This window comes from Stegodyphus dumicola, chromosome 6 (genome assembly GCF_044657685.1).
Source record: "Stegodyphus dumicola isolate Sdum_Otavi_A_Nest chromosome 6, ASM4465768v1".
Lineage (NCBI taxonomy): Eukaryota > Metazoa > Arthropoda > Arachnida > Araneae > Eresidae > Stegodyphus > Stegodyphus dumicola.
Window position 1 is genome coordinate 90,161,340 of NC_140773.1, and position 62,475 is coordinate 90,223,814.

The 62,475-nt window shown below is 32.1% G+C and overlaps 1 protein-coding gene across 1 annotated transcript; it reads left to right on the top strand.

The window, feature by feature from the left end:
• Positions 1–12,905: 12,905 nt before the first annotated feature.
• On the top strand, positions 12,906–37,894 carry LOC118186554 (uncharacterized). The gene is made up of 5 exons (XM_035356661.2): positions 12,906–13,123; positions 20,377–20,582; positions 31,259–31,638; positions 34,864–35,024; positions 36,718–37,894. Exons 1-5 carry the CDS (start codon positions 13,110–13,112, stop codon positions 36,992–36,994), a joined length of 1,038 nt encoding a protein of 345 aa, XP_035212552.2. The 5' UTR covers positions 12,906–13,109; the 3' UTR covers positions 36,995–37,894.
• Positions 37,895–62,475: the final 24,581 nt, after the last annotated feature.

Here is a 62,475-nt window from a genome sequence, read left to right on the forward strand (position 1 = left end):
TTTAATATATTAAGTTTCCATTCGGTCGAATATGGTAAGAATACCTTGTATTGTCATACGTCCTGGAAAGATTCTCGGAACTATTCCGAAAATAAAAAGAAATTGTCTGTAATTAATCAATATTTTGACTATGACTTCACTCTAGAAACATACAGATCTTCAGAATCTAAGTTTCGAATATTTCCTACGAACATAGTCTTTGAAATGCTATTTTTTTTTTCGATTTCCTTGCATGATTTATTTAATGTGATAATCACTATATCTCCTATGCTAGCTCTTTTTACACTAGCAAGGAAGTCTAGGGTTTTTCTACGACCTGTGCAAATATGACTGTAGAACTGATATTTCAGTTTTTAATCAGTTTCACAAGTATGGAATAGTTTTTAAATTTTTGTAACATCGCTATACTGCGGTTACCCCCTAGCACTATGCCAGAGAAGTGAAGCATTGAATTGCTTAAATCGTTAAAACGTTAGCTTGTTATTTGCCTTAATTCCTTTGCCAGTGGATGGTCCACATTGATTTTTAGATTGTATTTGGAAATCAGCTTATTAATATCTATTGTAACATTAATCGCTTACTACTGTAATGAGAAACAACTAATTTAATGTAAAATGTAACGAGTACTTAATTATAATGTATTCCTCATGTAATATTCCATCCATATAAGTCTCATATTTATGTCCTGGCATTTTAAAATTTTAAAAGTAAACTTTCTGAAACATTAAGAAATCTAACATTTTATTCGGTCTCTCGGTCTATGGAGTAATATTCAGAGAATGCTAGACTCATTTTAAAGAATAAAATGCAAAACATGTCCCCTCCTCTTTTTTTTTTTTTTTTTTTTTTTTTTTTTTTTTTTGTTTGTTTGTTTGTTTTGCTCGAGAGTTAGATTATATAATGCTAAGTATAAACCGCTCGTGAACATTCATTGCGCTATAAACAATACATTAAGATTTTTGCATAACTCTTCTTCAGTTAAATAAAGGTGCTGGGGTTGTGCCAGCAGTACTAAATGCTGTCACTCTCGCACTAAATAGTTTAACGATTTATAACTGCGTGAAAAATCTAAGACGTAAAAAGGCGTTCTTTGTCTCAAGAACAAATTCAAACTCTAAGAAAAGACCCGCAATATATAAGGGGAAAAAGCAGAAGACTTGACTTATCAGACATATGAATTTTAGCCTGTTTTATTCAAACTAACTTTATTTTTATACTGGCAAGAAACTTTAAATAACTACATTTTTTCTCAAAATTTAATTTTTCGCACTCAGGTTTTCGCACGAACTCTCTACCATTATTTTCTCAATTAAAATTTTCAGTCTGCGTTTCAGTTGTAACTGATGATATAACACAAAACTTTAGATATGAGTAAAATGAGTTTAAATTTATAATTGTTTGTATATAAAACGAAATTTAGGAAAATATGCATTAATACATATATTTTCATCTATTTTCAGACTGATTAAGCTTTTTCTTAGGTTTTAGCACCTTCCGTAGACGATTGCCGCATATTGTATCTAAAGGAAAATAAGGATGTTGGAGCAGGCGGTTTTGTGCACAGAATTAGCCATTCGGTAATATTCTATTAAAAATAACGTTACACTGAATTTTCATTTATTTCCATGTTTTCCTTTTATATAATTTATCTGGAAATAATCAAAACGATGTAAGAAGAAGCCTTTAAAAAATTGGGCCTAATGAAGATAGGTACACTAGCAAAATGAATGATTTAAGCGCAATAAATACACTTTATAATAATTTAAATTTAAATTTTCCATTTTTAAAAATAATGTATGTAACTTATGTTAATAAAATGCATTTAATTTGGGATATATTCAACCAATAAATTTTTATAAACATTTGCAGCTTTGTTCCAAATAGCTGATAAAGAATCCTTTGCTTTTATTCAATTCTTATAGTGCTATACCTTTTGTATTTTTTAATGTTTTCCTAATTTTTCTAATTATTTCGCACAAAACTCTTTTTCAAAATAATCGATTGTTACCGGAAGAATTTACTTAACTGTGTGTAATATCTTTTTTGTATATTGAAGTTTCTGCTCTTTCGCCGTTAAGTACGATTTATCCACCAAAACTATATGAATTTACTCAGTGTTTAAAGATCATACGCGAGGAAATGCACAACATTTCATTCTCAGAAATATTTTTGAATGATAGGCCAGATTATGAATGCTACTGAAGCTCTGGAACTACTGTCGGAAACTGTCATGGTGTATAACAAGACGGTAACTGAGATAGGTGCAATGAGTGTTTTTAAATCGTATAACATAAAGCGAGCACTGTATGGGATCATGAAAATATGACTGGCTGAATAAAAGAAAGCAAGACAAAAGCGTATGATCCAACAGACCTTAGCAAATTATCACAGTTGTGACAACGAACACGTTATGAAGTACTCTGAAATCTTCTCTTTGTTCTTTACGAGAGGCAGGATGCCTTTTGTTCCGGCCGTCATGCTTGTAACCATCACAGTTTTCCTAAATGAATGATTATGTGGGAGAGTTTCCTGGTTATTACTTGGTTATTATGGCTTTTAGTGGTAACACCCAAAGCAGTGTGGGGGGAGTACTATTTATCAACAATTATAGTTTTTCTATGACATACGGCAGTGAACTTGGAAAGGTTCAAATGGAGTATTTCACGCTCAGTCAAACCTAGTGGAGCAAATGATTGCTGAATGACCTTTTGCGGTTTACTTTTATTGCCGAGGTATTTCAGAAATCTTTCCATACTCAGAACAATCACTTCATTAAAATTTTAAAAATTTGCTTTTAAGAATTACAGAAAAAATAAATCATAATTATTAGGGTAATCATCTGCACAACAGGTTTCCAATTTTCGTTTTTAAGTATTCACTAAAGACTTTTACTTGTTCTAGTGCGAAATATTTTTGTTATAAAAACTAAAGTTAACTAAGGTTAAAAGACTTTTATTTATTCTAGTGCGAAATATTTTTGTTATAAAAACTACTTTCAGTTTCAAAATTTATAAATTGGCAAAATACCGTATTAGATGCAGGAACTATGTAAGTATCGTATATAAATGTTAGTTTGAACGAGCAAGAGTAGACAATATTTAATTCAAGAACTTGCTTACCAAAAAAATTTTTTAAATCCGTAAATAACTTATGAGACTCCTCTATCTCCGCTTTTTACAATAAATCAATTGAAAATTAGAAAGAAATTAAATTCAATTAACAATAAATTTGCTCAAAAATATTCAATTTCCTTGCATTTCCGGCAGCAGCTCATTTATGAAACTTCGAGAAAGATTCTTATTTTCTGATCGGAAGACTTGTAATAAATATGGTAAAAAGCAAAAAATAAGAAATACTATAGCTGATACCATCTTTAAGCATAGTCTATCAGTATCACTTGATAACTGTACGAATTATACACACAAACAAAAATTAATATCAGCAAGGTTATGTTTAAATTTTTTATGTATTACTAGCGAATTTGCCTTTGCCTGCAAGCTTAAATTCATAACGATTTTATCGAAAACATGGCACCCCGACAAAAGCTTTTAAGATATCCTCTTCTTTAAAAAACAAACTAATTGTCCAATTAATGGGAAGAATTGCTTTAGTTTTTAGAGAAAGAGTATCAGTGCCATCTCCTTCCAAATGCCTAGTCCTTCTATAAAACTGAATTATTACCTATCATTATAAATTTCTAAATAGAGTGATTCTTTCGGGTAAGACAGTTAAAATGTTAAATTTCCCATGAAACTGATTGATACTTGTTCAAGTTAAATAAAATATATTTATCAATTCATATTATTTTTATATATTTCCTAATTCATAATTTAAGTTTATTCCAAGAATATTTTTTGTGTTTTCTATAATTTATTGAAAATAATTTGCTTAGAATTTGCAAGGAGGAAAGCATGTTAAAATTGAAAAACCATGTCAATTAAAAGACAACTCTTCTTAAATTTTATTTAGCGGTTATTTCGATGTTTATTTTTCTCTTATTTTTGTTTAATATTGATTTTTATTTATTTTATAATATTCTGCATTTGTTTTTATATATCTATTTTTCCATTATTTCGTGGTAACATATCATTTATTTTTGTGCATTTGACTTAGTTTCTTATTCATTAGCATTTCTTTATTAGAATTACATCCAGAATACATAGTACTCGCCCAAGGGAAGGATCCTTGGTGAAGTAGGGGATTTTTAAGCGAAAGAGTTTCGTTCTTATGTTACACGTGGGTAAAATCACGAAAACTCCCACCTAGGCATTCGCTGGGAACGAACCAGGGTCGAGCTCCTATTGTTCAACAACTTTAGCTGGTGGATCAATTGATCGACACTATCTTATTTTTATGATTTTAAATCCACAATTTTTATTTTTTATTTCGTAATTTCTATTATAAGGTATCATTTTAGTTTATAACCAGTTATTTTATGTTAATATTCTTTCCTATCGATATCATTTCTATTTCCTTGCCGGAATGTAAATTTCTAGCTCACGCGATGTTCAAATTAGGTAGAAAGACAAGATTACTTGAAGGAAGGATTTAGAGGGTAGAATCAGAGCGGGTTTTGCCTGATTGATGACCACCTTGCTAAATTTGATCCTCTTGTGATAGTTAGTTTGTGGTGTTGAGTTATTCTTGCCATTAAGCTTGTTTACGCCGACCTTAGATCAGATCCAGCTTGCGCGTTAGTTAAATTGTAGAGCCGTTAGACTAGATTTTTTTTCATTCATTTTAGTTCATCCATTATCTTTAATTTAAACCCTAATTGTTGGCTTCTGTAAGCAGGAGTTGGTGTCAACTGTTAAACTTTATTTCAGTTAGTGAAAGGGTCCTTTACACCTTTTTTTCTGTCTCTATGGTACTTACGAGACATAGCGATAATTCCCAGATTCCGTATTAGAGTCTTGGATCTAGTTTACGTTACGAACGAACATCAAACTCTACTCTGTAAAAATAGACATTGAAATTGAAGAACATAAATGAGCAAAATTGAGACCTGCGTGGCTTCGGCTTCGTCAAAAACATGTGTTGTTAAGCTAATTATATTTGTCAATATTTTGCTAACATAGCGGCAATTTTTGAAAGTTTTAGAAAATTTATTTTCGAGATCATACAGCAAACATTTTTACCTAATAATGCGTTGTCTTTCCACCGACGGCATATATCCTGCCCCCTATTGAAGCTTTAGGTCAGCAACCCAAAATTTTTATCATCGATTAGCTGTTGCGCGTACTGCTCGGTGATTTCAGTCTTTGCTATAAGCGATTTTGTAATTCTTGGTGTGCTTATAACGTTGAATCTATGAGCATTTGACCCCAGCATTATAGAGCCAAAATTGTGTTATCCATCTTTGCTTAAGAACTGCAACATTAAGTCCCACGTGTCATTGAGCTGTATTTAGCTGATGCCTTTATTTGTAAAAATTGTTATAAAACGTTTAAGTCTTTCTCTATTGAAAATTAAGACCAACGTTTGGTAGATGTTAAGCGTTAAGCGACTTATAGTTATGTCTGAAGTACAACAGAGACTTGAGAAGCGTGTAAACATCTTTTTATTTAAAACTTAATAAAATGAAGAGAAGACGCATCTGGTGCTTACAAGTCTTCTAGCATTTATGGCGAGAAAATCAAAGTAGAAATTCAAATGTAAAACCAAATTTAAATTATAATAGCCAAAGAATCCACAGGGTAATTTAATGCGAAGTTGGCTGGAGCAAAACACGTTCTGTCTTAACAATCTCAAATTCTCTCTTAAATAGACGCAAACTGCTATGTATTTTGTAGGGAAAACGGAAAGAAAGATGTAACAGCAAAGATTCAAAACATAAAATAATTGGATACTCAGATTAAAGAAACCTCACATAGTTCTTTCTTAAAGTTGCAATAAGGATTAAAATTTTTCTCTTTGTGTAGTTTCTCTTTGTGTAGTAGTCAGGCTATCATTATTAATTTATTCAGAGATCATTACGAACGAATAACGTATAACATCTGGTGTCATGAACGGGAACTCTTTGAATTCCCATGACTTTAATGTTGGAAACACTTTTGGATGTGATAATGGAAAACTTGTAAGGAATTTACTTTGGCAACAACAAAAGGTTTGAAAGGAGAAATGAAAGAATTCATTGCAGCTAGTATAAGGATAGTTTTCAGTAAAAATAAATTATGTTATATCTACGGTTCTCTCTGAAATTAAAAATAGACGATAAACTAAAAAGAACAGCGTATTGAATTGAGTCTTTGTCCAAACTTAAAGGAAGGTGTAGCCTTTGGAAAAACGAAAACTGCAGTGCTGTAAACATGAAAGTTTAACAAACAGAAAGTTATGGAAGAGCTTTAAGTTGAAAATGATGAACCAAAAATATAAATAAACTTTTAATTAAAAAATTGTAAGTATCAATGAAAAATTTACGAAAGAAATAAGAAAGTTTAAAAAAATTGGAGCTTGTTCCTATCGTGAAAAATATGAAGCATAACCCCAAATTCATCTTGCCGTCCCATAGTTCAAACTCTCGTTAAATGATTGAGGAGCCACACACATATTCGAGGAGCCATACACACAAAACGCTGGTGGCCGAGAAAGACGTAAACGCAGACCTGTTGAATTTCGTTTCTAGGAGCAGCTTTTAAAGACCTAGAATCCTAGAACATTTCAGCTGAATGCACCTCAACAAAGGGTAAAAAAAAATATTATAAGAACTTATGTTGTTATATGTAGGAAGAGTAATTGAACTTGAATTTCCAGTCGCACCTGAAATCAGATATATAGTTATAAGGTATTTCTCAAAACCTTCTTGGCGTGCCTTTGTGATGCAGTGGTTCTGCACGCTGGGCCGGTATTCCAGAGCTCCGTGGTTTGATTCCCGGCGAAGGCGATTGCTAATTTTTCATCTTACCTGCTTCCAAAAATACCTAATGTCTCTGCATAGCTATTAAAGTAAGTACTTGTACAAACATACTAATTTCACGATGAAGACTACAGGTTTGCAGACATAGTACAGAAACACAAGAGAACCTGAAAATGTTCATTAATTGAGACGTTTTCTTGTTTTGTATGCTTACTGCTATAAATATGTTAATAATTTTAAGATCTCAAGAATGTTACATCACTTTATAGAAACAAAACAAAGATCCTCACGGCCTGAAAAATATGAAAAATAATTAAAACATTAATGGAATAGAATGTTGGCATCCGTTTTCATGTTGGCTTAGTTAGAACATGAATATGATTTTATTCTATATGCAGTTCCAACAAAGAAGGAATTCATGCAATTCTTTCTCAAGAAATTAGTGTTAAGGGTGTATTACTGTTTATTTCAATAAAAATTTTAAACATCTGAACGAAATTCCTTGTTACAAGAAAATAATTATTAGGTAAGATCAAGGCTGTTAAACATGATCGTCACTGTTAAAATGGCTGCTAGTTATTATTTATTATTCATGACTGGCCGTCCAAAATGCAGCACGAAGAAGGACAAGAGATATCAAAGCCAAATTTGTTTTTACAGAATACACATAGTATCAAAGTTAACTGATCTGATATACAGCCTTCTTTAAGGTAAGGAAGAGGAGAAAATCAGTAAGGAATGTTACTTCCACGTTTGCCCAATAACCGCGGCATTGAGTGAAAAATACCTTGACTATGCTTGACTATTTCTTAAAGGTATACAAATAATGCAAGTTTCATGCTGTTTGGATGCTTCCTTTATAGTGCTGCATTTTGGATTGCCAGCAGTTTATATCGAATATGATGAACACTGACTTATCTAAGTACTTTCAGAAATCCAGATAATTAAGATGACAGAAGCATACAGAGGATAGAGGAATATAAGTTCATCCGACTTCGAGAAGGACTGCTTACGGAATTGCTTTTACCCTCTCGAGAAAGCCGTACACGGATTTGAATGCACTCTAAAGCCGAAGAAAAATGTACTTGATATTTCGCAATCAGAGAAGATGACACAAATCCCATAACGCAGGAGACCCAAAATGAGAAAACGAAGTTGAAGAAAGTCTAAATGGAAAACCTTAAGAATTCTAACAAAATCCAAAGAAACGAAGAACAGTAAAACCCAGTTGGAAAAACATGGTAACATCTAGACTGATGAAAGAATTCTACAGAGCTCTGTTAGATTGATTTCCTGTGCTGGGTGTCCTATATTGTCGAACGGAAGTAGACAACAAATAAATTTTCAGATGTAAACTTGTTTTATCAAGTTCATGGGTACCCACACGGTAGCCTTTTGCGATTCGCACTGAATTTTAGCAATGGTGTGAAAATAAAAAGCATTCAATCGCATTCACCATCAGCGAAAGAAAGAAGTTGGCATGAGTTAAATCTGAGAAAAAAAGAAGGTATAGAAAGGATAACATGTTGTAAATTTTCATGATTTTAGGAGTGTTCTGTATGACTCAACAACAAAGTATGCATTGTCGCTGATTATTTTTTGGAGTTTCGCATGAAAAAGATCCTGAACTCAGTTTGCATTTTTAGGGGTCTTACTCGTACAATATCTTTCAGATCATCTTCAGACGACGTTCTTTCGCTTCTGATGCTCGTGTGGAACACAAAACCTGGTATTACACTCATCGCTGATGTATGCTACAGCCGAGTTGCTGTGTTTAATGAAGAATTTCACACTGGCTTAGCTGAGTGGCACCTCTTTTCTCGCTTCTAGTGGAAGCGTAATTGTTATGCCAAAACTTTGTGGGAAAAGTTATTGAAGTTAATGTATGTATATGTTAAACTCCTACTTAGATTAAGAGTGCTGTTCTAAGTAGAAAATTTTAAAATTGCGAAGTTTCAACTTGTCACCACAATATCCACTAAAATACCAAAAGAACTTCATTGAGAAAGTGATTTTTTTCCTTAAGTTAGTTAAGTAAACAGTGTATAATGTTAACAATTTTGTGAAGAGTTTTTTATGGATGAAAACAAATAAGTAAAACGCCTTCAATAAATAAAACAGGTTACTTAATCATTAATATAGTAGAACAAATTTTACGTCATCATTACGATAATTACGTCATTAAAATCGATGCCTACTACTACACTATTTTCTATTGTTAAAAAGACTGAACGAGAAAGGCAATTTTGGCTCATAGTAGCCTTAAGATAGTTCTTAATTTTAGTTTCGAAAACCTCCTGTCAAATGAGCTACAGAACACACAAACTTAAGAAAAATCTTAATGCGAAAGTGAGGTTAGGAACAAATTTGGAAAGTTCATATTCAGCCACAAACTCTAAGAATCTTTAAAAACTCCAACCAAAAGAATCTTCTTTTAAAACTTTGGCAGCTTGTAGAAATCTTGTTAGGCGTAAAATTTCTGTAAGAATGCCATCTTCAGAAAGCTCATCGTATTTTAACCAAAACCTTTTACAAACTTGGGAAACTCAGTTTCTGAGGTTTTGGTCCGATTGCTGGGCTCTAAGCTAACTGATCTGATATACGTTCCACGGCTTTGCAATATATATCGATTTCTTGTTGAAATCCTTCAATACACTCGAACTTTTCAATTCTTGATGCAAGTTCAGGGGCTTATGTGCAACCTTCATTCCGGATATTATTCCTTTCTTCCTGACAGTTCTTTTTACCACAGGTTATGCCCATCTTTTCTTTCCTTCATTATGTCACGTATGTTCTCTGAATTTTCTCACCACAACAACGAAGTGATTAGTATGATGTGATCACAAAAGTACAACTATAGTAACTTCCATTGTTAACACAACAATATTTCTTGCCACACTGCTTTATCAAGGTTGAATGTTACTACAACTTGTAACACACTGTTGTACAATTATTTCTTGACAAGCTATACAGCTGTTCTGGAATCTTTCTAATAAAGCCGTGTGCGCTTAGAAAAACATTTCCTTAACTGTTATTGCATATTTCTAAAAGAACATTTAATGGAAAAGTGTTTCCTGGATTTCCCTAACTATTATTCACAATTCCCTAGATTAATATGTCTCGTCAATGCCTCTGTAATTATATTTAAAATAAATTTCTAATATCAAACTTTTTAAAACTGTACTGAAGAAATTTATTTCAGTTGATATGTATTAAGAGCGAAAAATAAATAAATGAATATTAAAAACAAACGACAGTTGTAAGTATAACTCAAGAGAAAAGCAGAAATAAATTAAACCTTTTTAACACACGAGAAATAATATAGATTACCGATATTATTCACAGAGTAAAATCTAATACGCAATTCAGCTAAATCCTTGAACTCATTCTGTCTAAAGTTATTCAGAATTTCTCGATCGTGGGCTGCCCGAGGTGTATCTACGTAATGCTGCTTAGTTTTTTGGAAGCTCTGAGAGAAATCGCTCCTAGAGCTCTAAAAATTGGCTTTTCTGAAACCTCCGTCTTAGCAAATATCGTCAAATATTGTCAAATCACTAAAAGATTATCGGCATGGAGAATTTCTGCTTATTAGTGCAAAAGGGCCCAGAAATTTGCCCAGGAGGACTATTAATTTCGTTTTGGCATTTTGCGTCGATTCACGATAAGCGTTACTTCGCTTTTCAGATTCTTGCCACCAAATATTATCGCCCTCTATTATATTTAAAGAAGTTAAATAATGAAGAATATGCATGAATGTATGTATATTTCTCCCATTATGATAAAACAACGGTACCTGGAGCCCTCAAAATTTGAATAACGACGTCTTCCATAGAATATGGGCATGTGGAAGCCCTAATTTGAATTTGAAGTTTGTTTTATTATCGATTCCATATTTTGTAACATTTTAGCGAATTTTTGATTTAACAAACTCAACGATTTAAAAGCGAGCAATGGCAACACTGTGCGAAAAAAAAAACATTTTTTAACTCCAGTGTGCGAGACTCTGTATCGGATATTTTAAAGATGTGCTTATTTTAAAATTATTTTGTGATATTTTTGGTGAACTGAATTTTATGGTTTGAGTACGTAGAACGTGATATGTATTTAATAAAATAAAGGTAACATGCACAACGTTAAAAAAACGCCCCTTTGAACATAATTTAAAATCTAAACCTTTCAGATTTTTTTTTAAATTTAATTTTCTATTTAAGCTATTTTTAAAACCATCTTTGCTATGCTTCCAGTTTGGAACCATTATCTCCAGAGGTCTACACAGTTACAGTTCTTAGTAGTAAATTTTGAGAGAGACAGAAAACATTGTGCTTTATGCATAGTATTCGCGCGTAAAGAGGAAGTTTGATTTTTAACAATGTAAAACCTGTTGGATTCAGGATCACGAATTCTGAAATTCTGTACAATAAATACGCATTATATACAAATACGTGGCTACAAGTTCAATTTTACAAAAGCGAAGCATAAAATTACCATTTAAAATGCAACATTAAACACATACATAAATGGAACAATCCAATAATGTTACACCAATCACATACATAAGAAAGCAAATGAATGGACTCAAATATTTACAGAAATTTAGAATAGTATGTAAAAGAAAACCAAACCTTTCGTTCATTGTAGGCACATGCTTGAAGTTTTCACAAACGGCTGCAAAAGCAGCATTAGTAATTTGAGAATAATTTTCCCATAAATTCTTGTTTAAAATCTCCTGGATTATATCTATGAATGTTTGGGTTAAACCTATGATATAGTTTCTTGCAGTATTTAAATAATGTTTATTTAATATTAAATTAAGCACTATTGTTGTCTATCTTTTCTATGTTTTAGGTGTAAAACTGCCCCATACCTTAATACTTCTAGGCAGTCGCCTAGAATTGCCGAATGCTAAAATCATCCATGTAGACAACTATAAATACAGAACTATAGATTTTTGTTATTACCAGTAGTTTATTTTTTATGCATCCTACAGGCAGGCGAATCAGCGAGAAATTCTATAATTAAGCCACGTAACATATGACTTTATGAACGTCATTTAACAATTAGAGAAATTCTATAATTAAGCCACGTAACATATGACTTTATGAACGTCATTTAATAATTAGTACTTTAAATAATGAACTATAGACGTTTCCAAAATCAAAATATTTGTTAAAAATAAGAGTGAATGTTTAAACATTTTATTGTATATTGCACAGGTCTTCTTATATCCGTTAATTACTAGTAATGTTATAAGTATATATGTTTGATTAATGAAAGGGCACAGTACTCTTTTAATCGCGGAAACATATTTGATTATTTGAGGGATATTATGGTGCTTGAGCTGTGGCATTATGAAAATGATATTCCACCAGCATAAGACGGCATGTCATTTTCAGGTTTCTTGAATTGTTATCAAAGGATTCTCGAAAGTCTGCTACTACAGGAAAATTTAACAAATTTACTTTAAGAAAATATTTGTTTCTAAATTAATTGAATGGAACTAACCAATAATCATGCTAAAAAAGTAGTGGTGTTAACATAACTCTTTAGTTCTCTATAATTTTAAATATTATATAAACCGCTAAAATTTTAATATTAATAAGCAGAAAAATACTAATATACTCGCTTAATTTATGCCTTTATTGTGCCGATATAATTAAATGATTTACTAATATAATTTCAGTAAAAATACTGATAAATAAATCTTTAAGATTGGAATTTTTTTCTGTTTTCTAGTAAATTAAAGATATATCATTTCCCACTCTTTTTTGCTAAAATGTATTTCCCCAAATTTTATGTTTGATTCATTAGTGTAAAGGAGCTTTACAAAATGTATGAAAATTACTTTTTAGAAACTATGACATCAATCTCTTAGAGCTAAAAATGTGTTAGTGTAACCCACACTTAAAAAACATTGCAAATGATCTCGTCTTTAGTGTACCACTGTTGCGACCGTCACCTTTCGGCGACGTAATCTACAAAAAAAGGAAAAAGCGACAGGTGAGCACAGGAACCAGTGAATGTGCTTATTCGTGCGTAGTACACCTTTAAAGCCAGCTAGAGGCCAACGTTCAAGGGTTGTTGGTCAAGCGAAGAGTATTTGAATATGGGGCCGAATGCGGGTCAAGCTCTGCAATGGGTCCGATTAAGTACTCGGTCACCTCTTGAGTGCGATCTTCTCTGGAGTACACGATGAAAGGAAATTCCTAATAGGAAATGGATTGTAGGATACTGATCTACAATCATGGCGTAGAATATGGCACTTAAGAGGTAAGAAATTTATTTTTATTTCCAACTACATTTTATGTATCATATGAAGCCCAGCTGATAAAAAGGTACCAGAATGAATTATTTTGACTCTGGAACAGATGGGAATTAAAATGTTTTATTGTCGCTTGTTATTGGTTTCATTTTGAGGTAAGAATTAAATGCACTTTTTCCGCACTTCTTGAACTCTTTAATCAAATTAGGCGGATAATATTCAAAGTAAACATTCGGAAAGTTTTATTCTGGTATTAGCATTTGGGAAACGAGAAGCATGTCTTTCTTCAAAGGAAATTTTATGTTTCCAATTCTTCTAAAACGTAATTTGGCTTTATCTCGCTAATTTTCTTCTCCAGTTGTTTAATATCTATATATAATTAAATAGCAGAAATTTGTGCGCATCGTTTTCTCATCTAGCGCTTATAAAACTATTGGTCAGGCTCTGGTTTTGAATGGCAGGTATTATTTACTTCTCAGCTGCGTTCCAATTTCTCATACAAGTATGTAAAAAACGCAAATAACAATAAAATAGGTTTCTAAACTTAAGATTGGTATGCTCGTTAAAAATATCACATCAGATATCATTTGGTTTTCTTTACATTATGTAATACATGATTGGTAGTAATTTGGTATTAGTTCGACCAATTTTCAGATTTTTCAGATTCTTAAACGCCTATTGCTATTCTTGTAGCGCAGCAATTATCGAACTACGCAAGTTCAATATATTACCTCAATAGTGATGTATTGAATTGGGTAATATTAAATTCTGCTTTAATACATAAGAATGTACAACAGACATATTTTCTAATAAATAATTCAGTGCTACTTAAAAATTTAGTTTCTATTTATTTATATGCATCAACATTTCCATAAAATACCGTTTCTTCAGGATAAATTGAATACTCGTTAATATTACAATGATTTTTATCGATAAAACCTGTAATGCCAAGTGGTTTTATTCCCCTCAAAAAAAAAAAAAGGTCAATACTCAAATATTTTTAGCCAATTATAAAACTTGCGAAATAATTGTTGCTTAAATAATTACATATTTGGTATTCATTGTTTTCTTCTAAATACGTGCGTAAGATTAAATCTGCATATTAATTTATGCCTTATAGAAAGATTTAAAAATATTAGGTAAAATAATGTAGGTTTGAGCTGATAATAGTTATTTCAATAATGCGCATGCACTGAAGAACTATAATTAAAACAAACAGGTAAGTACTTAGCTCTGCAAAGCTAACGAGGTTGTATGCCTTGAAAGAACTGCTATCGTGGAGAAAATTCAAAAGCGGATAGTTAGCTTCTTATAGAGGAAATTCCGAGAAGTTCTATTTCTTGATTCACTTTCGCACAGAATTATCACCTTTCAATTAGTGTTCAATTATTGCTGTGCTCGGACAGAGGCAACAGGGGACAAGAATATGTATATGTTTTTATACCACCTATTTAATTAAAAGCAAGAAACTTGTGAGACATAAAGATTTTGCTTTCTTCACTAAAACTTCAAATATTGACTTAAAAAAGAGTTATTAGAAATAATTTAAACATAGCTGATGAGTACATTTTATTGTTGTAGATTAGATATGAGTTTGATTTTGTATACATAAATAACTGATTGTGAAACACATAATCCATATTACTTTGTAATGTAGCGCGCTTCCAACCTGCACACAACAATAGTGGTGACTGCTAATTACTGGAAAGTACACAAAGTCTTGAGAAGGGTTTAAATCCCTTTTTATTCAACTTTAGAAATTACAGATGCGTGCTCTTGACGCTCACAAACTACGCCGACCCGGCGGTAAAATAAAAATAAGAAACTAAAAATGAATAATAACAAGTGACTACCTACGAGGCTCTCTAAACGTAACTAACCTAACCGCGTTCTAAGATACCGCTGATAATTCAGCAAACTTCTGAATATTACGTTGAAAGATTTAACTATCTACCGAGGCAAGCACACAGGAAGAAACGCGTGGTTCTTCAATTTCTACCAAGCCACCTCCACGCTCGTGAAGCAAGAAAGCACACTTTCGAACTCGTTTCCCTTCTATTAAACTCAGATTACTTCCGCTGACAATTTTTGAATACTTTGCGCGTTCTACTAAAATTTACATACTCTGGCATTGGCAATTCCAGGGGAAAGTAAGGCTTGACAGGAAAGATAGTTTAAACTTAAAATAAATGTTAGTTAAAATAAATATAAACCCTACAACTTATTATTTAAAATTTTAAACTTCAAATGCTGGGGAATGACTAATAATATATTTTGTTGGATGAGTTGGAAATATGTCTGATATTTTTGAAGGAGTTGGAAACATTTTGAAAATTTTGAAGATTTCTCATTTAGAAGTGAAAGAGATACACTATTACATTCTCATCATTTCTTTTTAAGCTAAATTTAAGAATAAAGCTAAAATTTTCTATCATGTCCTTTTATTTTAAACCTGATTTTTTAAAATCAAATATTAAGTATGATAATATTTACATACTGAAATTATAATGCATAGTTTAGAGCTTTTAATAAACACATAAATAATTTTATGTCTATATAAGTAATGTATTAAAATTTATTTCTAACATTTTTATATAAAAATTAATTTTCGAACACTTTTAACTTTTAATCAACTATTCTAAAAGTTGCTTTTCAGCAGATTTGTCTGTACAGTGAGAATAAATATGCTTCTTTTTGCAAATGTGTGGACGGAATGGATCCTTGCAAATACACTTCGTGCTTCTGCAAATAAATCAATTCTTACTTATACACAGTACAATAGTCGAGAAAGTTAACCCAGGAAGACCACAAAATATTTTGTTGAAAAATGACAGGGTTTTTATACTAAGCTGTCGTGTTTCGTAAGTGAGACAGATGAGTAAAAAATTTCCTACTTTAAAAAAGCTCTGCATCAATGAGAAAATATTTTACCAGTACTTTATGGATTAATAAAATAGCTTGCAAAGATATTGATAAAAAGTAGCAATTACTTTAAACGCGTTATCTTTAGAACCAAAGTAAAGGAAACAATTTTCGTTGAACTAGAATTTGAAAGCTAGACAGACTCTGAGCTTGCAGTGCACGGATTGTCGTATTAAATGATATGAATAAATTTTGAGGTAATAACTCCTGTCCTCACTGGGTGATCCTGTTTCAAGATATGCTGGCAAAAATTCAAAACTTTGGATTTTCAGGGAGTAAACGTTTTCATCTTCATACCCATATATATTTCTTCTAGTAAAATGTTAGTTCTGTGATCTGGGAATAATAAATGTACTTCCATCACTATATTAAAAAAGGTACATAAATGATAGTTCAACAATAAAATAGTAATAGAATACAGCAAAATGTTGCACTGAGAAAATACCAAGCAAGAAGTGGCAAACATCGCTCTAACTCGTGACAGTTTACAAAAGAAAAAAGTAGAGCAAGGGTTTTGAACAAAAATGTTGTAGTAAAGAGAACATTAAAGTCTTTTGTAAACAGATAAAGTATTTTATTCTTATTTTTTAGTAAAGAGAATTTTAAAGTCTTTTGTAAGCACATAAAGTATTTTATTCTTATGTTTTAATAAAGAGAACTTTAAAGTCTTTTGTAAGCACATAAAGTATTTTATTCTTAGACATTTTCTATTGAAATTATTTTACTAATTGTTCTTTCATAAATCAGTTCAATAGGGTATAATAGGTTACACAGTTCGATAGGGTCTACAGCACTCCATAAAAGGAGTAACAAATTGCAATAAAACCACGTAGGATGAATGAAAATTAAAGCTATATCTAGGTTCAACATTCTAAAACATTTACATTAAGAATTAAAACATTCTTACTGAAATTTGGTAAGACTAAGTTATTGGATAATTGTGCATTCTAATGTTTTTGATTAATTAATGTGCAACAGAAATAGTGCACTGAGCATGGAAATCATGCATGCTATGCATAAAAACTCATTCTTGTTATAATTTTCTCGTGTTGTTTTGAAATACTTTTTATAAAAATGTTAACAGGCCTAAAACTTTAAAAACGTTATTAACAATATGAGAAGTATTCATTGGCAGATTTTAAAGGAGATATTGAATGTAACATAGCCATTGCATTATTTTTCAACAACTATTTTAACGGTTTCACACAAAAATATCTGTAATTACTATCTTTATTAATTCATGTTTAGATATTCAGTTGGTATGCATGTGTTCTAGAAAACACTAACTCTGACGGAAACTGAGACTTACAAATTCGTTCTAAAACACGTAGAAAAATGTGCAGTCCAAAGTTACAAAACAGTTAAATCACCACCATAACCCTCGGAAGGAAACAAAAAGTAAACTGAAAGTAATGTAGTGATTGAATTTGAAAGTAACATGTAATATGCCTCTTGCCCATCCATAATTTTTCTATTTCTATTTCCTTTTGATATTATCCTATAAAACACCTCAAAGAAAACTTTTTTAGAGAGTTTATTGTTTTCAGTTCGAGGATTTCCTGTCCTGGTAAAATGGAAATTATACTGCTAAAGAACTATTTGTTCCAAGTTCCGTGCTCAGAGAATCGGGTAAAATAAACGCAAAGTTACACCTTTAAAAATTAATTCACATTTTTAGTAAATAATTGTACAGAAGGCCAAATTAATTTACAGTGGCATTAATATAAATATATATCTGTAATATTAATACCATTACAGTTATATAGTCGCAAAACAAATATTTTTCCCGACAATTTGGCTTTGTTACTTTAAAAGCTCATTTTAAGCACGAGATTTTATTTTCTACATCTTTAATTTTAAGGAAATTAATTATTAAACAACTAATCCTATAACTACTCAGCTTGAAACACTTTCAGGAGTTAAACTAAAATCTACACTCTAATATCAGATTGCTATTTGTAATTTTCTAATTTAAAAATTATTTTTAAAACTGTTAATATGATAAATCGTGAACTGTTAATATGATATATTTTAATCTGGTAGTTTCCAAAATGTATTCCGCGACACTTTAGAATACTATAGATATTACGGGTTTAGCCCTGAAATTTCAAAGTTCTTCAAAATGTCATAAATAAATTATATTTTCTTGATTTTAATTAAAAAATAACTCTCTCATTTTGAACTTTGATTCCTTTTCTTCCAATATACATCCAAAATAAAATCAGATACATTAAAAGCTAGCAGAAATTTTCCTGTGTAATGAATATAGAAGGCAACCTTCTATACGGAATTTTCGAGCCGTAACGCTGAGAGAGTTAAGAGTCGCCATGAAATATTCCGGTATTTTCAAAGAATTAATACTTTTGCTTCTGTACACGAAATCCGCACTAATCTGTTTCGCGCTAATTCATTAAGAAAACATTTGGCTGCAGGAAATTAATTTTTAGGTACTATCAAAAGAGCAATAATCTGCATGTGACATTATATTTGTACAAAACTTGATTTTCGACGATCACTGTATTCAACAGGAGGTATCATGAGAAAACTCCCTGTGGAATATGAAATAAGACAGTTATGTCCAGTCTGATTCCAAGATTTCAAAACATTAGAATAAAAAAAGCTTAACTTCCCTTAATTACGATTCATTTTTTCAACGATAGGATTCTTCGAAATATTTACTTATTTAATGCATGTGATATAAATTATTTCTGAATTTGAAACGTATGTTTCATTTATTTTTCAACCAGCCACATTAAAACCGTCGTTTAGTTGCTTATGGGCCTATATTTTAACTCTGAGAGTAGTGGATAAAATTCTCATACTTCAACGGCGCCGCGAACCGAAAATGTTTGTGGACCACTGCTGTAATCTAAAGATTTCAAATTGCTTTTATTTTACTTTTATTTTCCTCTTCCGTAGCGGATGAAAGTGTCGTGAAGAATTTAATATAAGTATTTCAAATAAAACGAATAGATATAAAATATTAATTTCATACTGAAGGAAATATGCGTCCTATATTTCTTTTTTACACTAAACTGTCAAACACATCGATCTTTTCTTAATCGTCGCGTTTAGTATTTTCTGCCTGGTAACGGAAAATTGTACTTTATAAATATTCGCATATCAAAGAAGTTTTGGGGATCAAATTGTTAATTTAAAATTTTTGTGGAGAGCGGTATTACATATAGTGAAGAAATAAAAGAATGGATTTGATAAACACCATCTCATAAATTTTCATTAAAATGTATTTAATAATAGCTCACAAACATAGCTGAGATATCTACTCATGCATGTACACATACGCCTGCTTTCAGTCGAGGTCTGTAATGTTGCCGTTGTGGCTTTTTAAATGAATGAAAGAAATCAAATGAATGAAAGTGAAGTTTTGTAGTGAATGAAATAAAATTCAATATTTAAATGATAAAAAAGAAAATGCAGAAAATGATAAAAATTTTTTCTCGTAAGAAAGATGTGAAATCTTTCCGACTAAGATTCCAGTCGTTAGGTAATTCTGTTACATTCAAACACTCTACCTTTAGGAAGTTGCTTTTGAAGGCTTTTAAAAGGAAACTAGTTATCTCAAGTTGTTTTATTCATGGTTAAAAATCAAACAATCATTAAATCTCTTCGTTCCACGCAGAATTAATTTCCAACGAATCGAACGATCTGCTTTAACCACGCAGCCTCTAATGAGCTCTCGTTGTTAAAAGTATTTCTTACCTAGCAGCTTTATTTCTCAATTTTGCTTTAATTAAAATAAAATTAGAACTACAATTAAAACAAAACTCTTATTCAGTAAATATTAATCAAATAAAGTAAGAAATACATGCAAACTATTAACTGAAATCATACACCCTTGATTGGCAAATCTTTATACTTTTTATTTATTAAAATTATAATTATTAATTAGAGGAATTTATCTATTTCTGTATTCCAAGTGAAAATACACTGTTAAAGCTTACTAAATCAGAAATGAATCTTTGTTTTCTGGAAAATAGTATAAAACTTGTAACAAGGTCACCTTACATAACATCCATTTTTCAGATCATACGACTTGAGGTATTTGGAATAAAATGTTTTTTAAAACAGAATTTACTCAAACTTTGTGCTAGCTCTTCGCATATTAAACAGACTTTGTTACATCACTAAAAATATATTTACGTTATTTACGTTCAAATTTAATGATCATGCATTTTGCAACTTGATGATAAAATGACAAGTTTGTGTTGAAGTTAAATTACTTATGATAAGAATATGTCTTGAATTCTAAGTAAAGTAATAATGCATTGAAGATTGCAAAGATATTTTCATTTGGAGTAATAATGAATTCTATTTTCAGATCTTCAGCGCCTGAGCTGTTACTTTTAGCAGTTGGATGTCTGCTGCTGTTGGATAACTGCGTGTTGTGCCAGAGTCATGGTAACTACAGCTTGGATTATATCCATAAATCGAGCGATACATTTCATAGAGAGAAGAGGAGAACTCAAACTCAAAATGGCTTCTTCTTTCCTATTGCCATGTATACTGTCAGACATCATAGACCAGGTGAGTTACAATTATTATAACTAAAATTCTTATCTGTTGCTTGCAGTAAAATATCTGTGGACTGCGGATGATCCTCTTCCTTTTACCTCTTTGAATGCACAAATTAACCCAGGTATCAAAAGCAGCTAAGCAATAAGTATGAACTGATATTTTTAAATATATAATTCAATGGCATATCAATATGTGTATTGATTTGAGCCTTGAAGAATGGCAGAAAGAATGTAGTAGAGAACTATGATTCTTCATTTGAGTTACGACCTGATCCCTCTGTGCCAAGACATAGATTTAGTCCGACTATTAGAGGTGGTCTTTCCGGCATACTTGGATTTTTTAAGGTAGGTATTTTGTAGTTGGAAATATATGAAGAATGATATTTGTGAAGCAGCTCGTCTTCAGTTGTAGCAAACACCTTTAAGTTAAAACAAGATGCTTATGGGGATTACTTTAATCCGCTCAAATGTTTACCATGGATATGTATGTTTTTATCTATATTTTCTTAATAGCCTGAAGTTTTGCGATTGTTGATACTGATGAAAAGCACATCTGTTCGGAATCACATAACTCGAAGTCTAACTTCATGTTTCTAAACACTTCTAAAGGAAAAAACACTTCTAAAAAGAAAGTTATTTCCAGATTTAATAAGGATATTTGTATTGAACGAATGGTTTATAAAGGATGTCCACAGGGTTCTTGCAGTGCTCCTCTGCTCTAGAATATCGTAATGTATGTATTGTTAAAGAAAGAGTATCCAAATGGTGTAAGAATGTTATCACATGCTGATGGCATTTTATATGTGATTCAAGAAAACTCTTTGGAGAAATTAGAGAAACAATTTTCATTTGCTATAAAAGATTTAAAAATGTGGATTGACGAATAAAGGCTGACACTAAATTTACAAAAAATTAATTTCTTGTTTTACCCAAAGGGTGGAAAAAACTAGACTACCAAAACTAAAATATGAATGTTTTAGAATTAAATGTGTTAAACGCTTTAAGACTTGATGTTTTTTTCAGTTATAAACTGAATTTTGAAGAACATTTTAATAATATTTTTAGAAGAAATACTTCTATTCTGATGTATTATAAAAGAAATTTCTGAGACATTAGCACTAAAAAGTAAAATTATTAGATTAATTTAAAAAACAATTATTACTCCCATTATATTATATTATGTTGGGCTTGGTGTTCTAGGGTCGCAGACCTGGAGTGAATCAGAAATTAATTAGATACAATACAACGACCCTGGCTGCTGCTTCTGACCAGATGCTTTAACAGGTTTCGACGGAAGTCGTTTGCATAGTGAGCGGTATGCCGCCTTTCTAGATATTTTATTCTTTTTATTATGATAAATTCAAATTACATTCACAAAATGTTGATTTTATTACTTACGGAGGTCTTGACGCCAGGCGTCCCCGTCCTCCATCACCTGCATATACAGAAGCTGTTCACACATTTTTAGACGATCTATATTGTATTCACAAAACTAAATTACATAAAATTCTTGTGTTTTAAATGTTATATTTGACATCCCTTATTCTGAACTATCTTTCGACACCGCAATTTCCAGGATAATAATGCCTTTTGAAGTGGCAGAAGAGATATTCTATCCCATTCCTCCCTAACAGCTTTCCAGAGTCCTATTAGGGTTTTGAGACAACGTTTGGATAATGCAGTTTTTAAAAGTCCGAAAGCACAAAAATCCATAGGTGACACATCGGGAGATTTAGTAGGGATATCAGTGAAGAGTATGGCCTTGATACCAGTTTTTTGTTCCATTTCGTTTAGGAAATTTACAGTGGATTTTGATGTGTGACTGCTAGCTTTGTCCTGATGGAGTCTCACAGATTGATGGCACTGTGGGTAAAGCGATGCAATTTCATTCAGAAAAATTGGCGATAAAATATGTTCCTGATAGTATTTGGAGTTAATCTTGACATTTTTTTTGCACTCTCTTTATTTTTAACTTGCCATTATAAGAAAAACCAGCAACAATCATGAATCCCTTAAAAACTTTCTTTCGATTCTTTGAATCATGTACTTAAATTTTTTCTCCCCTTTTATGATAATAAATGGCCCTTTTCTTGTTACAATCATTTAAATACATCCATGCTTCATCTATTGTGACAATTGTTTTCCATTTTTCTTTGGATAAGTGTTTCTCATATAGAATTCTGCAGCGTGTCCTGCGAAATGCTTTGGAAGAAGACGATGTACATTGCGTTTCTTAGCTTTCTTAAGATTTAAATCAACGTTTATCATTTTGTTTACAGTGGACACCGAGCATTTTAATGATTTTTGCAAATGTCCTTTGACTAGGGGGATTTTCTTTTAACATTAAACAACGTACCTTTGCAATAGTCGAAAATGTCCGTTTTTTCCTTGGATACTTGTTTGGAATTTTTGTTCCACTTGAGGCTCCAATTTGACGTTTGTTTCCTTTCTTGTTGATGATATTACCTATCGGCGCTTTAGATATCACAAACCCATGACTCTCACATCGTTTTTGGATAACGGAGTATGCATATTTCTCTTCGGAAAGAACGTAAATGTAGCCTTCGAACCACTGCTTTGTTAAATTCGCCATTTTGAATAAAAACAAAACTTTCAAGCCACAGACAATAATTTTGACTTTTAAAAACATAGTACAATTGCAATTACTTCTTTTGCAACAAACGATTTTTTATTACAGCTTACCAAAATCGTCTAAAAATGTGCGAACAGCCTCTGTAATACAGTAGACTTAAGACACCCCTGCTTGGCCACGTGAATAAACTTATTTTGATATCTCAATAAAATCCCGATGCGGGCCTCTTGCGGCTCCAGGGAGTTGTTGCCTCTAGGTAGGGAAGGGCGTGGGACACATGCCTGTTCACCTCTGTTAAACATCAGGCGTCCCCGTCCACCGTCATCTGTCACCTGCATATAATACATCTGAAACTGGTGAACTCTACTGTATGTATGAACTCTCTGACTCAATCCATGAACTTTTTATGAACTGTCAATGAACTGTGAACCATCTATGAACTGCAACTCCGTACTGACACTGTACACTGAGCAAACCTATCAACTTAAACCCACGACACCCACAATGCAATTCTCAAATATGGTATTACACTGCAAATTACATCACATTAATAGCACAATAAATTAACCAAGATAATAATGTTTAATGTTTTTCCATTAAATTATATTTGCTTATTTGTGTTTATTTGTATAGCTATATTTATATTTATATTTATATTTCACCATCAACTGTAATGTATGGTATTGTACTGTAATGTTATTGCCATCAGCAACTGTATCACCCGGCCATGCTCTGTACCACAAGTTCTGTATGCCGTGATGATAACTTTTTAATTAACACCGATGCGTAAGTGCGGCCTCTGGAGGTGTTCTCAAGACGGTTAGTGTGAAGCAGCTATACCAGTTCTGGGAATGGCGATGTGTTGGTGCTTCCCACACTTAGTCCTGTCCTGCATATAATACATTGAACTGTATTGCAATGATCAATGCAATTCGCAAACTGCAGTGATCAATGCAATGCATATTATAAAATGTATAGTGTAATGAGTATGTGTAGGCGTGTGTTAATATGCTATGCAACCAGGAGAATGTTTAATTCCACATGCAGAAAATTTCTGATACTTTGCCCTTTTATGATCGTGTACTGTCTTGATTTCGGAGTGTAGCTTTAAATAGTTGCGGGATCTGGACAATACCCGAATAATCTATGCAAGCCACCCGGGTGTCCAGACCTGCTTTCACGTGTCACCTGCGCATAATACATGTTTTTCTGTCTTAACAGCATACATTCTGCATTAAGAAAAGCTGTGGAATGCCGGCGACTAGATGTTTGAGTAAGAGAATTTGATGTATTTACTGATGGTTCCGGTTATACAATGGAGAATGGGGATAGCAATTGTGATTTACTTGTTTGGTACAGAAGTAGACTACGGCAAAATTAGACTTGAATCTTACAAATCGGTTTTGGGCTGCTATCGTATTTGCTCTTAAATGGATTGATGAAAATCTGATTGTAAAAACATATATTAATATATATACGGACTCATTACCTAGGCTGGAAGCACTAGCAGATATTGATAACACTAATATTTTGGACTGATATATACAAGATCTCCTTGTAGAAGTTGAAAAATATATGAAGGGATAATGAGCCCAATTGGTGTGATAGTGATAATGTGATACGACATGCTGGTCAATACCGGGGATGCATTCGATATTCAGGCCTCAAAAGGAATTGTTATTCGTAAAATAAAGGATTTCTATTATGACTGCTGGAAAGAGAAATGGAACATTTCGGGAGAAAAGGAAAGATTATTTGTTGAACTTTTAAGTTTCTAAAAATATGAGAATATGTAATTTTGATTACAATCAAATAATTTATGGATACGGGCGTTTCCTGGCGTACCTGAAAACATTTAATTTGAAATATAATAGTCTTTGTAGTTTTATAGTGCTGAAGGTAATGCAAGACATTTCTTCGAAGACTGCTTATTATTGCGACATGATAGGGAAAACATGGTAACATAAAAAAAATTCTACTGCCGCAATAAAGAGTTTAGATTTGCAAAGGATTTGATGAACTTTATAAATGGAAATAGAACAATACTGCGAATTATGGCTTGATAATTTTGAACTGTATTTTTGTTTTAATTTTTTTAATATCTGAACTGTATTTCTGTTTTATTTTTTTTTTAATCTTTGAACTGTATTTTTTATGAGACCGATTACTATCGGCCAGGAAGGTTGCAGCGCATTGGTATATTACATTACATTATGGTGTATTTACTGATGGTGTATTATGTATTATTATGTATTATTTATTTAAAGTTAGTTCTTATATATAGACAGAGTAATGTTTTGCTTATCAACATTTCCTGATTACATAATGTTTTTCTTATCAACATTATCCATTAATTACTGACAGTTTCAAAGCAAAATAATTACGAGCATAAAGTTGCAAAATAAAATAAGAAAAATAAGGAATCGCCTAACTTTGAGTTTGCACACATTGGGGCAACGTAAATTGGGGTGTTAGAGAAGCTCCAAAAATACCTCAAAGACTACGAATAAGTGAACATATGCTTATTGCTGAAGTTGCCAAATATTTTTAAGTAAAGTTAAATCTCACAAAGATGTAGTCGAGGGAAAGGTATGCAAAAGAGATTCGTTTTCCCTTATCACTTTTCCTATTATTTTAAATATGAATTTGTATCCGGTACATTTTGGATCCAGTGGAAATGAAATAAGCTATTTGGGTACCATAACAATACCATATTTTTGGGCACACATTTCTTTCACGCTTTCTGTATTTCTTGTACAAACAGGAATTTTAGCTTTTCCATGTTGATCATTCTCCCTTGATCTCACTTTGTGAGACATTCAAATTTGAGAATCCTCAATTTTCAATCAGGAAGAGCTGAATATCACAGTATTAATTATGAAATTGGTTTGAAAAGAATCTAAAACAATGAATTTTAGAAATGCTTCGATAAAAACTTCTGTTAAGAGCTATCAGCACTTTTTTAACTCTTTGAAAATGTTACATTAGAGTTACAAATTGCATTTGCATCTGGCACTAACTTGTGAATCTTGCCACGAACATTTAACAATTTAAGCTTATGAAGTTACTTTTATAAAGTTCAACAAAAAGTCAAAACTGTGATTATCCTACTTGGCGGGGAGGTAATAATTTCTTTTAATTCCAGCAGCGTATTATTCGATTATTTTTCTCAAGTTCATATCATCTAATTTGTGGCAGAAAAAAAAGAATCCATATTTTGTGCTTGGTCTTCCTCTTCAATAAGTGTGTTAAACTAACCAGTTATTATGATTTTGATCTTTACCTTAATTACTTCTTTCCGTATTCCTCAACAGAATGCAAATTATGCTATAGTGTATTTAAGCTGAGGGTTTTGGATCACGAGAGAGAGTTTCTGATTATCGCGTAACATTCTAGGTAGAATTCTAGGCAAATGTAATTATCTCAGCCTTGCGCTCCCTCGCAACCGATACTTACGCTTCGGTAAATTAATTGAACAGGTTGTAGCCTAGTTATTTAACTGTGGAACCTGCTGATAAACGTTTAAATTTATTTGACTGTTATTATTTTATTTGTATCTCCGAAAATGATGGTAATTTGTAGCACGAGCTGTATCCTGTTTTATTAAAAGTTCAGTTTAATAAAAATCTCCTTAAACCTTTGCAACCTCTGTTATACTATTTTCAGACATATATTTACTTCCTCCCTGTCTAGTAAGGTTGTAGGGTTAATGTTTCACCTTACAGAATACACCTTATAGAATCATTATTTCAAATCAATAAAAAACTACTGTACTTTTGTTAAATAATGTCAATCAACATGACACTGATTATGGTAATGTTGATTATAAATACATTCACAGACTCTTTCTCTTTATAAGGGATGCAACTCTTAATGGGAGTATCTGAAACCTGATTTCTAAGCTGAGTGTTTCTTTATTCGCTATATGTCAGTACTGACTTATTACATTTATTCAGAAAAAAATTATATATTTGTACATTTATATGCTCATCTACAAGATATATACTAATTCATAATATCTTTAAGATATTCTGAATAGCTTATAATAGTAACATGATCATATGTGAAACAAAATTTAGATTTTTCTTTGAATATTGCAAAAACGATTCTATAACTATTGTTTATCCGAAATTTAAAATATATACATAATTCAAAGCATGTCTTAAGAAACAATTCTGAAAATCATAATTGGTATTTGTTTTATAATTAACTAAGAACAATGGATTATAATTTCACAAAATGTTGTTTACAGGCGTATCTGATTATTTTCCATTTCCTTTGACGCTTTGAATCTAACTCAAAGGACTTATTTCGTCTTTATCAATACAGATGCATTTCATATTATTAGATAGTATTTAAATGCATTGTAAAAAAGCAACAAAGCAAAGAAATGAATTTAAGCTTCACGTTACAGCTACTTCAAATGTCAGCAAATTAATTTTAACAATTTCGGCATACAATATTTTCTGTTTAAATTGTTGAGTATTAATAGAACCGTTGTACGGCAGGGAGAGCTATATTTCTCCCCACATGGCTGTTGCATTTTGTAATTCATAATACCGCACAGTGTTACAAAACAAAGTCCTAATTGCAGTATTGAGCGCTTTGGTATATCAGGAATCAGGGTTAAAGTAAAAAAGATCTCCACTGTATAATTCAGTGCCAATTTTATTCTAAAAACTGTTCAGTATCTTTACCTTGTAGAGTCTTTAGACTTTTTGATGCTGGAGATATGAAACATGAGCAGTGCTTTCACCGGGACTCGAACCTTGGTCCTCTCAAATACGCGCTACGATTGCACCATGAAGGCATACTGGAAGGAGGCAGATAATACCTTATAACATATATATTTGCTTCTCTTTGTAAATAAAATATTTGGTATTTGTATTTTCGTATTTTCGTAACCTTTCCATTCACAACATTAGATTTTTTTAAAAAACTTCATTCTGAGAAACAGCGTAATTGAAAGTATATGTGTAAACACAATGAACTTCTTCTATTTTTATATTAATACTTTTGAATCTTGAATAATGATTTAAAGAAACCTTTCTATATTTGAGTTTATCTTTTGTTCTTCTCAAAACTTCTCTTGAAATTAAGAGATGATTGCTGCTAAGATTCACTTAGATTCATTCTTTTGGACTGCTAAATAATTACTTTTATTTAGTTACTGACAGGCAAGTGTTCATAAAAGTGCATAGTTATATTGCTAAACAATATATCTCCAGTGTTACTAGAAAATTCCGAATTTTAAATATCACACTTTTCATGTACAAAAACTTTTACTTTAAAATGACATTATAGGATCTCATAAACCAGATGAGAACTCTGCACATAAACCAGAGGAGAACATGAATCAGATGAGAACATAAACCAGGTGAACGTAAACCAGATGAGAACTTCGAAAAGACGTAAGCGACACTACGTCTTGGAAATTACAATAAGGTGTAAATGATCCTTTTATTTAACTCAGATAAAAGTTAACAGACGGTACTGATCTTGCTTACAGAACCAGCCAGCATTTATGGTGTAAATCAAAACTTAATGAAATAAAGTTTAACTAATGTAATCGTAAACTAGCAGAAAAAGCTACATAGACAAAATACGCGCAAGTTGACTTAAAATCCTAATGTCGGCGTGACAAACTTCATGACGAGAATAATGCTACGCCACAGATAAATTGCTTCTAAGAGAATCAAATAGCAAACGTGTCTTTCGGCAAGTGGAACAAGCTCTAATTATACCATCGATAATATATCGAAAAGAAATAGTATTTAAAGCCTCCTTTTAAATGCTATCTCTTGTCTACCTCATCTAATATGAGTAAACTGGAAATTAACATTCTGCCAGGAAAATGGGAAACCAAAAAATAGAAAAGCTAATTAACATAAAATAAGTCCTTAATAAAAATAAATGAATACTCTATAGCAGGGGTTCTCAATCCGTGGTACGCGTTCTACTGCCGATACGCAAAGAAAAAGTATTTTTCTATTAAATCCAAAAATCTCATGAAGAAAAAGAAAAATTGATAGAAATTTCTTGTGATCGAACTCGAACTGAAGATTTCAAAATTAATACACTTGTTAACTTCTATCTGAATCAAAAAAAAATTTAGGCATTTAGAATAAAGCTATTAAATTTTTATTTCCTTTTTGCACAACCTATTTCTGTAAACAAGGATTTTCTTCCATGTTATATTTAAAAATTAAATGCAGAACAAAATTAAAAGTGGATCCTAATTTCCTGTTAAAACTAACTGAAATAAGACCAGACACAAAGAAATTTGTCTCTCTTAAACAGAGCTAAATTTCACACTCAATTTTAGAATTAAAGTATTATAACTTAAATTTTGATAATAAAAATGGTAACCCATTTTTAATCTAATATATTTTTTACGTATGTTTATTTAATACAAATAGCCAATAGGTTGTGCAAATGGCAAAATATATTTATTTATAATATTTTTATTGAGAAACTGAAAAATAATCATTGCAAAATGTAGCGGTGGTACTTAAGTTTTTCAGATTTTATTTAGATGGTACGCGTTAGTCGAAAGCTTGAGAACCGCTGCTCTACAGTATAAAGAGACGACCGATTGTTAATTTATATTCTACATATTAAAATAACAATGAAAAGGAATCAAAACGCATTTCACATAGATTATTACAAATAATTGTTTAATCATTTAAATGTAAATAACTTTAAACATTTTTTTTGGGGGGGAAAGGCGGGCACATTATTGTGACTTTTTCGACATTGGCCACTCATAAAGCCGAAAGTAGTAGCCATTTTATTGTGGAGGCACCTAACAGGTAGCTACGGTGGCCGCTGTTACCTCTTATGAAGGGACGGAAAGTTACAACCATACTTTCTGCGGGATTCGAACCCGAGGCCTTCGGTATCGCAGTAAATAACTTTAAACTAAAAGCATAACGATTTTTTATGGACTCGTTCTTGGATTCGCTATCAACTACATTGTTAATAAGCGTGATCATAAGCAGATTTGTTATAAGAAAAGTTATAATTTCGCTTGAAATTAAGATTTAGATGTCTGCCATAGAAAAGTTTCTTTGCTTTAATTCCAATTATTATAAATTTCATATCATCTGATAAATCGTCTTTGACTGAAATACATACATCGAATTTTACTCTTTTAAGAAACATTATATCGGAACCTCTGTAAATAGCTTACAAAAGGTTTTAATTGCGAGAAATAAAGATATCTCAGTGTAATTAATTTTAAAATTATTATCAGTTGTTAAATACTTATTAATTGCGGCTTTAGATTTTATACATTAAGCGGAGAACTATCTTTTCTTTTAATAATAATCCTATTTTTTTTTTCAACAATATAAAATTTTTGCCGCAGTGAAATTGTTTATTACATAAATTGGCTGTGAAAGTGCTTTTATGGCAAAGCTATTTATTTATTTTAGATTTTTTATGTTGCTGCTATGCAGAAGTCAAACACTACAATTCATCTTTTTCTGTACCGAAAATTTAAGTATCTTACTGATAAATCACAAGATTTAAAATATTACGGGGCGAAAAAAGAGAGGTTTTTGCCTCGTGAGCAGATGAAAGAAGACAGAGACACAATACCAGGTATCTTAAGGATGTACGAAGATGGAAGAACCAAAATTGCAATGTGAAGTTATCAGGAAATCAGTTGCACAAGATCTAAACTAATAGTTCATATTTAATATTTCATAATGAAAGTTTTCTGAAAAGTGCATTTATCTAAAATCTTTCTTATCATAAAATCATAAATAATAATAAGTAAATAATAAAATAAATCTTTTTATTTCTGATTTATCAAGATACTTTAATAATCCTCCTAAGGGTTTTATTTTGTAGAATCTTTATCAGATTAGGTACACCAGGTAGACGAAGCATAAGTTATGATAAGCCTAAAATCTCTAATACATTTTGTTTTCGGGCCACATTCAAAGATGAATGTCTGCTCAGAAGGAATTTAAGTTTTATGAACATTTACTGTGCCATTTTTTCCCCATACTGTATATGACCATCTGTCATAGTAAACTTCTGAAAAGCAAACAAAATAGACATAACAAATTATTTATTTTCAACAGCTACTGACAGAGGAAGGAACGTACGACCAGAAACCTGGGAATACCGTGGTCAGTATTTCTACGGTTATCGACCGAAACCCAACAGCGGGCGCAGGCAAGCTGCTCGATTACTGGCTGCTGGATTGCCATTACTTCTTGCTCCTCTTCTTAGCATCATCTTCTCGTTTCCGGTGGTTGTACCTGTTGGACAGACAATGACGACGACAATGCTCACTGGATCGCCCCTTTCCAATCCTTTCTTTAACAGACCTAGACCTCCTACATGGGGACGTCGCAGGAAACGCAGAAGGGCAGACGCAGCTGAAGGTCCTCGGCCTGTGCCTCCAGATAAATCAACTAGAATGAAGGAACTGGAAATAGTAGCTAGTTATTTGCATCAGGTAAATATTTTTTTTTTTTTTTTTTTTTAATTCGTGAAGTTTGTTTTAGGAATGAGTTGTTATAAAGTTATCTGTAGACAGTAGAATGCAGAAACCGCAAAATCGAAAAAGTCATAATTCAATTTTAATGGGTTAGCTGAAAACCTGTGTTAATAATCAGCCATAATTAGGCTATTTGTATAAAATGTCTGAAAGCCTCAGGTTAAAGGACTCAAAAGATTCTTTTTTGAATAAAATATGAAATAAAATATTCTGAAGATTATTAACTGGATAACACGATTGATAAGATAAGGTTTTAAAAATATTTATGATAATTCAGTTACAGATTAAGGTAATTTAATATGAATAAAGAAATATTTATCGGCGTTGAGTCAGAAATATGGCTGTATGTTTGATCCCATAATTGAGGAACAATAATCTCAAACTTTCCAGACTTAATTTTATTACCCCAAAGTGCTAGGCCTTTCAAACGTTTCACAACAGTTCTAAGACTTCTTTAAGAAAGTTTTCTTTTTTGAATGTTTCTCATAGTAGGCACGGTAGTACACTTGGCGCGTATTCGAGAGGTCCAGATTTGAGTGATGATTCTTCAGCACCATAATTTGACGATTTTCCCCTTAATCCCCAGTCGCCCTTTAAAGTAGAAGTATATAAGGTATTTTCTCCCTCCTTTCTACATGCTTTTGTAGTGTAACGGTAGCACACTCAGAGTTTATTCGAGAGGTTCAGGTTCGAGTCCCGGCGAAGGCATTGCTCCTTTTTCACATCTTCAGCATCAAACAAACCTAATGATTTTGTAATTTCTCTAAGTTCTTGTACTAGTGTTGAAAGTTAACACTTGTCATCTCTGGCTTGTGTGAAAGGCTTCACATTTGACATAACTACTGAAAATGGCATATTTCTTTCTCAAAGCAGTGTGCCTGTTAGTAAATTAACATCATTTATTTTTTCGTTAAGGCGGGGCACACTAACAACATTGTATTTTTACGTTTCATTTTTAAATATATATACATATAATCCTAAATCCTCTTGAGATTTCTTCCCTTAACTAAAGGCAATAATATTGCAAAAGAATAAGAGAATTTTCTTAAAGGGAATTTTCGCAAAGCGAAAGGTATCTGTATAAGCAATTTCGCAAATTCTATGTTTTGTTAACATATTAATCCTATTTTTATATTTAGCCTAAAAACCCTGCTGCTACATATAGAAGTTCATCATTCCTGTAATATAATTAATTTTTCTCTTTAAAGTTTAGGGTTAAAAGGCTAAAAGATCCTCACTTTGAAAAATGCAGAGATTTTCAACAAACATTCTAATTATTTTGTTACGTAAAGTAATAAAGTAACTGAAATTAATAAAGAATTAACAGTTAATTAGTAACAGTTTTACATTGAAGGATAATTATTATGTGTTGATGTCAAAATTTGTATAAGCTCAAAAAGTCAATGTAATTAAATTTTAGAAAGAAAGCTATGTGTTTGCCCTTTATGTAATTAATTATTAATATTTTTCAGTTGAGAGAAAATAGGTATTTATCTTCAATTAAAAACATAGACGGGTATAATAAATAACATTTATTCTACAGGCTATGAAGATGGACGATCACTGTTTTCAAGAGAATACTTTCAAAAGGGGAACGCCAAATGATTATCCAGTAAAAGTGTTACTTCAAAGACCATTTTAAAAACTAAATCTATGACAACTGATCAACTCAGTGACCTATTTTCAAAATACCTGCTCCACCTGGGAATGAAAATTACATATTTTATGACCATTGATACATAATAACTAATGGTCTTAATAAAAGGCGGCGAATTCACTATCGTAAAAGTATACAGAAAGACTTGATGCGTGGTTTCGAAAGTTTAAACTAAGTTTTAGTAAAGCATTTATGACTGTAGCTCACTTTACTCTCAACGGAAAACTAAAATTAAGGATATTCGAAAGAAATATAAATATTATTTCTATATAGTGTAATGTTTTAGCTGAAATAAAGTCCTTTAACTGTTAGAACCTAGTAGAAAACTCCGAAGAAGGGTTTTAAATATCCTTCTATTTGAACTCAAGATGGTCCCTCTTAGATGTACACGAAGCCAACATTTTTGGCTTGAACTTGATTTTACGATTAACCAAAGAGAAAATGTAAAATTGAACTAAAGCTAAGTAAACTAAACAGCCTAAGCTGCAGAGTTGTTATCGCGTAGTTGGGCTCTCATCTAAAAATCACTGGTGTAGACTAACAAGCACGTAATAAACACGGCCTGCAAACTAGCAAACTTTAACTCGTAGTAACAACGTGGCCGGAGAGCAGAACACGGTCTCTCTGTCTTAAGTACGTCAGACCTCAGCTTAAATAGTATTTTCTCCCCTATATTATATAAAGCGGGAAACTGAAAACTCATTATGGTAGGAAGGCGTAGGTAGGAAAATAAGAAAGTATAGGAAAGGCTGACTCAAGTACTTGTAACTGTTAGCAAAATATGTAAAATATATTACAAAAAAATTATTAAATATTATTAAACCATTATTTTAACCCTCTACAGAAAATCCACTTCTTTATTGACACAACGTAAATAAAATTAACTTCTTCAGGAGAAAGTCACGATTCACACTTCAACATTCGACACAATAAATCAATAAAAATAAAAATAAACTAAGGTAAGAAATTAAACGTGCAAACGTATAATTAAATAAAGAATAATATAAAATCAATCAATAAATAAATATAACAAATAAAAGAAAACAAATAAAAATAAAAAGAAGTATTAGTATAATGTACATAATTTTCAAATATTTCAGGGAAAATTCATGTTGCAGCACTAACGGACTGCTGTACTTTTGATCTCTTAAAAAGAACATTTCTTAGACGTCAACCAAGAACAACTGGCAGGTTAAAGCAACTAAAGACTAGTGGGGTATAATCCACGTGTTAAATTTAAAAACGCCATTTTGTTATGTAAATCAAGATACAGCTCAATAATTAACAGAAATAGATGCACATAAAACTGACTAGTTACAAAAGTAATATTTGTGTTACAATTAATTGTTTTGTTGCATAAGATTACTTCAAAAAGTGTACGAACATTATTTACAAAAATAACTGCCTATAAAATGTTAAAATGTTCCTTCCTGCATAATTTGTTGCTTCGACTCACCTTGGTGGTCTGCAAAACAGTTTGTATTACAGCCTACGAAGGAAAGGTCACGTGTTTTACTTTCTTGCAGGTTGATTATAATGAAAAACAGCAATCCCGTGTGATGGTTAATTACCTACAATGCAATGGGTTGCTGAGTACAGAAGACCACTGCTTGGAAAGGCTGTCGTGTGAATTCGGAGATCCCGCCAACGAAAATGCGCCAGAACTTGAGAGAACTGTAACGTCTATGTAAGCACATTTTGTACTATGTTTTATAAATCATTTATATTTATCAATTTAATTCATAAATTTATTATCCTAACGAATCACATGGTTAGTTAAACTCAGTGGCGTAGTGGAAGGGAATCTGTCGCTGGGTAAAACATCCAGCGGGCGCAAAACTGTCTGTTGTTACGAAATTTTAGAATGAAATGTTTTCCATTCTTAAATGCAATGAAACATAAATGAAAAACATTCTAATATTCAGCCCCTAATCCCATCATCATAAGGAAGGATATCTTTTTCCTCTTTTTTTTTTTTTTTTTTTTTTTTTTTTTTATCATGTGATTAGCAAAAGTGGAAGAGAAAGGCTACGATTTTCCATTTAGAGGTAAGGTGAAGAAAAATCATCCTTCCCCACATAACAAAGAGCCTGGACAGTCCAAACTAATTCTGGCTTAAAGCAAATGAAGTAATGAAAAAAATAGTTAGTAAAAAAAGATTCAGTAAAAAGATTAATCGTTTTACTAATTATTTTTTCATTATTTCCTTTGCTTTAAGCCAGAATTAGTTTAAATTGAAGTCTAGCGTTTAAAGTAAGCGGCCATTTTTTTTTTTTTTTTTTTTTTTTTTTTTTTTTTTCAAAACGAACCCTGCAAGATCTACTAGAAGCTTTCTCCCGCTTATGTTAAACCAGAGATCCCCAACCATTTTACATCTTAGAGCACATTCAAGAATACTGGTAGCGCAACAGGCACATTTATTTTTTCAAGGTAAACTTACAGATTTGCACAGTTAATAAATAATACACATAATATTATGCAAAACATTATTCCAAAAGTGTAATTTTAGAATATAAAAATAAATTATATTCGTATATAAAATAATTGCCAAATAATGCAGATAAAAGTTCACAAATTCTTTTTTTTACAATTCGTTGATATAAAAATTCTTTATAAATTTGCAATTCTTAAAATCAATGTAATTCGGCTTTACATTTCATTGGCCACTTCTTCATAAGTAGGGCGGTTATGATGGTATTCCTGCTCATAAGCAATCATCAAGATACTCTTCGAGAAGTATAAATCTGGACTTTGTGATATTCTTAATTGAAAGCAACATATTTGCGCGATCAAAGATTCGCGCAAATATGTGGAACCAAAAATGATTTTGTCTTGTATGATGCTCTTTTCAAGGATGAAAGCCTTCCTTCCAACTATATTTCAGAAATTTTTATCTGATACTTTGGATTTTAAGACTCCAGTTTCTAACTCCAAATTTTTATATTCTTGCTTGAAAATTTCCTTTTCCAGCAAATAAGAGCGCGAGCGAAATCTTCACTTGCCCCCAGGCACTGAAAAACCTAGCTACGCCTCTGGTTAAAGAACTGGTTAAAGTTACACATTTTATTTAGTCATGAAAAGTTATACTTTTCCTACATTTAAATGTCATTTAATGTATATTTCTGTATAGGAAACTGCTTAAAAACTTATATAAGAAATGCTGATGTTTAGCTTATTATTTCTCTTTTTATTTCAGACTTATTTTATCTACTTTGTTCTAATTAATCTGATTATAAATTCACAAATACGTATAAGAAACTATCAATATAATTAGACAGTTATAATTCTTAGAGAAATTTTCAATATATTTTCTTTGTTTTCCAATATATATTTCAGAACTTTTAAAATTCATGTAAAATTAAAATCTGTTTTTCCCAAAGCCTTTTAGGTCACATGCTGAACAACGAATTTATACCAAAGCCATTCAAGAGACGGCTTAAAGCAGCTGCCATGCACGGAAGAACCAATTCTGGAAAATGCAACGAATACTTCTGCCATTATGTTGACAATAATTGGGATTATACATCAACATACCCTCAACCTGTGACTGTAGCGCCTAATGGTATACCTCAAGCTGGGGTTTCAGGGTCTAATCGTATGCCTGAGTCAGGGGCTCCTAGAACTAATCGTATTCTTCAACCAAAGCCACCAGGATGATACTAATTCGCGTTGCATCGATATTCTAAAACTGGATCTATTTTAATTTAAAATGACTCATTTTAAAAAACAACAGACCTGTGAATATCGTTTGCTCCACTGCAAAGGAACCTGTGGGATGGCCAAAGCTACTAACTCTGCAGTTATGCTATCTTTTGTTTTCTTAATTTATTTTTTACCTGTTGTTTAGATAATATGAATTTTTTAATTTTTTTCCTATTTACATAATCCACATTTTTTCATTGGTTATTTAACAGGAAAGAATGGCAAAACTTTTAAAATAGCAAAGCAATAATAATTAGATATTATCCTTGATTTAAATGATAAGTGAGAAAAATCTGAAATGCAGAAATATTTTTTAAAAATAAAAAATTGTTTTCAATGAATTTTTGATGTGTTTGAAAGGGTAATCATTCTAATCGAAGTAAATTTTTTTAATGCTATTTATTGTCTTCTAATTGAAGTTTTAATAAAATGTTAAATTTTACATTAATCACAAAATAGCATATTCTTCTATAACTATTGGCTAGTGAATTCATTTTAAAGTGAGCATTGCGTTTTTTTCTTTACGTGTTTAATCTGCTCTATTTCTAGTTAATGTGATTTTTATATATAAATATATTTTAATTTTAATAATTGATTAAAATATATGTATGCAGTTTCAAAGAAAAAGGACGTAGTTAAAGAAATTTATTTGCTAGATTGCTTTAAAATTAGTTTAAACCAATTTCAAGTTTTCCTATATATTTTTACAGTTCATTACTTTGTGATAGAAATAAGTAATCTTTCATAATTTTTAATTAATTCGAAAATTGCCATTTATGAGAGATTAAAAATGGGTATTTATATTTTATTTGTCACAGTTTATTTATAGCAAGTTTTGTAGCTAAATATATGTAATAAAATGCGAAAAGAAAATACGTTTCATTAATCCATTTATTTTTCTATTTTCTATGCTATCATTTTTAATCTTCACCATTTTGATAAGGGAATATAATATTGACGATTATTTAGACTGAGAAATTCGACAACAGAAATACTCATAGTCCCACGAAACAGTGTGAAGAACAACATTAAAAAAATTGTTACAGAAATACAAATAACGTTAAAAAGAGGGGGAAAAAATCTGAAAGGTTTCAGAATTTAAATTACGTCCAAAGGGCCATTTTTTTAACATTTTGTGTGTTACCATCATTTATTAAATACGACGTTCTTCGCACTTAAACCATAAAATTAAGTTCAAGAGCAATATCGCACAATAATTTTAAGATGAGCATACCTTTAGAATTTCCGATACACAGTCTCGCGCGCTGGAGATAAAAATGTTTTTTCTATACAACGTTGCCATGACTCGCTTTGAAATCCTTGAGTTTGTTAATCAAAATTCGTTAAAGTTTTACAAAATAGGAAATCGATAATAAAACAATTTCTAAATTCCAAATTAGGCCTACCAGATGCTCACATTCGCAGGAAGATTACGTTATTCAAAATTTGATGGTTCTAGGTACCGTGGTTTTATCACAATGCGAGAAACATACCTACATTTATGCAGTTTCTTCATCATTTAATTTCTTTAAATATAATACAGGGCAATAATATTTGATGGTAACAATTTGAAAAGTGAAACTACGCTTGTATTGAATCGACGCAAAATGCGAAAACGAAATTAATAGTCCCTCTGGGTAAATTACGCCTTTGGACTAATATAGTTCTTTTGCAGATTTTAAGTAACGAAGACGAACGCGTATTTCAACAAAGTGCACAATTTCTTAAAAAATAAGCGACAACTGAAAAAGTATTTGAATGAAATTCGATACCTTAGATTAAAATGTGTGATATTAAACGTAGAGGTGGTTTTCGAAAATAAAAAGAAATTTCTGCCAACAAAACCGCGCTATTAATTCAGATACATTAAATTAAATTCGTGCTTCAAAATCGCGAATTTTCACCGTTCCTATAAACAACGAAAAAATGTATCACATAATTTTATGGGAACAAAAGATTAAATAATTCTCTGTGTCAAATTCATCTATCAATTCACATCATGAGTAATTTGAGCGTTTACTGTTTAGGCACCCAAGCTTTCATTACTAGTGATAAAAAATTATAGATGTATGTTGTAAAGTGAATTCTTTGATCTCTTTTTCTCATAAAACTTTATGATAAATTATTTTTCTCCTTTTAGTTCATTAACTATTTTGAACTTTAAATAGAAGCTTATTTTTTAGAAAATAATTTTGATTCTTTAAATTACAACTTTTTAGCTTCAAACATACTTTATCAATAATGTTATTACACTGAAAAATCGTTTTCCAACAAGAAAAAATCTTTTGCTTACAACAACTTTGTTACAAAAAATAGTCAAAACAATCTAGTGATTTTTCGAAAATTTGCAAAAGCTTCAGAAGTAATACCTTTTTTAAAAGGAAGCGAAGGATTTGTTTTATAATTCATCAAAATTTTAAATAATGAACATTAAACATTGAACACTGAGCGATTTTCGAAACGTCACCCCAAAAAAATCAGAAATAATGTTGAAAATTTCATTTAAAAGATTTTCTGTTTTCTCTGATGGTGCAAACAGTAAAATTTTGAGAATTTTAGTTTATTCGTAAAACGAAGCCATATGCAAAAAATAATCGCTTCAACATTACATTGAAAACTTTAAATCGAATTAAAAAAAAACCTTGTATTTTCATTCACAAAATGTGTGTATGCAAACTTTTAAATGCGATAGCTTATCAGGAAGCAATTTAAAAATCAGTGACAAACTTTTGACAATAGCAACAAACACCACTGTTGAGCTAAGTAACAGCTTTTAAAAACATCTTTTTTACAAACCATCACGGAGGTTCGAAAAGTAGCTCCTTGTATTAAAGTTGATTTCCGCTAATTAATAGCTTAAAAGTTAATTTAGGAACTAAAATTTAAATTTTTTCTGATTCTAGCTTTCTCACTGTCGTTCCGCTGAGCGGGAGGAACGTAAAATTTTTCGAAACTGATTGAATGATAAAACTTCTTAAAGCTTCGGATCCCCAAAACTGTAAAGGAAACCTGACTTTCGATAATTTTTATTTAAATATAGTAGAGAATCTTCAAGCATACACAAAAAAACATGAAATCGCTTAAGTATTAAACCTGAATACCAAATCATATTCCGGTCATTAACAAACACTGCGTAGTAGCATCCAAAGCCTGCACTTAAAAGAAACTACAGGATTGCTCTCGCGACTGCTTTTTTTCCTTGCTTCTAAAAGGTAATGGAAATTCTAAGACGATGGCTAACATTAATTTTTTTAGAATCACAGAAATTCTAAGACGATGGCTAACATTAATTTTTTTAGAATCACATGTTTACCTAACTGCAGTTGTAAAGATAAAAGGTATATCTCCCGCTTTCCTAGCGTGCCTTCATGGTGTAGTGGTTCTGCACGCTGGGCCGGTATTCCAGAGATCCGTGGTTCGATTCCCGGCGAAGGCGGTTGCTAAATTTCATCTCTCCGAATTTTCCAATTAATCTAATGTCTCTACAAAGTAAACGCAAGCTTATGAGAGTTTTCTTATCTCTAGTGAATAAAACTGAATGCATGTAGCACTCTTTAATTTTTAATTCTATTTCTGTTTATAGACATTAGATCTGACGAATATTTTAATGTGTCGTGCGAATTCGAAAGAAAAACTAAACGCAAGCAATATTAATGTTGGTGCAGAAAAAAACTGTACATCAGAATGAAAGTATATTATCTTAATGGAAAAATATTATTAACAGTAGTTTTCACTTAAAAGCTTCATTTAAACACTCAAAGGTGTAATTTGTTTAATTGCAGCCGGCCAGAACCTGTTTACAAAATAGTATCCGTACACTGTAGTACAAAATAGTACACTGTGGTTTTTGAATTATAAGTTTACGATAATAATGAAAAACGTTTGCTTCAACAAGATAGGACTTTATCAAAAAGGACGAATTCATTTCACGCATACACACATTTGTTGTATATATATTGAATAACAATATCAATATAACCACTTCGCGATTTTATGGATTGTAGTTATTTAACTAATACGAGTGACATATGATATCCTAATTTTCGTAAGAACATAAATACGGTTATGTAAAAAAACTAACGAAATATGTCTCTAGTAATTTAAAGGTTTGAAAATGTAATTTAATGAATTTTAATAGGGAATGATTACATATAAATGCATTGCTTCACTATGCAAACAAAGGATTATATACCCTTTGTTGCCCATAACTAAGAACCAAATTATGAATAATCGGAATCAGCATAGCAATGCATGTGGCTGTTCTATATCAAAGTTCATTGGCTGTAGAAAGCTTCTCATTATTCTATTTCTTTTTGTCATAAGCGAAATGTCTTCTTTCTTTCAGGTATGGAAAAAGAGAGAATAATTAGAAAATGTTTCGGTAAGATTTAATGAATTCAATTTTCAATTATATGCTTCAAATAAAAATATCATATGATTTTTCAAAGATAATGTTTTGATATGACCTTCAGAGAATTATCTGAGCCAAGATGACCACCCAAGAAAAATATTTTATGTTAATTTATGCAAAGAAAAGATACTAGATCTAAATGAAAACTGCTAAATTTACATTTGCTTTTATTTCACATTCTTTGGGATCTTTAAGGATATTATTCTCTTATTACCGTAGACAAATCAACGGAAAATACAGAGGATGAGCAAAATTATGGAAACACCTCGTAAAAGGTATGTGTTGAACTGAAATGTTTATTCTTGCAAAAGCTGTTGCTGGCGCTGATATGTTTGTTTGATAGAGATTGTTTGGGTAACCATATCGTGTTATTCCATGGGACACATTATTACTGTGCAAAAGTCACATTACTGCCAAGGATTATGTGACCATTTTGACTGATCACCTCCATCCCATGGTACAAATTTTGTTTCCCAGTAGCGATGCCGTATTTCAAGACGACAGAGCATCTGTTCACTCAGCTTACGTCACAAATTGTCCAGGACTGGTTATCTAAGCATGAGGGTGAAATATCACATTTACCATGGTGACCACAGTCACCAGATATAAATATTATTGAGCATTTGTGGGCTCATTAACTGAATTTGCCACCGTTTTACAGGAAGAATGGTACAAGATTCCCTTGTAAAACATACAAGACCTCTATTTATCCATTATGAGAAGACTGAAAGCTGTTTTGAATGCCGACGGTTTTCCTTTACCGTATTATTCAAAGTAATATGTTTTTTTATTTCTGTGTTTCCATGTTCTGGTCCAACCCTTGTAGCTAAATATATGTCTAACAAATGTGTTTATACAGCTTACTCTTTTAATTGTTTGATTTTTCTATTTACGTGTAATTATTTCATATGCTGATTGCTTATATATTTCTTCTATATTAATCAACTAAGTTCTTATAAGCTTAAAACAAGCTTATTAAATTTTACTTTTGTTAAGAGCTGTTATGATTCAAGGAAATTTTCATTTGATTTCTTATTTTAATCGTATCCATTTTCGCTGCAAGAAATAGTCTTTCAATCGCTATTGATGAATGAGGGAGGCAGAATACAGCTTTTTAGTACTTCTGGTTGGCAAATGTTAAGAAACAAAATGTATCTCAGCTGAGGGAGTTTATATAGCAGCTAATTAAAACTAATTTAGCTTATCTAATACTTTCTCCTACTATTTCTTTCTTCTACTACTATTTCTAAGGATGAGATATAAAGCCATGTGTCTAATTTTCTCATTTTGCTGTTATTGTATCACTCGAAAAGAATAAACTACCAGATCTGACAGTAAATGTACTAGAACACTAAAATTGTGTGGGAAGTATTAGATCTAGCGCGAAAGTTTTAACAGTGTTCCAGGCCATTTCTAACACGTACAAGATCTGACCGTAGATATATGTATATGTACGCAAATGTCTTACACTTTCTACATAAAGCTAACCAATTGCGATATATATGACCATTTAAATATTGATTACTGTTGACCAAGCTTATATATAGAAATATTTTATCCGAATGAGTTTGAATGTTTTCAGCGAAATAAAATTCCACAGCATAGGACTGATATAAATGATTTTTCTGTGCTACTGTGCCTCTTCATTTCTCATAATTTAATGCTACTGAGAACGCAAATAAAATTCTAACTTGTTGGCCATGATTTAATTCCCTTCCTGTTTTTTCTCAAATATCGCTCTTTATCGGATGCCATAAAAATTTAAATTTTAGGCAGAATTATTTATACATGCAGCGAGTGTTTTTTCCCTAAACTAATATGCTTATGTTCTAATAATTTCATTCATAATTTAAAGTTTCTAATTTTCTAAGCTAATTCTATTTTTAAACCTATTGCCTTTTGAAAGATGCATAAGGAATATACATGCAAAAATAATAGGTTCCCATGACTGTTCAAAATAATTATTTATCGTTTCTAACTATAACTATATACGTTGAAATGGAAGGTGAGATATTTAACATGAGTATGTTTTTACCCTCTAGAAGAGAAGTTTACAAAGTGATATTCAGGTTACTTGTACCCTAATTCAGATAAAAAAATTTTGAATTTTTCTTCGTTAATTTAATTAAAATTCATTTCTGTAACAAAAAATTTTGTTTCTACGGATGATCATTAGTTACAAAGCCCCAAGTCAGTTAATAATTTCTATAACTGTGTCTATACCCTTAATTTGCAGTTTCTGATTTAGTCATCTCTCATGCACATATTTTTTTCACACTTATTTAATAATGAATACTCATCCAATTTGCATTTGTGACGGTTATTTACATGATACAAAAACTTCTGCAATTACTTCTCAAGCGCGAAAAGGACTGCCCAATTGTACAAAACGCTGAACACTGAGTTTTCTTTTCGGGTTCAATCCCAGGCGAACCGGCTAGCTACATGGTTAATTTTTATTGTTTGCCTCATGTGTAAGGTGAAAGCGAGTCAGTTTTTCTTAGAAAATCGTCTATGAAGGCATCCTTCTCCATAGGCAGATACGGCGGTGTGCTTTTCGATATTCAAATAAGCTAACTCGTAAAAAAAAAAGAAAAGAAAAAGAAGTTCCTTTGGTTAGGTTTAATGGCAGTAGAAACTTGTTTCGTTTATTCTTCATTTCAGTAATTATAGCTTGATGCAGAATTCTTTTCTGCCTAAGAGTTTTTTTCCCCCTCAATGGCGGAAACTTGCCTATAACGGCATTGGCCGCTCCGAAGGCCAGATGTAGTGGCCATTTTATTGCAGAGGCACCTAATAGGCGGCCACCGTTACCTTCTATGAAGGTGCAGATAATTTTACATCTAATGCCTTCTCCGGGATTCAAACCCGGGCCCTTCGGTATAGCAGTCAGGCTGCCCTAACCACTGTACCGTCGGGCGGCTTGTGCCTAAGAGTGTAACAACAAAACGTTCTTACTTTTTCGAAATAATGTGCATTTTAATTTCTGCCGCATATTTTTATGATTTTCACTCTTGAAGAAAAACCATTAAATACACATTTTTATTAATAGTAAAATAGAGGACGTTCAGTCTAAAGATAAAAATAGCACATAGATATGTTTTATCCGTAAAGTTTCGTAATTATTTAATGAAACCTTATAATTATCAAATTTACTTTCTTGCGCAAATATATTGATCTACTTTATTGCAAAAAAGAAGCTGTCATACCTGTAGCGTTCTAACTTTTTCAAAGCAAAGAATACGGGAAAATGAACTACCGTATATACATGCGTATAAGTCGATACCGCGTATAAGTCGACCCCCCCTTCGACATAAAAAATTCGTAGAAAGTAAGAAACCCGCGTATAAGTCGACCCTCCCCCACACTTCCGAAATCGATCGAGAAACTTCGAAAAAAAATTTTTAAGTACTACATTTATTCAAAATCATCTGAGAAAAAAACTAAATATACGATAAAAAATACCTTGGTAAATAAACAAAATCAAAATCCTTCAACGTCCGATTCATGGTCAGATTCGCCAAACATTTCATAGAACTCTTCTGTCGTCATTGGCTCGTCATCATACATATTTTCAGTCTCGAACTCTGTATTGTTACAATCACTATTAGAGCCTTCGTCGTCATTTTCACTTTCAAAAACAGTATCATCTTCCGTGCCGTCTAGTTCGTTGCTAATACAACATTTTTTAAATGATTTTATAATCATTTCAGAGGATATTTCGCTCCAAACATCTTTAACCCACTGAGCAATTAATGTAATATCGGGCTTTTTAATGTTGCCTCCCTTTGTAAATGTTGGTCGACCGGAACTAATCCACTCTGCCCAATATTTTCTAACATTTACTTTGAAGGGCTTATTAAAAGAAATATTCAAAACTGTTCAGTTATTGCGTGGGCTATTTTTTAAAATTTTGACGTGTACGTCTGTTAACAAAAGTATTTCATGAATGAACAATAACTATTATAAAGACTTATACGTACGTAAAAACTATCTGCATTTCTCTTTTCTTGGCGTGTTGGAGAAACTTTTTTATTGCTCGATATTGATCGGTTGTTCGGGGGCCGGAAAATTCTTTGGTTTAATCGAAACTTACTCTAGTTAAAGTATGAAACTCTGTGATTAGTTCGTCACATAATTTAAGTCATGAAATTACTTCAAGTAAGTGACTTATTTGATAAGTCGTCCAATTTGAGTGCGGGAAGAAAACAACTGCATTATATAAAGAAATTTTTGAACTTACGATTCTTTTAATTTTTTATGGCCCCGCGTATAAGTCGACCCCCCCCCACTTCGAAGTCTTTTTTTTTTTTTTTTGGTCCAAAATATCTCAACTTATACGCGGGTATATACGGTATATCTTCATCTGAATTCCAGAATTTTTGGTTAATAGTCAGACATGCTACGAGTTATATACTACGACAATGGTGGTAAAAAAGGGGTGGGAAAGTCGAAAGTTTCTTACATTTTCCCGCACTTAAAGGACGACGGGGGGGGGGAATAAAGAGACTCAGTCGTCCAAACGCAAGTAGTCACGAATTATCATCCACCACATTTTAGTCGCAAGTCACGGTAAAGCTATCAGATTTCGAAATCAGGAACGTGAGAAAATCAGCTATGCCCTGACCAGAATTTGAACTCCAAATCTTCTGATTCTTAATCGGACATGCTACCAGTTACTCCACAAGAAACAAGCATGGAAGAAGGCGAAATATTCTTCACCACTTAAAGGGCGATCGAAGAGACGGGACGAAACACATTTGGCCAGATCCACCTAGTGATGAATGATCGTTCACAACCCATTTGTGCCTAGCTTTATTTTAGAGCTATTTACTGTGTTGCAGAGCCACAAAACGGCAAAAATCTGCTATGCCCTCACCAAGTTTCCAGGTCTTCCTGTTACTAGTCACACAGGCTAATAAACTTCGAAAGTACGCAATAAAAAAGATGAAAATTTCTTCTAAAATTTATATGAAAGTAATTTCAGCGCTATATATTCGCTTTTATATGAAAGTAATTTATATGAAAGTAATTTCAGCGCTATATATTCACTTTTATATGAAAGTAATTTATATGAAAGTAATTTCAGCGCGAACATTTTCTGTAGTTTGAAAAGAGACAAAATTGAACTGTTTTCAAGCTTTGGTCATGTGCTAAAGTGATCTAAAACTTATTAGTCCAAGATTTTTTCAAAAAAAAATTGTTTAGAAATATATACTTCCAGCTTTTCTCTCACACACAAAAGGCCTTAATTCTTCAGGCGATGAGGCTATTGAAATTATATTTCCTATCCAATATCTAGGAAAAATATTGGTGAAACAACCACTACCGTACTAATGGGATATAATTGCACCAGTAACTGAAAATGCAACAACGGTATTGCACAGATTTCATGTCTCCTGAAGGGTATTTAATAAAATATACTTACATATAAAAAATATCAAATAATTATATCAAATAAAATATCAAAAAATATCAAATTATAGCGCTAAGGCCATTTAGCGATATAATTTAATATCTTTTATACTCTTAAACTCTTATATTATGAGAAATATATTTTATTTTATGAAACAAACACATGCGCTTGTTTTTCTTTTTTGAAATGTCCCCCTGGTGGTCCGACCTCTTTAACTTTCTGCGAAATTGCTTTACAAACGCATTGCTTCCTATATGCATACGCAGAAAAACCTGTTGTACTGTAAAGTCGCAAACACTGGAAACATGTTCCACAATATCATCTTATTAAGATATTTATCAATAACATCAATTTTTTTAATGTTTACAAATATAAATTTACGAGTTAGATTAGGTTACTTAAATATCTCAAAATTAGCAACGGCCATCTGCCTAAAGGGAGGGATGCCTTCTTAGAGGACTTCATAAGGGAGACTGGCTGATATTCGCGTTACACATGGGGAAAAACAAAAACCAACCATGCATCTCATCCGTTCTCATAGACTGAAAAAGAATATTTGCACTAGAACATATTTCGCAAAGTCAAAATTCTTCGTGATGTGGTTTTACTTTACTTTTCCGTTCGTGTTAAAAATCCAAACAGATATTTAGACTAGGATTTTCATAGTAAAACTGGCATAATATTCATGCTGAATCAAAACTACTGTTATTTTTTATATTGACTACAGCTGCATTACTTTTATTGTTACAAACTGGTACTGCAAATGCTTCTTTTAGTTTTTCTTGAATCTATGAAATACATAAATGTGCACATATATAGTTAAAGCACTGGATTATCTGATTTATTTTAAAGTTTTTACGCTGATACCCTGCAATGCATTTTGTGCAATGAAAGTATAAGCGCAAGTGCAGCAATGTAAAAATCACTGCTGGCCATGTTACCCAGGAGCGTAAGTGGGTTATTGCATATATCTGTGAAATTTAATAAAATAAGCCAGATTATCTTAGCTCCGGCTAGGGGAAAGAATGATTCTACAAATTCAGGAAAATATTGCTGAAAATTTGTACAACAAACTGAATTGCCCTGAATTGATATTATTATAACAAATTGAAATTATTACAAATTGAAATTACTATGAATATAAATAGTAAATGTAATGCAAATGTTCAAGAAAAATGAAATTAAAGTTCACTTTAAAGGAATACTGTAAGACTAAATTTTAAAGCTTATCATGTAACATTTGCATCTAGATGTTATTTAATATGAAACTGCAAAGCTCTTTTCGTTGATTTAGGTTTAATTATTAATTTACAGTGCAAGATGATGAATTTTTCAAACCTATATCAGTTTCGCTACATTTTAGCTGACATTTAGTATCATTATCATTTAATTAATACCTATTTTAAAAACGCAATATATTTGGAGTCAATGCTGAATTGTACTGTAACATACCAAAAAAGCAATAAAAATGGACCCAAAATAATAACTAAAAGGTATTTTCTCCTTTTATGCATGCCTTCATGGTGTACCTGAAAGCACACTCGACGCGTATTCGGGAGGTCCAGAGTTCGAATCCGGCAGAGCACTGTATGTTTTTCACTTTCCTGATATAGAGAAACCTAATGACTCTACAGTGGCGCCCGAATTAAAAAGGTGGTGGACAATAATTCGTCATCACCAGGATTTGGCGATTCAGTTCTCTCATCTTCAGTCATCCTTTGAAAGCGAGAGTATGTTAGGTATTTTCTACCTCCTTTACGCATGCCATCGGGGTGTAACTGGAAGTACACTCGAAGCATAATCGGGAGATCTGGAGTTCGAATCGCGGTTAAACCATTAAACATTCTTCACGTTTCTGGTAGCTTCAAACCTATATAGAGGTTATCTACATCTCAATTAATATTTCTGTGTTAGGAGGAATTTAAAATAAATAATTTAACTAGTGAGAAAGGAATCAAAGCAAGAAACAGATAAATGAATTAGAAAACTAAAAAAAAAAAAAAAAAAAAAAAACTTTCAGTGCTAATGTTTAATTCTAATAGGAAGAATAATTTTCAAACAATAATTTGTGTCCGATAATCAGTAATGAGCATTTTAAATAAGCGTGATAAAATTTCACATCATAATAGAAAGAATTTTTTCCCCAATGCCTACTATTCTACTAATGCCTGCTATTATAAAATTGTCATAACAGAATACATCTTAACAACTTAATTATTACGTATGGTTAATCAAGTGACTATACCATGCATGTCTTAATAAAAATGGACTTTTGTAGCTTATAATTATAGCGCTTTTGATCTTGATGCGTTTGCAATGGTTTCAGGAAGCTACACACCCACTGTGTCATCTAACTGCAAGTTGAGAAGCTTACGCTATGGATGTCTGGGCACGTTATACTCCATTTCCTTTCCAATTTAAGGAATGATGCCACAAAGCCATTGTTGTAGGTCACACAAGATCATGATCCATAATAAAACCATTCAACAGTTTCAAAAGGACCACGCAAAGAAAGTAAATTGATTCTTTGCATGATGTCAATAAATTTCACAAAAACGTTTCAGTGGACTAAAAGACCGAAATGCATCTTATCAACACACATATTTGCCAAAATTACTTCAAAAGACATGCAATTCAAATTTAGGATACATATTAAGACACTAAGGAAGGCAATGCACACTTGATACAAAATAAGTAAAATGAAACAAAAAGTAAGTACAATATATAAAAAGAAAAAAACTTTTTATCTGCATGATTTTAATTATATGCGCTAAAGCAATACTGAAAATAATAATATTTTTTCAACAGTTGAGTTTAAATGGAAGCGTAAAGTACGATATCTGCTTACATTGGAGCATCTACATGTGTTCTCTGTTTAGGATTGTTTTGCTAGTCTTAAGAAACAATAACGTCTTTTTTCATCCAAATTATGTGGCAAAATGTAATAGGGGGACCGGAAAGTAATGTCGTTTCTGCGCATGTCGATAACATGCTAAGGGAAGAAGTGGAAGCAAATCCATGTCAAACACTCTTAACCAACCTTGGTCGACCATCCAAGAACATTTAAAGCAGAATGGAAAAATAAGCAGAGCAAGTGTTTGAGTCCCCCTAATCTGTCCGAACAAAACAAAGTCAACCTATCCATCACATGCAACGTATTGCTTCAACGGCACCATACAGAACTGCTTTTTGATCGTTTGATTAGTGGAGACAAAAAAAAATAAGTCCTATATGATAATACAAAACTCAAAAGGCAGTTTTAATAGGGCTTACATAAGGTTTATATCCCGAAAAGGCGCTTCTGGGTGTTTGATGGAGTATTCGCGGAATTGTTCATTTTGAATTGCTGAAACCTGGACAAACTGTTAATGCAGACCTTTGTTGTGAAAAACTGGATGGAGTGAACCAATCTTTAATCGAAAAATATCAATTGTCAACAGAAAAGGCGTAATTCTGCAGCATGACAATGCAAGACCTCAATGTGCAAGATGAACACTGGAAAAAATTAATGAATTGGGGGGGGGAGGTACTGCCATACTCACCCAACATACTCGGCCGATATCGCAGCATTGGATTTCCATTTATTCGGATCCCTACAACATTTTCTTAGTGGCAAAAAATTTGAAAATTTGGATGATGTCCAAAATGTCCTCTCCAGGTATTTTACATGGATTTTTATCGGTCCGGGATTGAAAATCTGCACATTAGGCAGAAGTTTGTTGATAACGAGGGTGATTATATTATTGATTAAAAATAAAAATGTATTCGTTTCAATTTAATGAAAGAAAGCGACATTACTTTCTGGTTCCTCTATTATGCGTACATTAAAAATAAATTTTCCAAATCACACACGTCCAATCAAATGTATTGAGAGGTAATTCTTTTGTCTATCGTAATATTTTAATAAATGTCTGGCAGTAGAGAATGCAGTGAAGTTTGCCTTCTTCATTTAGTGAACGTGGAGCTCACCTTGCACAATCATCATTCAGACAATGTATCTGCTTTCTTGCTGCTACTGCCTTTGATAGATGTTGATAGGCGTCTGTTTCTCAGCACATCTTGGATGCTTCCTTAAAATACTCTCACCATTAAAATACAGCCGATGCTATTGTTCCTTCTTCGCCTTACATTAGCCATTCCAAATGTTTCCTGGCCGAATTTGCGTAAATTAATACAAATTTCAATAGCGATCCGTTATCTAGTAATACAAATTTCAATAGCGATACGTTATCTAGTAAGTTAAATATTTTTCATCTGACAATGTAAAACATATTGCAGCAGTTTTATTTTCATAGCGAGCAAAGTAAAGGCAAATGCACTTTACTTATATCAACAATATACGACACAAACTATCCCTATGGATGATAATGATAAATTTGCTTCCAGATAATTGGTGCAATGTTGCCAGACAGTGAAATTTCTCAACAGTACTCTTATTAGGCTTTTTACTAGAATGTATAATTTTCATATCAGTCCTTGCCTAGATGCTACGATGCTAGTGATTATCTATAATTTTTGGAGATACTAAATTTACACATGTGAGCTATATCTAGCTAACACTGCACTTAATATCAAACCTTGATAGACTTCATAGCTTCTGTCTGAGCTTCAGTTGTATTGCTGTTTACGTATCTGAGTTTTCCTTGATTTCTCGTGCAGAATAAAATGAGTACTGGATGTCCAATAGTGCAGTGAAATCAATCTCACTGAAATGTATGGATTTCAGTACGCGAAAGACAAAATAATGTGCGTATCTCTCGAATTAATTCCCTTCGAGCGATCTTAGAAAAAATCGGACTGAAGTTTAATCAGCCTTAGTTAGTGTGTTGTACTCATGGTTAACGATGAGAAATTGTAAACAAAGAAGGTATAATTGTGTGGGTTAATTGTGTGTTTTTCAAACCCAAATCATAATTAATCAAAATTAGATTATGAAGAGAAAAGAGAAATTAATCATCTTTAAATATATAGAACTCTTCCGTTATTATCTGATTTGTACCAAACACACTTTCTCTAATTGAATGCTTGCTTTTGAAAATCCAAGGATTGTATTCTAACCATTTAAGGTTCAGTGATCATAGATATAAGATACGAAGTTTCGATTCAAAGAATTTCTTCACAAGGGAACTCTGGTGCACCTAGAAAGACCATACGTGGAGAAATATAAACAAGATTAGAAAGGTGAGCTAAAGTTTGTGTTTAATTTCTTTCAGAGATAAATTGTTTTGAGCTTCATAGTAAACTACCAGTAGAATAACAAAAACTAAACACCTAGGCATGAAGCAATTAAAGATATGTTTAGAAGCGTGTAGCCAAAAAACATTTCTTGTAAACAATGCCATTTATCACATAAAAATAAAGAGATATCGTAGATTAAAAAAAGTCGTTAGATTTTAATGAGGACTTCAGTTTTTGCTAACCATATTAGTGGTCACTTCAGAATAATGAAGAGACTCGATGATTTCATTAGTGAAAATGTTTTCTGGAATTAAGTAAAAATTCGAGAAATGAAGTGACTCAAGCCCCGTAATTGAAATGTTGTTTCTTTGAACACTAATGAAAAGGATTACCTTTGTCATTCTGAGGTCGTTATCGTAGATATTATAGTGGTAACAAATATTTACCCAAGATTTTATGAATTATTTCAGTAAATAACGGGAAGATTAGCCATTTCGAAATTTTTGCAAGTAATAAATAAATAAAACTAGAAGTAAAAGTTGGGATATTCCGATAAGAAAAATACCATCTCATTCCATCAGATCAAGATACAAACTTCATTTCTGCTGTTTTGCCATGCTTTCAGAAATATTTTTGCGCTCAGTGACTTAAATATTTTACCTAGACAGGAATACTGAATGTATGCTAGAAAGATTTAATGATCGATTCTATCACCTTTTGTCCGTTATAATGAATTTGGTTAAAACAATATTCTGGTGCCTTAATCAGTGGTCTGAAAGTGGCGGTCCAGAAGCAATTGTATGCTACCCGCGAATACATTTCAGTATTTGCGGAATACATTTCAGTATATTTAAAGTAATCATCGTGTTAATCATTTTAAATAATATTAAAAGATTTAGTAACAATTTCTTAAAACTTAATGTCATCAATAAAACACCGAAAGCATGCGCGTTTTAAAAAATGTTCATGACCCCAAACACCAAAAATTTCTTAAATTTTATAGGCCCACCAGCGGCCGAGCGGTAACGTCGCTGAACAGTGGTAGTTCGGTCCGAGGCTCGAATGCCGCGAACGGGCTGTCTGCATGAGCGTTTTCGTGGTTTTCCCCATGTGTAACGTGTATACGAGCAAGTTTCCCTTAAAAGGTCCTCTACGAAGGCATCCCTCCCTTAAGGCTGATAGCCCTCGAGTGCTTTGCCGTAATCTAATAAACCAAACCTTAAATTTTAAGTTTTGAATAATTACTTTATGTTTCATTAGCAGTTTCCTAAAATCACTAGGATTAAATCTAGGATTAATAATATTTAAATTTTCGTTACAGTTTGTGCTGAAATTTATGTTTATCAATAAGAAGTGATATGATAACCAACAGGCGTATTTTTTCTGCCATCCCTTGAAACTGCAAATAATACTATAGTGTTGAAATAATCATTAATCATTTACTTTTTAAATTCGAGAGACAGGAATAAAGTGCAGTATAAATTTATAATAAAACTTTGTTATAATTTGTTGGTAATGCTTTTATTCTACGTAATTTAATAATTAAATTTCATCATACGTTGCATAAATACTTTATTAGGTACAAGTTCTGCATTAACATTCGGTTTCACATATCAGCGTCAGTTGTTGAAAAATATTAATTAATATATAACGATATAATATTATACAATATATGTGTGTTAAAGTGTTAGAAATTTATGGAATTAGCTGGGCCCTTTTATTAAACTCTCCGTTGAGATAATATCTGTCGTTACTGCAATGATAATAACTATGTAGAAAAGGCTGCTTGGATGTTGTCTCGTTCTCGGCTGATCATGATGTCTTGTTCCTTTGAGGTAATTTTGTAGTTGTCAGGTTCTGTCCATCCTAGTCAGCAGTATCTTACCGTAAAGGCTGTTGTATTCTTTCTAATTTTTATATTGCTTATTATTATTTTACTTTTCATGTGGTAATTCTCATTTAATAACATTTTTACATTATTATTATCTTTTTTGAAGCTAATTGCAGTTTTTCGTTAAAGTATTTTGAACTAGAAAAGGGGGCTTTCATATTAAAAAACCAAAGAACTTTTAATGCAATTTTAATAAACATAATAAATAATACAACTTCTAATAAGAACTCGTTATGTACAAGTATTTGTACAAGTATTACAATTACAAATGCATTTATTTCTAAATAATTCTGCAATGTATTAAGATGAGCTATTTCTTATATAACCAATAACAAACAGAATATTCATAAATTGTTAAGAATTTTCTCATATAATTTTAAATTACTGAAAAATCACCAAACATGACTACCGTGTTGGAAATTCTTTATATCAAAGCTTTTAAATATATAAATGCTCACTAGATGCCACTATTAACAATTATGTAAGCTTCATGTTCGGTTCCTCAGTATCCAAAATCATGCTAAATATTTTCAAATTAATATGATATATGATTTGTAAAGTATAATGTGTAAAAGATATCGTGTTTCTTTATAACTTTAGGCAAATTTATTCTAACTAAAAGTACTTATTAGATAGCGAAAAATCTAACTGGATGTTCTTTCCTGAACCACGTTTTGACATTTTTAGTAATTTTTTACTGTGGTTCTTATTTCCAGAACAAGATTTAGACTTCATATGGCCCTAAGCTATTTGAGGTATGGGGCCCTTTATAAGTCTGTTATAATATATTTTAATGCTATTTATACTATATTTAATTTTTTAGCGCCCCCAAGAAAGTGGGGGACCCTAAGCTATAGCTTGTGTAGCTTATGCTAAATCCGGCCCTGCTTATTTCATGTAATTTTCGAGAGCAGTGTAGTAAACAAAAAACTGCGTAAAATCTACTGAAAATATGTATTTGTTAATAATGATCTTCTAGGACGAATAGCCAATCACGAATGCTTTTCTGTATCTCTCATAGATGGCGCCACGTAAACTACTATAAGAATGACAATTGTATTTAAAAATGCTCCTCTTTAAAAATTTAACATCGTAAAATATGATCATGTAGTACAAATTTGTTATCAGAAAAATTCTGTAGATACTGTCAAAAATGTCTAAAACTAAAATACTCGCATATCGGAAACGACAGTAAATTTTTATTTTCATTGATTTTACATTCGTTTTACTGCCAATTCATATTTCACAGCTTATCTGTTATTTTGTTTTAGTTACACTGAAATGGTTTTTCGAAAAAAATATTATTAAATTTTCAGGAATATGTCGGGGCTGCAAGTCAAAGCCCTAAATAAAATCAAATTCAGTATTTTAATTTATTCTGAAACTAATTGCCATTAATTTTACAATTTTTCTTTTCCTATTATAATTAAATAAAATGAAATTCATTTAAAATTATATTTAACATTCATTTAAAATTATATTTCTTGTTTATTCTTTTCTTTTCTTTTTTCCCCCTTTTTCTCCAAACTGCGTTTGATCGGGCTGCGACACTTCTAATTTCAGAAATCAAGCCACTACTGTGCGGAGTTATAAAAAAACCTGGTAGCTCGTTTATGGAAGAAACTTTAATCTTGAGATTTCTAGTACATTATAAAGTTTGGCCACAAAAAGCTTCACCGATATATGAAACCCAGCGGCTTATCTTCTCAACCAACTGAATTGAAATTTCACATATTGTTATTTAAAGATATGAGTTTGGGATTGTGATGTTTCAAAGAAATACAGAACTCACAATTGCGGCTACAATGAAAAATTTCAAAATTTTTGTATAACAACACACATTTTTTCCCTGCGCAAATTGATCAATGCATTGAAAAACTGGAACGACGCAAATATGACGAAAACTGCCAGCCTAAAACATTTACAAAGAAGAACGTTGTAGTGACAACACAGAGAAGAGGTGCATTGACGCACATTGCTCAATTCACATGAATAAACGATAAAAGCACTAATCCCAGAACAGCATATAAATTGTTTGACTTAAAGGATTTCATTTCTCCTATTACCATCTCCAAACTAAATCCTAAATGGATTTCTAAATGGGTAAAAGAATTGGAGTTGTTGTCTGGTGTCTAAATTAATAGCTAGTATTGATAGATCGGTTGACGAAGAAGCTAGTCTTCATGTTTTGAACGATGTCAGGAGGCATGCTTACTCTACCTGTATTTTTTAAGAGTGAAGACTGAAAATCAGGTTTACCTAAATGCCAGCATGCACTAGAATTGCGCCTTTAAAGAATGTATCCATCCCTCATTTGGGCTTAATCGAAGCACGCTTGGGAAGTGTGTTCATTTCTGATTTGAAATTGTCAAAATTAATAACATTCTACTGGACTGCTTAGACATCCGCTTTGTGCTGGATACAGTGAGATGCTCGATTGAGAACTTTGGAATATCAGAAAATTTTCAAAAATACAAGACTGGCAACACATCCCTTTGGAGCTGAATGCAGCCGATCCCCCTTCTTGACAACAACAGAGACTTCTGCATTTGAAATATTGTACCTCGAGTACTGTAATACGAGGGAAATGGGCCAAGACCGGTAATGAAGCGAGTGAAATGCGAGGCAGCGATGTGCTGCGGGGCTGAAACCTTTATGACAAAAGAGTTCTGTGTTCACTCTTGTCTATTGCTGTTAGGCTTCGCGCTGGAGGAAAATGTTCAGATGCGAGGAGAGGGATGGAATGGTTTTCAATCTGGTGTTGTTCGCCGCTTCTTCGGTAAGTTGATTTATTGTTACGTTGGCTTCGTGCGCTTTCACCCACACTAATTATATTTTGATGGCTGTGGTTGTTAAGTAGAATATGTATTTCAGCCGGGAGCGGTGAGAGGTTCCTGTGGTAATTGACAGAGAGAAGTGAAGTTAGTACGTGTTATGATATCGGGGATAGTATAATTTGCTGCTGTTTGATGACTGGTGATTATTATAGCTTCCTTTTGGAAGATATTATTCTATGGGTCGAAATATCCCTTCAATGTGCAGGTTATGCTGTGGCCCTTGTACCAGGCATGTGGGTTGCTCACTCCTTCCTGTGATTTTGATCGATCAGTAAAGATTATATCCGCTTCTTATGAGATGATAGCGTTCTTAACTATGTCGATAGTGATTCGTGTTCCTATGCCTTTACATCCTGGATGCGTCCGGGTGGCATTCGATTGCCGTTCATGCTAAGTAGCGTTGTAGGTAATGTTGCAAAATGTTTCACCCTTTCGGAACTGTGTAACCCATGTGCTTCCTGTTCCCCTTTTAGGTGCGGTGGGGGAAAATGTGCAAGATCAGATGTGGCACTGGTGGTTCTATACCCTTTACAGTTGTTAAGTGCAAAGGGGAATTGAATCATTAATAAGGTTTCTGGTTCTTACTTTTCATTAGAAAAGATCAGATGGCTGCAGCATACAGAAAATGTTTTTCCAGGACCGTTATGTAGAAAACTTTTATTATGATAAGATTTTCTCCCTAGCCTGCGTCTTGAAATAATCGGTCCCTCTGGAAATTGTATTTGTCTTCAGTCAGAGAGTTTGGATGTGTGGATTACAGGTTAGACCTTTATCCCACACCCCGCCAAAGCATTTTAATTTTTGCATTGCTTTGATGTTTACCCTTCCCATCTGGATACAAGTTCTTTTGGAGGGTTTTTCCCCCTGGCTTTGGAATAGTGAGGGCTGCTGATTTCTCTACGATATTTGCAATTTAAGATACCTGCAGAGAGCATCATTTGGCTGCCAATTACTGTGGAATATCTTTTAGATCTCTTTTTGTGCGGTCTTTAACAAAAAGGCAGCGTCATCTGCGTATGCAACCAAGTTTGTGTGATCCGATCAATGGACACTCAAGATTGAGTTACCACACTCCCTAATTCGTTGGAGTGACCTCGGGATGAGAAAACCATCACCCAGTGATTTGTCTGAGCATGCTCGGAGTCTTCAAACTCTTAACATATGATTAGCCCGACAGCAAGAAGCAAATAGTTCCAGTATTCACCGGAAAAATTTTTTCCCCTCATCAAAGTGACTGCTACCATTTAGCGCTACAAAAGAAGTAACCACTAGAATTTCCCCCTTTAGGTAGTTATACTGAAGAACAAAATCGCCTCTCTCTTCTTCGGAGAATAGTTTCACGTATGTGCATGTACTGAAAAAATGCTATTTTTTCAGTTACTGACAGTTTCTCCATACACATCAGATGATTTGTTTTCTATCTTAAATAGCATTTTTACCTTTTCGATAGTAAAAAAATAAAATATGCTGCTTTTTACTTTCCATATTTGAAAGGGCACCAACTACTGCATAGAATCATTCAAACCTTTTCACAATGAAGTCCTGCTATATCAGTTGTCAAAATATATAATGATTATGTGTCTTAAGTGTGAAGTATTTATGAAAAAATACACTTAATCCGTCCGTTGGAAAAGAGAAAATTACTTTCCGAACAATCCAATAGGTTCGGCTTGAAAATTTTATTACTTGGGACTTCACTTGTAGAGGCTTTATGTTTATTTCGGAAGAGAAAATATGAAAAATCAGCTATGCCCTTGACGGAATTCGAATTCTGGACCTCCCGATTCTTAGCTGGACATGCCAGGAAGACGGTAAGGAGGGAGCAAAACCCTCACATACTGACAGCTCATTATTAATATATTCTCATAATTATCATTGTATTTAATGATAATTTATTATCAATGTCAAATTTACTACCAAAATTTAGTAATTATCAGTGTATCGTTTGTTAATAGTAACTTTTCCTTTAACGCTAACATTAGTACATCGTTTGTTAGCAGTAATAGTTTGTTTCATTTATTTATTTATTATTAGAACCTTATTTCATATTATAGATTACTTAGTTACTTATTTAGTTATTAGTAATAGTTACTTATTATGTTATTATTAGTCATTTCTTATGATCATTGTCTTACTTATTATGGACAACTGTTTATCATCAGTATCATATTTTAGCTTATTAATAATTCTGACTTATAATCAATTTTGCTTTGTACTATTTATTATTAGGGAGGTAAATTTATCACTAGAAAAAAGATAGAAATTCGCAAAATAATTCCGAGATAAGTCATGAAAATTTATCGCTATCAGGGACTTGTATTAATATTTGGGATCTACCGGAAATAAAGCAGTAATGTAGATAACTAATTGTAAATAAATATACATTATGTTGTACGTTTTAAATTGAGCTTCATATTTAAAACTAACCAAATTCTGGAAGTTTATTTAACATCATTATTTTAGGATAAGTTTAATACTAATCTAAAATCTGTTCGATTGATCTAGCTGTAGGGGTTTTTCGCAGGTTTCCCCTTGCGTAACATAAATACCAGCCAACGACCTTTTGAAAGTTCTCTACGAAATCACCTCTTCCTTTGACAGAACGCTCTCGTGCACTTTACCTGAAGTAATTAACCGTTATAATATTTAATTGATGCGTGTTTTATGCTTTATATTTTACTACACAAATTTTCTTCATTAAGTAGTACGCTTTTAAAAAACATTCGTTTGATGTCGAAACTGTTTTTCAGCATTGAAAGGAAACGACGGGTTAGTTCATGTAGCTTTGAGAAATGACTTTTCAAGTATTCAAGAAGTCCAGCAAAACGTATAGTAATTCAAAGTTCTAGATTGAAATTTGGAATAGGATTACTTGAAAATTTATTTTCGCGTAGAAATCAGTATAAAAACAATTTAAACGAAGAAAAATAATCTTATAATTACAAAGTAATAAAAATAATAAAACAAAATCCGAAATTTTCGATTTATTCAACATTTGGAAAAATTCACGCTCCATTGCAATTATTACTTATCAGCAATACATATAGAAACTGAACCAGCATATACTGGACATATACTGGACCAGCAATACATATAAAAAGTTCATTGTGGAAAAAATTAAAGTAATTAAAGGACTTAATTGAAAGATTTTTAATTAAAGTAATTAAAGGACCTTTAATTAAAGTAAAAGGACATTAATTGAAAATTAAAGGACTTTCTTAATAAACAAGCTGATTAGTTACAGTTTGATATTTATCATCATATCAACCCATAAGTAGACATTTCCGGTTGTAGCGTTTGCATGGTTTGTACTTAGAAAGGCAACAGTTAAAGTAACAGAATTATTGCATTTCGAAACTATTTCCCCCTAATTGTTTTTCGTCCCGAATAAGCAATCTTACATTAGATGGCTGTTTGCCATTAGAAAGCCGTGTTCTATGCTTCAGCTAGACTTTTTCCAGCACGATAGATTATTTGCTATTTTGTCATAAATATCCATGCTTTTAACTTAATGTTTCTTGACTAACGAAAATAATGAGTAGCTACAGCTTCCTAGAATCCATTATATTTTATTTGACAAACAGCTTTACTTTAAATTTAAAAAAAATGGACATAATGTAAAACTCTGTATAAAATGCATACTGTAAGAAAAAAAATAAAAGCTAATTAGCTATAATAAGCAATTTCTGCTACACTTCAGTTTTTGTGAATGCTCAAAGTCAATTTTAGAAAGATATAACAAAATCTTCCTTTTTTGAATAAAGGCTAATGATTTTGTTGCTTTGATTTGAAATATATGTATTGAAAATATTAAGTTTCCTAATACTACCAAAAAAAAAAAAAAACAGATGTTTCAATAAATGACTTTAAGAAAGTTGAAACTCTCGAAGAAAAATAACGTCACCCTTTTAGACAATATCGATTTTAAAATGTGTGTCGTGAGAATAATTTTTCACATTTCATACAGTAGCTTTTTGTGCGGTCAGCCGCGTAAAGCTAGTATCATAAAAAGGAAAATTATATAATGATTTTAATCAGTCTAGTTACAACATGTTCAAAAAACATTTAATATTTCTAATTAGACATTTATTACTATTTAAATCAATCAGATAAAAAGTAAAATAAAAATAGTCATAAGAACAGCGTTCATTGCTTTTACGCAGCTTGTTTAACTGGATAACAGATAGATTATATTAATAATGAATATATTACGATTATGATTATGATATATATAGAATAAACATGATGTTCTTAAAGTTCTTCCCAGGGCCATCTTAATGTAAAAATGACCAAACAGCAGCAATTACTAACTCTCTTGTTTGCTTTGATTACTTGTTATCCAAATATAAACTTTGTGAAAGCTTTAAGTTTTTGTACTCAATGAGATAACGATAATGGACGTTATTTGAACTGATATGAGTCGAAAAAAACATTATTCGACAGGGGAATGTGCTTTATCCACAGTCACCCTGGTGACTGCACTATTCCAATCAGAAACAGACTGAATTAGAAAGTACGCTTAACAGAATGGCAATACGCCACAGCGTAAAAGTATTTTATTTCGGGGGGGGGCAATATGTTGCTTTTAAATAGTTATCGAATGAAGGACTATGCACGTTCAAACTTTGTTGACTCCACGCCATATGACTTTGTACAATGTGAGGATCATACATATATATATACACATATATGTATACAGATTCTTCAGTATTTAAGATGAATGTGATATTTCACTATCATGAATACTGTGCTGCGTTCACTTACATTAAAATCTGTTTCTCAAAGTAAATACATTCCTCTATACATTTAGTGAAAAATAATCTAACAAACCTTGCAATGACCTTTCCATATTTCCAATTGAATCTAGAACACGGATTTGTAAGAAAGAGGCTGGCTCTTATAAGTAATATCACGAGTTGGGTTTCAAACCGCTAGAAAGAATATAATAATATCGTCTATATATAAGACTATACGTGAAAAGAAGATCAAGACTTGTCAATAAAGGAATCCAAACAATGAAAAGGACGAAAAATCCAGCCTTCAGTAAGGGAACATAACCATTCCTGTCTGCGATTCAAGATGCGCATCATCTGTTTGTGCTCTATATTAGCTTATTGAGGAGTTTTTGAGACATTATAACCCATTCTTCTTGTAGCGCCGTAGTTTTGGAATACTTACAGGCTGCTAGATTTACGCTGACATTCATTTCCTAAGAGCGTCCAACGTTGTTATCTACGAGGAGGAGTCAACGGTGTAATCCGAGGGAAAAAAGCATATGCGAAAGGTCTGTGTGTCTGTGTGTGTCTGTGATTATGGCAAAGCCTCGAGGGCTATCTGCCTAAGAGGAGGGATGCCTTCGTGGAGGACTTTCTAAGGGAAACTGGCTCGTATACACGTTACACATGGGGAAAACCACGAAAACGCCCATGCAGCCAGCCCGTTCGCGGGATTCGAACCTCGGACCGAACTACCAGTGTTCAGCGACTTTACCGCTCGGCCGCTGGTGGGCCCCATATGCGAAAGGAGAATTTAGCTTCAGTAACGTCCAACAATCCTCAAAAGAAGTGGATTCCTTCTGAAGACCATCAAGCATCAAGCCTTCACACAGTGAGAACTTCCCCATCTCCAAAGTGGTGTATTTCGACAACGTTGGTGAAATATATGCACGTTCCTAGCTTTCTGTTGAATAATGTCGTACGCGGT

Coding starts and splice junctions, on each gene's coding strand:
- LOC118186554 (XM_035356661.2), top strand. Junction 20,583..31,258: donor TGTCAGACATCATAGACCAG/GTGAGTTACAAT, acceptor TATTTTCAACAG/CTACTGACAGAGGAAGGAAC. Junction 31,639..34,863: donor TAGCTAGTTATTTGCATCAG/GTAAATATTTTT, acceptor ACTTTCTTGCAG/GTTGATTATAATGAAAAACA.